The 72089-nt window shown below is 44.1% G+C and overlaps 1 protein-coding gene and 1 pseudogene across 3 annotated transcripts; one reads left to right on the top strand and one right to left on the bottom strand.

Moving 5' to 3' along the window:
* The first annotated feature begins 13668 nt into the window (after nucleotides 1–13668).
* Nucleotides 13669–37328, top strand: Znf169 (zinc finger protein 169). Of its 3 annotated transcripts, none has more exons than XM_040755942.1 (5): nucleotides 13669–13751; nucleotides 18188–18274; nucleotides 25055–25181; nucleotides 25608–25703; nucleotides 31072–37328. In XM_040755942.1, exons 2-5 carry the CDS (start codon nucleotides 18242–18244, stop codon nucleotides 33015–33017), a joined length of 2202 nt encoding a protein of 733 aa, XP_040611876.1. In that variant the 5' UTR covers nucleotides 13669–13751; nucleotides 18188–18241; the 3' UTR covers nucleotides 33018–37328. The 3 variants fall into 3 exon arrangements, with proteins under 3 accessions (XP_040611876.1, XP_040611874.1, XP_040611875.1); XM_040755940.1 differs by having other exon boundaries at nucleotides 31069–37328; XM_040755941.1 differs by lacking the exon at nucleotides 13669–13751 and adding an exon at nucleotides 15623–15928 and having other exon boundaries at nucleotides 31069–37328.
* On the bottom strand, nucleotides 34936–42575 carry LOC101835041 (annotated as a pseudogene).
* Nucleotides 42576–72089: the final 29514 nt, after the last annotated feature.

Raw genomic sequence — 72089 nt, 5'->3', positions numbered from 1 at the left:
ATAAACCTGCTTCAGAAACCAAATGAACTGTATCAAATGGGGCATTATGATAAATATCAGGAAGGGCTATCAAGGGCTAAAACAGGGGCTGGGGCTGTGTTTGCTACAGTGCTGACTTTTCATTAGGGCTTAATGAATAACTAAAAGCAGGACAAATCTTAGCTTTGCTGCCTTAGTTTTCCATCTCTCTCTTTTGTCATAATGTTGGGATCAGATTCCTGCTCACCTGTGTGTATGGACACACTAATTATTTCAGGAGCATTGGACTATAGCTGAATGCCCTAGGGTACCAAGGTAAGAGTAAGGCTCTTTCCACAGTTTACCAACTGCCAGCTCTCATGTCACCTGGTTCTCACCCCTTGGAGTGGTGCAGAGAGACGTCTTCATTCAGTGCCCTACCCTTGCAGGAGCAGTAGAGGCTTGCAGACAGATCACCCTATGACAAGCTGTGCCTCTCTGCCCCAAGCATAAGTACTCACTGATTCTTGTGTCACAGTGGGCATGTGCAGGTCAGAGGACAACTTTGTGGGGTGAGTTCTTTCTGTCTTTACATGGGTCCAGGAGATTGAACTCAGGCCATTAGTTCTGAGAGACAAACACTTTCGTCTGCAGAGCCATCTTTCTGGGTCCTTGACTAATTCTGAGTGAGGATGTGGTTTAATACAAGGACGCAACTTTACCCTTTTGCAAATGGTTATTCAGTTTCTCCAGCGGCATTTGGTGAAATTTCCCCATTGAATGGTGTTTGTATCCTTGATGAAAATCTGTTGGTGCTCTCTCTACCCCCCCCTCTGTGTGTGTGTGTGTGTGTGTGTGTGTGTGTGTAATTTAATTACTATGATATAACACAATTCAAAGTCAGGAGGTACTCTTTAACTTTATTCTTTCTCAGGATATTTTTGGCATTCCAGAGCCCCTTGTAATAGGAATTTGAAGATCAGCCTTTCCATTTCAACACAAGTGAATTTGGAATTTTGATGAGGAATTCCTTATCTGTGGTTCACTTTGGGTAGTCTTGACTTTTGTGTGTGGTTGACTTGGGGAGCAAACACAGGACTATATGCATGCCCTGGCAAGTACAATTCCCACCATTGTGTGTGATGGCAGCTGTGGGCTTTTCAAGTTCAAGTATAGCCTTTTCAACATGAAGTTCCCTTCTATTTCCAATTTGTTGTCTTTAGCTGTTACTATGAAGGGTCTTGGGTTTTGCCTAATATTTTTTCTCATGATAACTGAAATGATCTTGTTCATCATTCTATTAACAGGACCCACTACTTTGGATGATTTTCTTTTTCTTTTCTTTCTTGTTTTGTTTGTTTTTGTTTTGAGACAAGGTTTCTCTGTGTAGCCCTGGCTGTTGTGGAACTCACTCTGTAGACCAGGCTGGCCTTGAACTCACAGAGATCCACCTGCCTGCACCACCACCTCCTCCTGGCTTTTGACTGATTTTCTTATATGAAATACCTTTACATTCTCATGATAAATCCCACTTAATTATCATGAATGATCCTCTGAATAGGCTGCTAGGTTCAGTTTCCATTTATGTTGTTGAGGATCTTTGCATCTATATTCGTAAGGAAACTCATTGGAATTTATTTCTTCTGATGGATTTTTCTGGCCTTGCAATCAGAGCATCCACCGAATGAAGGGTACCTCCAGAAGGTTGTCTTTAGATTTGCTCCATGGCTCTCTTGATCTCTGCTTGCTGACCTTCATATTAGCATTCTAGAACTACACCATTATCTCTGCTTGGTCTCAAGCCTGCCAGCATTGCTGTAGGTTTCAGCCCTCTCAGCTTCCATAATTGTGACAATCAATTCCTTATAATGTCCCATTGGCTTTGCATCTCTGGTGAACTCTGACAAACATAATATGACATATGAACGTTAGCTCTATAATATTACTAATCTTGTTATTAGATAACTAGTAGAACCAAGAAATAGATTGATCCACAATTATAGATAAATGTTTTAACACCCATTTCTCAATTGATAGAAATTTAGCCCAAAATATAGAATTGTATAACACCATTAATCAACAATATCAAATAATCATTTATAGGATATTCTACCCAAGAACAGCATAGTACATACTCTTTTAGAATTTCATTTTATGTGTGTGTTTTGCCTGTATACATATATGAGTACCACATTCATCCTAATACTCACAGGGGTCAGAAGAGTGGTTAGATCCACTGGAACTAAAAATCATGGATGGTTGTGAGCTATCATGTGGGTGCTGGGACCCAGACTCAGTTCCTCTGCAAGACCAGTAAATGATCTGAACTGCTGAGTCATCTAGCCCTACATTTTTAAAGGTCTGTTTGTTTGTTCATTTATTTATTTATTTTTTGTGGGGGCGCATGCATGTGGCAGAGGACAGCTTTCAGGAGTCTTCTTCTTCCACCATGTGGATCCTGGGGATTGAAATCAGTCTTGGCAGGAAGTGCTTTTGCTACTGAGCCATCTTGTTGGTTCATATTAAAAAGTTTAATATTGACAGAACATGTTTTAGGACATATTATGTCCAAAGTCTTACAACAGCTTCAGCCATTTCAAAGAAATGGAAATGCAGCGTATGCTCACACATTGTTGGATCATTGTGGCAGAGTGTAGGCACCATGGAAAAGACAGCAGAGTGGCAGAGATGGAAAGCCCAGTGAAGGACCTGAGCATCATGAGAAGGGCGTTTCAGGTTGGAGAGGATGGTGCAGGAAATGGGTATTGGTTATAAACAAAAGGATTACTATTAATACAGCTAAAGAGACCAAATATATGTGTGCATGCAAAGGATGCTCCAAGAATGATGTAGTATGTCTAGAGGACCCAGAAGCCAGCTTGAAAAAGCAAGGACCATTTGAATATCAAATAGATAATATAGGTGAGATAGCACATGCCTATAACCCCAGCACTTGGGAGATGGAGGCAGGAGGATTACCATGTGTTGAAAGACAGCCTGAGTTATATAGAGCTTCAGGCTGGCCTGGGCTAGAGAATGAGATCCTGTCTCAAAAATCCAATAAATTTGGGCTAGTTCCTCATGATGGAAAAGTAGAGAAGTCTCTGAGGCATTTGCTATAGTGGTTGGAACTAGAACTAACTGATAAGATTATTATACTGAAGACACCAAATGCTTTGGTCACAGGACATAGAGAAATCAGGCAGGAATTGGGATGGAAGCTTGCTGTCTGCTGGATAGCTCATAATGTGTCAAGGGTGCTGGGCAGGCTGCTGGGGGAGAATTGTCATCCAAACTCTTGCTCAGTTGTGGGCCCTGCGTGATACATTACTGATCAGCCAGGCCTATTAATGCAATAGTAGCAAGTCATAGGAGAAAACTTTCCTAACCTAAAGAAAACATGCCTATGAAGATACAAGAAGCATACAGAATGCCAATAGACTCCACTAGAAAAGAAATTCCCCTCAACACATAATATCAAAACACTAAACATACAGAATAAAGAAAGAATATTAAAAACTACAAGGGAAAAAGACCAAGTAACATATAAGGCAGACTTGACTTCTCAATAGCGACTCTAAAAGCCAGAAGGGCTAGACAGATGTGCTGCAGACTCTAAGAGACCACAGATGGCAGGTAATTTTCAATACCATAGATGGACAAAATAAGATATTCCATAGTAAAGTCAGATTTAAACAATATCTATTTATAAATCCAGCCCTATAGAAGGTACAAGAAGGAAAACTCCAACCTAAGGAGGCTAACTACACTAATGAAAACACAGGGAATAAATAATCTTACACCAGCAAAACCAAAAGAAACACCAAGACCACCACCACCACCACCACCACCACCACCAAAATAGCAAGATTCAACAATCATTGGTCACTGATATCTCTCAATATCAATTATCTCAATTTCCCAATAAAAACACAGACTAACAGAATGGATATGAAAATAGGGTCCATCCTTCTGCTGCATCCAAGAAACATACCTCAACATCAAGGTCAGGGGTTTGAAAAAGATATTTCAAGCCAATGGACCTAAGAAGCAAGCTGGTGTAGCCACTTTAATATATAAGATAATATACTGCAAAGAGACAGGGAAGGAAACTATATACACAAAGGAAAAAATCCATCAAGATGACAATTTCAATTCTTAGCACTTATACTCAAAACACAAAGGCACCCACGTTTGTAAAAGAAACTTTATTAAATCTTAAATAACATATAGACCCTCATACACAGTAGTGCAAGACTTCAATAACCCACTGTCATCAATGTACAGGTCATCCAGATGAAAACTAAACAGAGAAATACTGGAGTTAACTGACATTATAGACCAAATGGACCTAACAGATATTTACAGAACATTTAACCTCAAAACAAAAGAGTATGCCTTCTTTTCTGCACCTCATGGAACTTTCTTCAAAACTGACCATGTACTTGAGCACAAAGTAAGTCTCAACAGATACAGGAAAATTGAAATAACTCCCTGCATCTATCAGACCACTGTGAATTAAAGCTAGATATAGTCAGAAGAATGGAAACCAAACAACCCTGTACTGAATGAAAACGAGTCAAGTCAGAAGTAAAGAAACTAGACTTCTAGAATTCAATGAAAGTGAATATACAATGTACCCAAACTTATGGGAAGCAATGAAAGCGGTGCTAAGAGGAAAATTCATAGCATTTAGTGCCTCCGTTAAAAAAATGGAGAAATTTCATACTAGCAACTTTTTTTTCCTAAGACAGGGTTTCTCTGTGTAGCTCAGACTAACCTGGAATTTGCTCTGTAGACCTCGAGGCTGGCCTCGAACTCACAGAGATCCATGCTGAGATTAAAGGTGTGCACCATTACCAACTGGCTTCACACTAGCAACTTAACAGCATGCCTGAAAGCTCTAGAACAAAAGGCTCTTCTCACCCAAGAAGAGTAGCCAACAAGAAGGGCTGATATCAATAAAATAGAAACAAAGAGAACAATACAAAGAATCAGTGAAACACAGAGTTGGTTCTTTGAGAAAACCAATAAGATAGAAAAACCCTTATTAAAACTAACTAAAAGATGAGAGAACATCCACATTAATAAAATCAGAAGACACAGGGAATTACAAGGACATACGTTTAAAACCTTTACTCCACCAAATAGGAAAATCTAAAAGAAATGGAGAATTTTCTCAATAGGTACCACTTGCCACAGTTAAATCAAGATCAGATACACAATTTAAATAGACCTATAACCCCTAGTGAAATGGAAGCTGCCGTTAAAATTCTCCCAACCAAAACAAGCCCAGTGCCAGAGAATCCAAGAATACATCAAAAAGATTGTTCACCATGATCAAGTAGGCTTCATCCCAGAGATACAGGAATGATTCAATATATCAAAATCAGTATATGTAATTCCTCATATAAACAAACTTTAAAAAAGCTATATGATTATCTCATTAGACACAGAAAAAAAACCTTTGAAAATATCCAACATGAATTCATGATAAAAGTCCTGGAGAGTTTAGGGATACAAGGGACATACCTCAACATAATAAAGACAATTTATAGCAAGCCTATAGCCAACGTCAAATTAAATGAAGAGAAACTCAAAACAATTCCACTAAAATAAGAACAAGAAAAGGTTGTCCCTTTCCTCCATATATATTCAATATAGAAACTGAAGTTTTAACAAGTACAATAAGACAACTTAAGGAGATCAAGAGGATACAAATGGGAAAGGAAGATGTTTTGTATTGTTATTTGCAGATATGATAGTATACATAAGTGACCCTAAAAATTCCACCATGGAACTCCTAAAGCTGATGAATGCCTTCAGTAAAGTAGCAGGATACAAGATTAACTAAAAGAAAATCAGTAACCCTTGTATATACAAAAGACAAATAGACTGAGAAAGGAAGCAAAACCTTTCACAATAGCCTCAAGTAATATGAGATATCTTGGGGTAATTCTAATCAAGCAAGTGAACACCTTGTATGATAAAAATGTCGTCTTTTTTTGTTTGTTTTTTCAAAACAGGGTTTCTCTGTAGTCACAGCTGTCCCTGGAACTCACTCTGTATACCAGGCTGTCCTGGAACTCAGATATCCACCTGCCTCTGCCTCTGGAGTTCTTGGATTAAATGCATGTGTCACCACAACTGGCAAAACTTCAAGTCTCCAAAGAAAGAATTTGAAGAATATATCAGAAAATGTAAAGATCTGCCATGTTCATGGATCAAGTAGGATTAGCATAGTAAAAAATGCCCATCCTATCAAAAGCAATCTACAGATGCAATGTGATCCCATAAAAAATCCAAGACAATTCTTTACAGACCCCGAAAGGACAATTTTCAACTGTATATGGAAAAACAAAAAAGTCAAGAATAGCTAAAACAATCCTGGACAACAAAAGAACTTCTGGAGGTATCATCATCTCTAATTTCAAGTTGTACCAGGGAGATATAATGATAAAAACCTCATGGTATTGGCATAAAAACATAGGCATTGATCAATGGAATTGAACTGAAGACCCAGACATAAATCCACACACACACCTGATTTTTGATAAAGAAGACATAGCAGAAAAAAGACAGCATATGCAACAAATGGAATTGGTCAAACTGGATATTTGCATGTAGACTAGTTACAAATTGATCTATATTTATCAACCTGAACAAAACTCAAGTCCAAGTGCATCAAAGAGCTAAACATATCACCAGATACACTTAACTTAATAGAAAAGAAAGTGGGGAGTGACCTTGAATTCACTGACACATGAGACAACTTTCTGAACAGAACACTTAGTGGAGGCACTAAGATCAACAATTAATAAATGGGACCACTTGAAACTGAAAAGCTTCTGTAAGGCACGGGACACTGTCAACTGGGCAATGCAGTAGCCTACAGAATGGAAAAATGTTTTCACCAACTGCACATATGATAGAGGGATAATATCAAAAATATATAAAGAACTCAAGAAACTGATATTTAAAAAGCCAAATAATTCAATTAAAAAATGGGGCACAGCTCTAAAGAGAATTCTCAATAGAGGAAACAAATGGCTGAGAAACAGAAATGTTCAATATCATCAGCCATTAGGGAAATGCAAATCAAAATTACTTTGGGATTCTGTCTTATACCAGTCAGAATGATTAAGATCAATAACACAAGGACAGCACATGATGGCCAAGATGGTGGAGCCAGGGAACACTCCTGCATTGCTTGTTGGAGTAAAAACTTTTATAGCCACTATGAAAACCAATATGGCGGTTTCTCAGAAAGTTGGGAATTGGTATACCTTTAGACCTGGCTATACCACTCTTGGGCATATACCCAAAGGATGCTCCATCCTGCCACAAGGACGCTTGCTTAACCATGTTCATTGTTGTTCTATTCATAATAGCCAGAAACTGGAGACTACCTAGATGTCCCTCAACAGAAGACTGGATAAAGAAAATGTGGTACACTTACATGGTGGAGTATTTGTCAGCTGTTTTAAAAATGACGTCATGAAATTTTAGCCAAATGGATGTAACAAGAAAAAAAAATCACTCTGAGTGAGGTAATCTAAACCCAGAGAGATAAATATGGTATGCACTCATTTATAGATTGATATTAGCAATTAAGTAAATTATAACCAAGCTACAGTCTGTAGACTCAGAGAGGTTAGGTAAAGAGGAGGGGTCTAGGCAGGAACACACAGATTTCGCTGAGAGGGAAAAATAGATTTTATGGGTTGACTGGGGTTGGGTGGGGATATGAGGGAGGATCAGGTGTGGGGTGCTGGGATGGAGGGAGAGAGTCTGGGGAGAGACGGCTGGAATTGGGGGCTCTTGGAGGCAGGTGAGGAAACCTAGTGAGGAGAAACTTCCTGGAATGTATGAAGATGGTCCTAATGAGGACTCACAGTAATAGGGGATATGGAGTCTCAACAGACCATCTCTTTTTGCCAGGCGAACCTTCCAGTGGTGGAGCTGGGTTCCATTCAATTAAGCTGTTAGGCAAGGGGGCGCCATGGAAATCTCCAAACAACCTAGACTGTTGCTAAGACAAACGATTGTTCTGTGCAAATTGACAGTGAGGCCCTCATGCTGAGGACAACACCCATACAGTTCATTGAACCTGGAGAAGCTGAGCTGGTGACTACGTGGAGCCTTCACCCCTATGCTCTGTTCTCTTCTGTGAGGGAAGGTTCTCTGCAGGCTACTGAAACAGAAATATGGGCAGAAATATGGACAGACGTCACCCAGCCACAAAACCCTTGACCTACAGAGAACAAATGCAGAGACCCACAGTCAGGCATTACATGGAGAGTCTAAATGTGAGGTCCCCATCAAAGCGCTCTCCTCAGAGCTCAGGGAATGTCAGGGAGGAGGAGCCAGAGTGGGTGGAGGACACCAGGAGAACAAAGCCCTCTGAATCAGCTAAGCAAGGCGAGTAGGAGGTCGCAGAGACAGAAGCAGCAAGCACAGGCCTACAAGGCAGACTAAGGTTGAGTGGGCAAGCAAGCCAAACTGAAAATATAGGGAGGAAGAAGGGTGGACTAAAGGAGAAAAATTAACTTTAAAAATAATGCATGGGGCTGGAGAGGTGGCTCAACAGTTAAGAGCACTGACTGCTTTTCAGAGTCCCTGAATTTGATTCTCAGCACCCACACAATGGCTTAAGCCTTCTGTAACTTCAGTTCTAAGGGGATCCAACACCCTCTTCTGGCTTCCATGAGCATTGTACACACATGGTGTACAGACATACATGCAGGCAAAACATACACATGAAATCAAATTAAAAAACTCAACAAATGCAGAAAAAGATACTTAAAATTTTTTTGAGATGGGTCTTACTCTGTGGTTCAGATTGGCCTTGAATTTAAGATTCTCCTGCCTCTGCCTCCCTGGTGCTTTACTTTCTTCAGGACAGAATATACATAAATTATTTGGCATTCTTTAGTTTAGAAGTTTTGCATGTTTTATCAATTCATTTATTTTTCTAATAATTTATACTAATATGGACTCACTGGATATTTATACTTTGGATTACAAACCAATGCTATGTTTTTGTTTGTTGGTTTTTCAGACATTGTTTCTCTGTGCGGCCTGGGTTGTCCTGGAACTCTCTCTGTAGACAGACTGACTTCAAACTCAGAGGTTTGTCTGCCTCTGGCTCTTGCCTGCTATGACTAAACACTTGCACCACCCAGTGCCCAGCTGTTTTTTCTTTAAAAAAAAAAGTTACAGACTTGACTACTGTGAGATTTTTCAGTTAGTTCCTGGGTCTCTTAGAATCATCTTACTGGTATGTTTTTTAACACTTCCTAACCTCCTGGCACTATGAGATAATCTAAGCTCATACAGTATATTTCCTGTATATCTCCAGAAGCAGTTATACATGCAGGGAGCTCTGATTCCTATATTAAAGAATGATGTAGGAACCAGATGTGGGCAGATGTGTTCACTGTTACTGAGCTATAATTGTTTCTGGATTCTTTCAGGTGACGGAGCTAGGAAACATATTTGAGCATTCTAGCCTGTGGGTACCAGATATCTATGTCATCAGCATCTTTATTAGAATAAGCCGGAATGCATATTGATGTGTCTCATTACGCTCTGGTAACACACCCTGACTGCATTTTCTTCCCTTGCTTATCAATAACCTTCTTCTTCAACAGTGACAAATCTGGTTTCTACCATTTGTCGTATTGTCAGCACACGGTCCAACAATGGGTCCTGTGAGAATTCTGAGTGTTTGTGAGAAAACTTGGAAACAACAACAACAAACCAACCCAAGGTCCTTGTGAACTCAGTTTCTTCAAAACATGGAATTGTTCTTGGACTGCGCTTTTGTTCTCCTCCCAGATGTAGCAGATAGGAGTGAGTTTACTTCAGATCACTCGTTATTGCTTGCTGGTGTCATCAATTAAATGTTTATGCCTCTATGAAAAAAACATGCTTTGCCACATATGGCTTGTCCTTGTGGTTGTATACGGCTTGAACTCACATGAACTTCACTCCGGTGACCTTTCTTAACCTCAGTGTAAACTGTCTGATGCTCTGAATAAAGTTGACTATTCATGAGGCTATTACTTACACTTACTATTTTTTCTGTCCCAACATGCACATACCTGTGAGAAACACGTTTCCAAGCTGAGGGGTGTTACAGCAATTTTAAGACAGAAACTTCTTAGTTGTCTTAAGAGACTGACAAGACCACTAGATTGTCGTGGACAACAGCTTCTGGAAGGTGTCCTGGTCTGTGGGCAGACCCCTGGCCTGCTCTGCTGGCTCCCAACTGTTGAGCTCCATTCTGGGCCCACACCTCTCATCTCTCTTCCTCTTTATAGGTGTGTGTGTGTGTGTGTGTGTGTGTGTGTGTGTGTGGTGTGTGTGGTGTGTACATACATGTTTGCACATGTGCATGTGTATGGAGGTGAGAGGCTGTCATCAGGTGTCTTCTGTCACTCTCCATCATATAAATTGCATAGTGGCGGACACCTTTAATCACAGCACTTGGGAGGCAGGGGCAGATGGATCTCTGTGAGTTCAGGGTCAGCCTGGTTTACATAGTGAGTTCCAGACAGCCAGGGATACATAGACCCTGTCTCAAAATGCAACATAAAACAACAAACATTGATGCAGGGTGTTTAGAATCCAAACCCAAATCTCCATGGTTGAATGCACATTATCCACTGAGCCCATCTCCCCAGCCGCCCCTCATGTTATTTATTTTCATTTAATGTATACCAGTGTTTTGCCTGAATTTAAGTGTACCGTGTGCATGCAGTTTTGCAGAGGCCAGAAGAGGGCACCTGGTCCCTTGGAACTGGAATTTTAGACAGTTGTGAGCTGCCATGTAGTTGCTGAAAACCAAACCTGGGTCCCTTGCAAGTGTAGCTGTAGGAGAAACTGCGGCCAGCCTACCCAAGCTGCTGGTGCCTAGGCCAGCCTGCATGATCATGCGAGGCAGAGACTGCTAAGGAAGAGACACGTGACCCAGAGACACCAATGAGGAAAGGACAATGCAACAGGACCTTGGGAGGGTATAAAGGCAGGTCTAACTTCCTTAGAAATGAGTCTGCTGCATGCTCTGCTACTCACTGACTCCAGGTGCCTGAGTTGGTCTTCTCACCCACTCCCTCGAGGGGGTCCTAGCAGGGTCGTCCGCAACAAGTAGCTAGTGCTCTTGACTGTTCTACTATTTCTCAAGCTCCTCCCCCTATTTCTTAATACTATTTTTATTGATTTTATTTTTTCTTTATCATAGCAATATATTCCTATTTTACTTGTGTGACATCATTTATTTTTGCTTTTTTAAGTTAATTTATTTTTTTACATCCCAATCCCTTCTCTCCTCCCACTCCCCCTTCCTTCCCCTTCATCTGCTCCTCAGGGAGGGTAAGGCTCCCCTAGGAAGTCTACTAAGTCTGTCCCATCATCTTGTTGAGGCAGGACCAAGGCACTTCTCCACTCCCCACACTGTGTCCAGGCTGAGCAAGGAATCTCTCCATATAGAGTGGGCTCTACTATCCCCTGAATGTGGGTCTCAATTAGGAGGCCTGGGCAATCTATGTGGCCTCTGGCAGTGGATCAGTATTTATCCCTAGTGTACGAATGGACTTTGGGAGCCCATTCCCTATGGAGGGATACTCTCTCAGCCTAGATACACGGGGGAGGGCCTAGGCCCTGCTCCAAATGATATGACAGACTTTGAAGATCCCCCATGGAAGGCCTCACTCTCCCTGGGGAGCATAAAGGGGATGGAATAGGGGGTCAGGGCAGGGGAAGAGGGGAGGGAGAGGGAACTGGGACTGACATGCAAAACAAGCTTGTTTCTAATTTACATTTAAAAAAGAAAAAAAAAGAAAGAGAAAAGAAAAAAAGAAAGAATGGGCTCCAGTATAATGCAGTTTGTCCATTAGAGTTAGATCTTGGACCCACTGCCAGTGGCCTCATATATTGTCCCAGTCACACCACTGGGACACTAAGGAAGTCTAGTTCAGTCTTACACTGGCTCCCCATTTGTCAGACCTGAGTCAGTGATCTCTCACTAGCTGGGGTCAGCTGATTCTGTGGGTTTCCCCATCACGGTCTTGACTCCTTTGTTCATATTATCGCTCCTCACTCACTTGGATTGTACTCCAGGAGCTTGGCCCAGTGGTTAGTTGTGGATTTCCACATCTGCTTCCATCTATTTTTGGAAGAGGGTTCTAGCTTCTCTGGGGTTGTGGATTGTAGGCTGGGTATCTTTTGCTTTATGTCTGGTATTGTGTGACATCTTTTAATTGAAAATTTGACATTTCAAGTTTTGCCTTATTGAGTGTGGCATAGTTATGTATTTTGAGCATTCTTGAGCTTTTGAAAATTAAATGAAGTTACTATAAACAACTTGATCTTTTCTAGACTTACTTTTGAGCTTTCTTAGATGAAAAAAGAAGGGCTCTAAGGCCCAATTTGTCTCACTGTTGAGGTGAAGCCCTTTCCAGATACTATGCGAAATTATGAAAGTTTCATTATTTCATAGGAATCAGTTCCTTATCTCCTGCATTCCCCCCACTCTTATTCCTCACCCCTGCCCTCCTCCCTCACCCCTGCCCTCCTCCCTCACCCATCCCTCCTCCCTCACCCCTGCCTTCCTCCCTCAACCCTGTCCTCCTCCCTCACCCCTCCCTGCCCTCCTTCTAACATTTTCCAGTGGTTTTCTGGGACAGTGCAGCTTTGTGTCAGGTGCTGCCAGGGTTCAGTGGATGCTCTGGGTGTCTGCTTCTTCGTACTGTACTGTTGGTTGAACTCAAGCTGCCCAGGTTTCCCCAGATCTCCAGCTTCATCTCAAACGGACCTCCAGGCCCTGCTTGGGTTTGCTGTCTCTGTTCTCAGAGAATTTTCTCCACCACGGAAGTTCTCTCTCTTCATTTGCTGTCCTTACAGCCGGTTTTCCTTCATTGTTTCAGTGTGCGAGACTTGCGCCTCTATTGTTTATTACATTTTGTTACTTTTAGGACTTGATTTGTGTGGAAGACTGAATGTGACCCCTGTTACTTCTGCTATGTTACCTCACTTTGAGAAGCAAACAGGAAATAATTTGAAGATCTCATTCATGTCAAATTCCTAGAAATACAATTCAAAATTCAAGTTCAAATTAAATTCAGTTCAACTCAAATTCCTAGTCTTTTTGCAAAGACTCTATTGTCTTTCTGCCACAACCAATAAGTGATTTTTTTTGTATTAGAAAAATAATTTAAAACATCACAGCTTTAAATGTCTTCAAACTTAGTTTGCCTTTGTCTTCTTGTGATCATTAAGGGAAAAATCAGATTTATTTTCAAGAAACAACCTCCCCAGAATTTTTGGCATTTAAAAAAGTGACTCATACACACTGTGGTTTAAAATACAAGGAGTCGTTTAAAACGGACAAGTAAAAACAAAAAACAAAAAAACCCCAGATGTGTTGGCAGGATGAAGGCGGCTAGATAACTCATCTTTTTAAAAGAATTGATTAATGAGCCTCCTTAAGAACTTACAGGTTACTTCGGGTTGGTTTTCCGGATTTTTCAGTTTCTCCAAGATCCTACCCGGCTGTCAGCAACCAGGGTGGTAGGGAACCCCTGTGGGACTCTCTCCCGGGCAGACTGAAACTCCAGGTTTCAGAGTCTGCACGAGGCGGCTAGCTGCACGCAGCATTCTGGGTATTGTAGTTCCCCCATCTCCAGAGCTGCGTGGGTCGTGTAGTGCGCGCGCGCCATCCCGGCCGGCTGGTGTACTTCCGCATCCTGCAGTCGTCACCTGTGCCTGTGGACTGTCCTCCAGCGCTTCTGGTGAGTGAGCAGGAGGACCCCGGCTTCTGCTGCTCCTTCCCGGAGGAGAAAAGTCCGGAGAGCTGGCGTGGGCCACCCCCACGGTTCGGGCTTCAGTGGCTGCTCGGTCCTCGATGCGTAGTCTTCGGGAGCGGAGTCAGCTGCGCTGCCCATCGCGGAGGAGGGTCTCGGTGAAGACCCTCGGGTGGGGAGGGGGCCATGAGGGGACGGGATTTGGGGTCCAGTACCTTGTCCTAGACAAACTGTGGGTTAGTCTGGCCCACGATCTGCTTCCCAGGCTACGCTGTGGGTGTGCCCTCTGTGTTAGGGCGCTGTCTGGGAGACTCGATCTGGGGCATCCAGATGTCTCCCCTCCACACCCACCACCACTGAGACTGAGAGGTGAGGGGTAGAAGCTGTCCTTCACAGGAACAAACATCTGAGCTGGTGAGGACGGGAGTCTTGAGTATTATTAGTCTTGAGGAGCTGTGCCCACCATACATTTGGAAACAGAGCTTGCTCACTAGGACCGGGTTCGTGCAGGAGGATTGCCTTGGGGGAAAACATATAAAATTGCTCGATTGAAAGGAATGACAAATACCTGGAGACTGGGGCCAGCGTTGAAACTTGGAGCCTTGGTGTGTGCGCGCGTGTTTGTGAGTGTGTGTGTGTATGAGAGAGAGAGAGGAGTGTGTGTGTGTGTGTGTATGAGAGAGAGAGAGGGAGAGAGTGTGTGTGTGTGTTAGAGTGTGAGTGTGTGTTTGTGTGTATGAGAGAGAGAGAGAGGGAGAGAGGGAGAGTGTGTGTGTGTATGAGAGAGAGAGGGAGAGAGAGAGGGAGAGAGAGTGAGAGAGTGTGTGTGTGTGTTAGAGTGAGTGTGTGTGTATGAGAGAGAGAGGGAGACAGGGAGAGAGAGAGTGTGTGTTTGTGTGTGTGTGTTAGAGTGTGTGTTTGTGTGTGTGTGTGTTAGAGTGAGTGTGAGTGTGTCTGTTTGGGTGTCTGGGGGGGGTTGGCCCTTGTACATGTTGTGGGCTTCTGACCTTGTGTAGCTCCCTTGAACCTTGGAACCTTCCAAGACTTTCCCCCATGGCCCAGGGCTTGCTGGCTGACTCCTTGGTCCTGGAGCTGTGACCAGGTCTTTGTTTTTCTTTTTAGTTTTTCGAGCTATCCGTGCGACTCCTTTTGGTCATATTCACCACCCAGAAACTCCTCCCAGATCTACCTGCTTTCTCCACTCACCCATCGCCGTGTCCTTTCCCCCTTCTTGTTTTAAAACCCATCGAGACTAATTTGTGCTGCCCAAATAGTCGTGTGTATGTCACTGTTTTGTGATTGGATTACCAGGTGCTGTATATACTCTTAGAGAAAACCGTTTCTTCCTCTCCCAGCAGCTAGTAATTGCCAGTAGCTCCATATTAAGGATGGGATTTGGTGCAGAACGCCCATCTCCATGTCTGGTTTGGGCTTGAGCAGGTCTTGTGCATGGTTTTGTAACTGCTTTGAGTTCATATGTACAGCTGCCCTGTTGTGGCCGGAAGACATTGTTTCTCTGTAGTCACCCATTACCCCTGGCTCTTGTGCTCTTTCTGCTTCCTCAATGATCTGTCTCCTCTCTCTCTCTCTCTCTCTCTCTCTCTCTCTCTCTCTCTCTCTCTCTCTCTCTCTCTCTCTCTCTCTCTCTCTCTCTCTCTCTCTCTCTCTCTCTCTCTCCCTCCCTCCCTCCCTCCCTCCCTCCCTCCCTCCCTCCCTCCCTCCCTCCCTCCCTCCCTCTCTCTCTCTCTCTCTCTCTCTCTCTCTCTCTCTCTCTGTTCCCAGTAGGACTGAACAGTGTCCTACTCTCTGCACCTTGACCAGTTGTGGGTCTCTGTTAATCATTATTTGTTGAAAATAGAACTGTCTCAAATGAGAGTGGAGAGAGATGTATTAATCTCTGGGTAAACTACTAAGTCATCAGGAGTTGGTTTAAAACTATATCCATTTAGCAAAATAATAGGAGTAGGTAATGTAGGAACTATTGTATGTGTGGCTCAGTTCTTGTCTTGGTGACCAGTAGAGGTTTCATCTTGTAGAGAGACACGTGAATCCACGCAGAAGATGGTTGGTTGCTCCCATGATGGCTTTGCCACTGTTGCACCCTGGACACATCTGCACACCTTGCCGGGCCAGTCATTATTGTAGCTTGCAAGGCTCACAGCTAGGTATGGTTGAAGATTGCTCTTCCGCTCCCATAGGATGTGTAGCACCTTTCAGCAGGTCTAGCCAGTAGAGATGACGCTTCCAGGTCAGAGGCAGCTTGAATGTTTTCATGTTTTATGACTCAAGTATGTGGGTCTTACCATAAAGTTTTGGAAGGTAACCAAGAACAGGGACAATACCTGTAATGTTGCGGGTGGGGAGGGAGGTGTCTTTGGGACCTCACTGGCTAACAACTCAGAAAGAGGTAGCCCATTCCTAGCAATTATCTATCTATCTATCTATCTATCTATCTATCTATCTATCTATCCATCCATCCATCCATCCATCCATCCATCCATCCATCTATCTATCATCTATCTATCTATCGACACGTCTGTGGTAGTTTCCACATGCTTTTTTTTTTTTTTTTTAGGTCTATAGTGTTACTTATGCTTCTCTCCCAGGATTTATTCCCAGAAGTATAATAGCGCTAAGGTTCCATGCATTCCTAACCCAGATTTATCACTTGTAATTGAGTGACCTGCTTTGCACCCAGGCCTCACCTCAAAGTGTGGATTTCTTTGGAATGGGCTCCTTTCTAGAGCTTTATGCCAGAGCCTGTTTGTGAGTCCAGCTGCTCCTGTGGTCCCCAGGGCCAGTACCAGTACAGGGTCACTTTGAACAAGGGTGTTGTAGAACACTATCCCCTGAGTGTAGCAGTCACCATCTTCATCAGAACAGTTTGGACTACTTGGAACAGAGTTCATTTGCCATTTATGGGAATGTATTTCTAAGTTTGCCTCCCCCACCCCCAATAGGACATTGTCCTGATTCCTGCTTTGCAAGTTGTGAATGCTGGCAGTGGTTGGTTCTGTTCTTCAGTGCCAGATTAACTCTTTTGTGTCCTTTGTCTTTTCATATGAATTTTAGACTTTAAAGTATTTATAAAGTAATTACCCAGGATTTTGAGGGGAGATGTTTTTGTATCTATAGCCCAGGTTGGGGAGAATTGACACCTTAAAAATGCTGAGTTTTTATACTTACTATATGGATTATGTCTTCATTTATTTAGATCTTTCATTTCTTTCAACAAGGTCTTGTAGTTTTCCTCATAGCCATCTCATAATTATACATTATACTTAGTATTGCTTTGTTTGGATGTTATATTGTGTTGTATTGTTTTAATCACAAATTCCAATGGTTCATTACTAGAATATAGGAAAGTAATATTTTATCATTAACTTTGTATCTACCAGTCAAAATAATTTGTTATGGGAGCTTTTGTTAACTTTGTGGGATTTTTCTCCACAAACAGTCATGCCATCTATAGACCAAGTCAGAGTTCTTTTTTTCCGCTGACTTCTTAAAATAATTCTCTATAAGGATCACATGTTACATTTGGTTGACATGTGTTTTAAGTACTTTTTTATTCTACAGGAGCTTCCATCCATATTTTAATCCTTTTCTTTGTTGAGGGCATCCTATTTAACAATAATTATACATCTCAATTCACCATTCAGAACTTTTGGTTCTGACTGTCATTTTCCTCTGTATTCCCAAACGTTATGATCACACTTAACAATATTTACAATTTTCTAACATTGTCTCATGTTGGTTTATATTTAACTCTCCCCTGTTGTCTCTTTTTCTCATTCATGTGTGTAAACCAGGATCCAGTCCAGGTCACATACCTCATGCGAGGAATGATTTTCTCCTATCTTTAAAAGGGAAAAGATCGCTTTCCACTTCTTCCTTTAACAGCCTGTTTATAAGGTTGAATTTTTATGGAGTGGGGCAAAGGCTGATTCTGACTTGAATTCCAAGTGACATTTCATCTTTGATTTGTGAGTGGGTGTAGCCAGGGTCACTTGAGAAGAGATCAGGCCTTTGCTCAGCTTCTGGTCATGCCCCTCATCCCCATTTTAGAATTCTTCTTTGGACTTCCCGGACACTTGTTTAGCCTCCAGGCAGGGATGTATGGGGTGCGTCTGCCTTCAGTGCACCGGGGAACCTCATTTCTCAGTGTGCATGCTCACTGATGAGCACTCCGAGTTCACCCAGCTGTTGCAGGATGGAGGCTCCTGTACTCAGCCAGATTTGCCCTCGTGACTGGCTCAGATCGGTGGATTGTCTTTAGTGGTTAAGGATGGGCTGCAGAGATGCTCTGTCAGGCTGCCAGTCTCACCTCTGTCATGTCCCTACTTGCTACTGAATCAGTCTGGAGACTGGGGTGTGAAGGGCCTTCTTCTGAAGAGCCTCTCACTTTTCTTCTTGTTCCTCAGATTGGACTCTGCAAGTAGACTCTTCTATAGGGAGAGTGTTCCGGAGAGTGGGAGATGGCCCCGGGGCTCCTGACAACCAGAGACGAGGTAAGTCCCGCCGTTTCTCATGCCCCTTTGCCCATTTCCTGTTTGCAGTCTTCCTTGTGGGTGTCAGGCAGTGCCTACTCCCATCTGGGAGGTCTAACCTATCTTACCTGGAGCTTTCTGTAAAATTTCTTTCTATGAAAGTTCACAGTTATTAACTGTGATCATCACATGGCTAACATAAGAACACAGGCTTATGTACCCAGTGAATCCCAAGACATGAAAGATGTATGTGAAGGCTGTGTGTGTATCCACACACATGAAGGCGTGGAAGCCAGAAGTCAGTCTAGCTTATTTAATGAGTCTCAGACAAGTGACAGACCTTGTTTCAGGAAACAAGGAGGACAATACTTGAGAAATGACAGCTGAGTTTTTTTCTCTGGCTGCCATATACATGCACCCCCATACATATGAAGTACATGAACACATATACACAGTCAGAGTCTGAATCACTTGCTTCTTTGACAACAAATCATTCTACACTTATTAGATAATGAACAGCTTGATGTAACCCAGTATAGTTAGTATTTATCAACCAACCAAACAGCTGCTAAGGAGCACTTTTGTATTTAATATATTAGTTACACAAATATTTATTGTTATTTTTGCTAATTGAGTTTTGCTTTATGCTATAAGTACATCAAGCATTAAATGTTTTTGAGAGAAGATCTAGATATTATAATGTTTGGTTTTGTTATTATCAGAAAGAAACCAAGAGGTAGGTGTGTGTGTGTGTGTGTGTGTGTGTGTGTCCTGCCATTTGTCAAATCTTTTATACCTTTGTAGAGATTTTTTTTCTTTAGACAGACTTTCACCATGTAGCCCTGAAACTTACTATGTAAACCAGACTATTTTCAAATTCACAGAGATGTGCCTGCCTCTGTCTCCCAAGTGCTGGGATCAAAGGTGTGTGCCATCATACCTGGCTCTTAGAGAAGTGTTCTTTGTCAACAGTGGTTTTTAAAATTGTATTTTCAGTTACTAAATAGTGTATCATATCTGAATTGTGTAAAAAAATCTGTTCTGTATACATATAACATGATACTTTTGCTTGAAAGTTGAATTATAACATTAAAAGGCTGGTAGGTACAAGATACTAGTTAATTAGAAATCAATTAACAGACTTTCAGTAAATCTTAAGTTTGTTTTTAAAGTCTGCTGCAAACCATAATATGTTTTACAAACCACAGTAACCATAATTTCAGGCTCCATTACTACAAAGTTCCCCATTTGATTAGAAGGTTCATCATTAGAATTTTAAATTTTAAAAATGAGAACTAGAGAGATGGCTCAGTGGTTCAGAGATGTGTTGGTCTTGCAAAAGACCTGGCATGGTGATTCGCAACTATCAGTAACTTCCTCTTCTGAACGTTTTACCAGTTATGCCTGTGGCCAGATATATTTATAGGCAAAACACTCATACACATGAAAACAAACTAAATATATCTTTAAAATGTATTTGGATATGACTTATATACTATAAGGTTTCCCCATAGGAAATAAGCAATTTTGTGGATTTTACTATATTTTCAACTAGTATGTATCAGATTGCATAGCCTTTACCACCAAAATGTTTTCATCACTTTCAAAAGATATCCTTTACTCACAGGAGTTATTCTATGCTATGCTCTCTTCTCCCAGCTCCTGTTAACTACTGTCATTGTTTGAATAAGAATGGCTCCCATAAGCTCATAGATTTGAATTTTTGGTCATTAGGGAGTGCTACTTGACAGGGGGTAGGAGGTATGGCCTTGGAGTAGGTATCACTTTGTTAGAGGAGGTGTGTCACTAAGGGTTGGCTTTTCGGTTTCAAATGCTTAAGTCAGGCCCCGTGTCTTTCTCTACTCCTGCTGCTTGCAGATCTAGATATAGAACTCTAAGCAATCTCTCCAGCACCTGCATGCCACCGTGATTTCCACCATGATGATAATGGTACTAAATCTCTGAACCCAGGTCCAACTAAATATTTTCCTTTATAAGAGTTGTCATGGTCATGTTGTCTCTTCACAGCAATAGGAACCCTAAAACTGAAGTTGGTACCAGGGACTGAGGTATTTCTGTGAAAGGCCTGACCATGCTTTTGTCTGGAGAAATCTGGACTTTGGGAGTTTGGATTAGAACAAGTACTTGAATGCTTTAAAAAACTGATACTTAGTGGTAAGAGAGTGCCATGATATTTTTAGCTGCCTACCTACCCTTAAACCTTAAACTGTCCATCTGCTAAGTGACCATGAGGAAACTCAGCACATAGAGCTAAGGGAACCACAGATGGGGAGCCAGAAGGGTTCAAGCCAGCAACGTTTTGGCAAGTAGAGAACTCAGTAAAGGAAAATTATAAAAAGAAAGAATACATAAATTTTATAGCTGTAAAACATAGTAACATGTAAAAATTAAATCAAAGGAGTTCAGCAGCCCGTTGGGTAGATGTACTAAAGACTCTGGAGAGAGTTCAACTGAGTATCCATTCTAAAGAGCAAAGAAATCAAGACAATAAACAAACAAACAAACAAATAGAGCCATGGGGCACCATCAGGTGTACTGATGCACACAGTGGAAACTGAAGAAAAGATACAAAGAAGAGGCAAAGAATGATTTCTAGAGTCTTTGAAAGAAGATCTGTTTATTTAACGGACTCCAACAAGATGAACATTTAAAGAAAAAAATTCACACTATGTTTTTACTACCCAAACTGTCAAAACCCAAAGACAGAAATTTGGAAGCAGTTAAATGATAAGTGATTCATTTCCCACAAGACATCAGTGTGACTAATCTAATTGAGCCTACCAAATAGGTAAGGAAGGAGTTTGTTTGTTTATTGTCTTGAAAACATAAAGATCATTAACTAAGAACTAAAACTGTTCTTACTTTCTTGGGACATGATGGACCCTGTAGAAAATCTCTAGGAACTTAGCAGAAAAACTCTTGAGGGTTACGGAGTGAGTTCTGCCAGGTTGTTACACACAAACAGCTATATCACATACCATGTATATCACAGCAGTGATTAAACCTCCAAACTGCAGTGCCATCAAGATCACACACATAATATGCACTGAAATTTTGAAGTGTAATGTAATAAAAACTTTGTAGGATTTTTTTTTCTGTTTGTTTTGTTTTTTGAGACAGGGTTTCATTGTGTAACAGTCCTAGATGTCCTGGAACTCACTTTGTAGACCAGGCTGGCCTTGAAATCCCAGAGATCTGCCTGCCTCTGCCTCCTGAGTGCTGGGATTAAAGACATGTGCCGCCATGCCTGGCTACCTTATAGGATTATAATGCTGGAAATTACATTTTGTGAAAGAAATAATAACACACACACGAGAGTAAGGACTGGAAGATTTGACATAATAAAGAGGTCAACAAATTGGGAAGGAAGAGGTCAAACTTTCACTGTTTGCAGACGATATGATAGTTTACATCAATGACCCAAAGAACTCTACCAGGGAACTCTTACAGCTGATTAACACCTTCAGCAAAGTGGCAGGCTACAAGATCAACTCAAGAAAATCAGTAGCCCTACTATATACAGATGATAAAAGGGCTGAAAGAGAAATCAGAGAAACATCACCCTTTACAATTGCCACAAACAACATAAAATACCTTGGGGTAACGCTAACCAAACAAGTGAAAGACCTGTATCGTAAGAACTTTGAATCTTTAAAGAAAGAAATTAAAGAAGCCCTCAGAAAATGCAAAGATCTCCCATGCTCTTGGATAGGTAGGATCAATGTAGTAAAAATGGCAATCCTGCCAAAAGCAATCTACAGATTCAATGCAATCCCCATTAAAATCCCAGCACAATTCTTCACAGACCTTGAAAGAACAATAATCAATTTTGTATGGAAAAACAAAAGACCCAGGATAGCCAAAACAACCCTGTTCAACAAGGCAACGTCCGGAGGCATCACCATCCCTGACCTCAAGCTCTATTATAGAGCTATAGTACTGAAAACAGCTTGGTATTGGCACAAAAATAGACAGGTAGACCAATGGAATCGAATTGAAAACCCGGGTATTAACCCACACACGTACGAACATCTGATCTTTGACAAAGAAGCTAAAAATATACAATGGAATAAAGAAAGCATCTTCAACAAATGGTGCTGGCATAATTGGAGACTGGCATGTAGAAGAATGCAGATCGATCCATGTTTATCGCCATGCACAAAACTTAAGTCCAAATGGATCAAAGACCTCAACATAAATCCAGCCACACTGAACCTCTTAGAAGAGAAAGTGGGTGGTACCCTTGAACGAATTGGTACAGGAGACAGCTTCCTGAATATAACACCAGTAGCACAGACAGTGAGATCAACAATTAATAAATGGGACCTAATGAAACTGAGAAGCTTCTGTAAAGCAAAGGACACAGTCAGCAAGACAAAAAGGCAGCCCACAGAATGGGAAAAAATATTCACTAATCCCACATCTGACAGAGGGTTGATCTCCAAAATTTACAAAGAACTCAAGAAGCAAGTCTCCAAAACACCAAAGGACCCTATTAAAAAGTGGGCTGCAGAACTAAATAGAGAGTTTTCAATAGAGGAGTCTAAAATGGCTGAGAGGCACTTGAGAAAGTGCTCAACATCCTTAGCCATCCGGGAAATGCAAATCAAAACAACTCTCAGATACCATCTCACCCCTGTCAGAATGGCTAAAATCAAAAGCACCAATGACAATTTATGCTGGAGAGGATGTGGTGAAAGGGGGATACTCCTCCATTGCTGGTGGGAGTGCCAACTGGTTCAGCCACTTTGGAAATCAGTATGGAGATTCCTCAGAAAAATGGGAATAAACCTACCACAAGACCCAGCAACTCCACTCTTAGGCATATATCCAAAAGATGCCCATTCATACAACAAAGATGTCTGTTCCACTATGTTCATAGCAGCTTTATTTATAATTGCCAGAACTTGGAAGCAACCTAGATGTCCCTCACCTGAAGAGTGGATAGAGAAAATGTGGTACATCTACACAATGGAGTACTATTCAGCAGAAAAAAATAATGGAATCATGAGATTCGCAGGCAAATGGATGACACTAGAAGAAACCATCCTGAGTGAGGTAACCCAGTTACAAAAAGAGAAACATGGCGTGTACTCTCTCATATATGGATTTTAGACATAGATCTGGGGAGTGCCAGCCTTCAATCCTATGGCCAGAGAGTCTGGGAAACAGAAACTTTATTTAGTGGCTGATTGAAGAAGAGGCAGACTCCCTTGGTTAAGTACTGAGCTGAACTCAAGAAAGCCAGTAACAGAGAGGGAGGACTGATGATCAAAGGGATTAAGACTGGGCTGGTTTAACCCCCAGAAACAGCTGACCAGACAAAGGTTAACTCTTGAATCCCAGGCATCAGCCTGGGAAGCCAGCATGGGACTGATCAAGACCCCCTGAATCTGGGTGTCAGTGAGGAGGCCTAGGGAAACTATTGAGCCTAGGGCAGCAGATCAGTACCCATCCCAAGTATACACACGGACTTTGGACTCCCATAGAACAATGTGAGGTGCACTCTCACCCTGAACTCTTGGGGAAGGGTCTAGGCCCTGCCCTATATGAAATGACAGACTATGCACACCCCCATGGAGGGCCTCACCCTCCCTGGGGAAATGAGGGGATAACGGGGGGGGGGGGAGGGCTCGGGAGGAAGGGAGGGAATGGGAGAGGGACCTGGAACTGACTTGTGAAGCAACCTTGTGTCTTATCCAAATTTAAACTGGAAAATAAAATTAAAAAAAATAAAATAAAGAGGTCACGTCTCACTATATGAATGCACATGGCATTCTGGCTAGGTTTGTATCAATTTAGCACAAGCTCTAGTCATCTGGGAGGAGGAACCGTAGATTGAGAAAGTGCGTCCAGGGGATTGGGCTGTGGGCACTAGTGGAGCATTTCCTCGATTGGTGATTGATGGAAAGGGTCCAACCCGTTGTGGGTGGTGCCGCCCCTGGCCTGTTGGTCCTGGGTTCTATGGGAGTATGGACTGAGTAGACAATGAGGAGCAGGTCAGTAAGCAGCACCCACCACGGCCTCTGCATCAGCTCCTGCCTCCAGGTTCCTGCCCTGCCTGAGTTCCTGTCCTGACTTCCTTCAGTGATGGACTGTAATGTGGAAGTGTGAGCCCAATAAACCCTTTCCTCCCCAGCTTGATTTTTGGGCATGGTGTTTCATCGTAGCAATACAAACTCTAACTAAGATACATGGTAAACAGAAATTCTGGTAAAGTTCTAGCACATTTTGTTGTTTGTAGATATATATAAGATTACTCTAAAATTTGTGAGGAAGGCACAGGGTGTTTTAAGATAGCTAAAGTGACTTTTTAAGTGAAGCTTATTGATTGTGTGTACATATCTAACCCCAGCTATTCAGGATGCTGAGGTAGGAGAGCTGGAAGTTGAACTAGCATGGACAGCATAGAAAGAACCATTTCAAATACGGTAAAATAAAGTAGAAGGATTCAGTCTTCTAGATTTCACGCCCTGCTATACAAGCTGCAATAATTAAAGCTGTGTTTTGTTTTGTTTTTTAAGATCTTGTATATGCCTAGATCCACAGAGCAAAATAGGAAACCCCTCATTTCTAGGTTCCATGTATGGAACTGGCATCCATATATGGAAGGAGTTGTCTCCAACATACAGAAACAAGGGTCATGGTAAAAGTAGGGCAGTAAACTCCATGTTGTTGCACCAGATCACCGTATTGTTGCTGCCCTGGTTCTGGATAGCGACTTAAACTGGTTTCATCCAGGCTGGTTCTTTCACGAGCAGGAATGTGCTTTTGTTATAGGCATTAATGGCTTTCCATGATGTGGCTGTGGCCTTCAACCAGATGGAGTGGGAACTGTTGAGCCCTTCTCAGAGGATCCTGTACAGGGAAGTGATGCTGGAGAACTACAGCCACCTGGTCTCCCTGGGTAAGGCCCTCCTGTTTCAGTTCTCAGAGTTTACCTGTGGGCATCTAAACATGCTCTGTTCTTTAGAACGTCCAAGTTTGTAGAGAAGGTGTGTGCGTGCGTGCGTGCGTGCGCGCGCGCGTGTGTGTGTGTGTGTGTGTGTGTGTGTGTGTGTGTGTGTGTGTGTGTGTGTTTGCAGTGACCGACAATGTATTTCCAGGCCTCTTCAGATATGGGAGGAACTTTACTCAATCACAGGGCATGATCACCCTGCTTTGACCCAGGCTCCCCTGCTCTTGTTCAGTCCTTCTCGGTACTCTGATATTCTTTCCCCATCTCTGTACCTCCCTTCTGGGTGTATGACATTCCCTGCATTGGCCTGGAGTTCTGTGGTATCCTCTTGAGCCACTAGCCTAAGGTCTCCTTGGTTTTGTTTCTTGCGAATAGGAATTGCGTTTTCCAAACCCAAACTCATCACACAGCTGGAACAAGGGGCAGAGCCCTGGAGAGATGGCAGCGACTGCCTTCTGGACCTTTGTCTAGGTAAGTGGGAGAGTGGGCAGGTGAGGAGGATACAGGGCATTGAGGAGCTCAGGAGGCCAGGAAAGCATGCTAAGGGGAGTGCTCCTCCAGGGCTCCAGGTAAGGCTGTGTAGCCTCCCTTCTACCCCCCCCCCTCCCTTCCTCCCTCCCTCCCTCCCTCTCTCCCTCCCTCTCTCCCTCCCTCCCTCCCTCCCTCCGTCCCTTCGTCCCTCCCTCCTTCCTTCCCTCCCTCCCTCCTTCCCTCCGTCCCTCTCTCCGTCTGTCCGTCTGTCCGTCCGTCCGTCCGTCTGTCCGCCCGCCCGCCCGTCCGTCCGTCCCTCCCTCCCTCCCTCCCTCCCTCGCCTTTCCCATGCTTGCCAGGAGAGGGCTCCCCTGGAGGTCTTCCTCACCAGGGCATCTGAGTGCCCTGCTTTGTAGCACATTTAGGGTTTCTTGTGCTCTCCCCAGTCTCTTTTGATTCTCGAAGCAGTGCCTGCCCTTTGAGACTAGGCTGCTCCTGCTGAACGTTCTTCAGTTTCTGTTTGTGACCCAGCAACTGCTGTGAGTCACACCCATTGTATAGACACCCATAACTTTGTTTTCTTTGTGATGACTTAATTAAGATTACAACAAAACATGAAGATCTGTAGCAATCTGGCCTCCCTGTGGGCTAGGAGCCCATTTGTCCACCAGGGGGCAGGCTTGCTCCTTCTCAGACTGGCCTGCTTTTCTACCTCCTTCTCTGGTCGCATTCAGTGGCTGCCTTTGCGCTTTTATCCTACCCCATGGGTCCTTCTGAATACCACATTATTTTGTGTGTTTGTAAATGTTTTCACTCATAGTGTGCACCCCCCCCATTCCTGGCAATTAAATAATATCACTCTACACTTAGCAAAACAAAACAAACAAAACAACCCCCCCCCCAAACCAAACCATTAAAAATAAGAAAATTCCTGGAATTCAGTAGCATTAGAAAGAAGAAAAAATAATAAGGGAACAAAAATGGCACCACAGTAGAGTGTCACTTATTTCTAAAAATTTTGCAGTCATATTGATGATTACCTCACAAGTTTACCTTAAAAAAGAAGGTATGATTAGGTAAGCGTGTGGAAGCCAAGGGGACCTAAATGAAGGAGCCATTCTCTGCACTTCACGTGGTAAATGCGGATATGTGGACTTCCCCTGTGTGGACTTCTCTCTGAGCCTTGTGTGTTAGGTTTGGGAGATCTCTGTTCCACAGTAACGGAAGGGGGAGGGGTGATAGGAAGACAAATGCCATTCATGCCTAAGGCTCCTCCTGGATTTGTTCTGCTCTCAGGCTCAGAGGGGCCAGGCCTGGTCCCCCACCAACTTGAGGCAGGGGCTCCATTCCTAGAACTCTGCCAAGCCCCATCCCATGCCATCAGCCAGAGGCAGAAGGCCTTCCCTTTGAAACCAAGTGTGGAAGTCCAGTTACCCCCTGAGTTGGAGGACTTCACTGTCTGTGGTGCCAGTGACATTGATTTGATTTGGGGGTCATTCTCCCCTTTTTGAAGCATGTTTACATCAAAATAGCTCTGCTAAGAATTAAATACGAAAGAACCAAATTATCAAATGAGGTGAGTAGACAGTTCTCAAAAGACGAAATGCAAGTGAACAGTAAATGTGTGAAGAAGTGTTTAACATCCTTAGCCATCAGGGAGTCGCAAATGGAAGCTGCTTTGCGATCCCCCCCCCATCTGAATGGTCTGAAGAACTTCGGCATACCGCCAGTGAGAGTATCAGCAAAAGCTGCTTCTGTGGAAATCAGTTGACATGTCCTCAAGAAACTAAAAATAGAACCATTCGTGACTCGGCTCCACCACCCCGAGGGTTATACGGAAAGGGTTTGCAGGCGAGTGAATGCGACTGGGAATCGCTGCGTTTGCAAAATAAACCAGAGTTAAAAGACAAATAAATAGTGTATGCCTGCTTCTCATATATGGAACCTAGGTTTGAGATTCCCTCTCTCCCTCCCTCCCTCCTTCTCTCCCACCGTGTGTGTGTGTGTGTGTGTGTGTGTGTGCGCACGCGCATAGGTCACAAAGCTTAAAGTGTATCACTCTGAAAGGTGGGGAAGGATACTTAAGGGAAGTGGGAAATAGAGAAGGTAATGGAACATATGTAATAAGAAAGCCAAAGTTGGAAGGAAGAACCAGCTAGAGGGGGGAGAGGGAAGACAGTGGAGGAGGAAATTATACATACATACATACATACATACATACATATATATGAAGGTATGAAGATCCCATGATGAAAACCCTAACCTGAAAAACCTGTAATGCTAAAGAAGTAAGTTCTCTCCAGAGCTATAGAATCCAAGAAGTATGGCGGCCTTTCTTCTCTTTATCCTGTTCTCTTTTGGTCCCAAGTGCAGTGTTTCTGGTGCTATGATCCCATGTCTGTTGTAGGCTTCTGCAATTATGTGTGGTTATATGGTGCATGCAAGGCTGTTTGGCGACACTCCTAGTGCTCTCTGTAGAACATGTTTTCTCATCTTCCAGATGTGCATAAGCTGAGGAGTTTCCTTTTGTCTTAACAACTCAGTTGATTTCTCCTTGCATATTCCATTACGCAGCAAGGACAATCTATGCTGCAACTTTAATACTTAGCTTAGAAATCTTCTCAGCTAAATATTTCCCTGTGCCTAAGTGCTACTCTTCCACAAAAACTGGAGTATGATTCAGAAACTTGTTTTCTGTTTGGCATGTACGTCACAACTCTCCTAACCTCTGTCACCCAGTTCTGAAGCAATTGCTGTATTTTTCCATGTGACAGAAACATGTACCTGTTGGTACCAAACATGTGTTTTCTTCAGAGGGACACCACCAGTTCTGGCAGGATGGAGGTGTTCCTAACTGTAGGGAATTGGCTCCCACAGTTATGAAGGCCAAGAGGCCTCACAATTTGTGACCAGCAAGCTGGAGTCCCACAAGGAGTGATTCAGTCCCAGCTCAAAGGCGCGTGGGCCAAGGCTTTTGCCTGAGTTGGGAAATGGAGAAACTATTTCTAAGTAGGATGGCACTCGGGAGAGGAGAATCCCTTTACTGGGGGAAGTTCAACTGTTAGTTCTTTTCAGACCTCTGCTTGCTGGGATGAGAGTCCCTCATGTTAAAGAAGGCGAGCTTGGTTGCTTTTGGTTTACATTGGCCACACTGCTACACTACCAAGTGAGCTATGAGAGAGGATGCCTTCAGGAGGAGCTGTGCCTCCATAAGGGCAATGGTAGCTGTCATCAGACGAGGTATCACATTAACTCAAGGCACACAGTTCCTGCCCCTGCTGCTGAACACACAAAAGGATGTGTAGTAAACATGACTAGTGTTTATGACCAAGTGGAGATATTGGTAAGACAGGCAGGAGGGGGTACATTTTCTCTCCTTTCAAAGACAGGCAAGTAGTCAGCAGTGCGTACCCAGACTTCAGCTGTTAAAAACTCTAGAATTACAGAAACTCTGTGTGTATGTCTTATTTGAATTTGAATTCCAAATATTGAACCCAGGGCCTTTGTGTATGCCAAACACGCTCTCTACTACTAAACTACAAATAGGTGATAGCTGGAAATGCAAACAGTAGCCAAGAGTTATGTTACTGTGGGCAAGCTAGTGTACCAAAGTAAACGAGACTTTAGTGAGCTGAATTAGAACCCATTTCCTGAGGAGAAACCGACCGCAGTAGGACCTTTGGGGGCCGGATCTATGTACCAAGGCTGAAAGCTAGCTTTTACAGTTTGGAAGACCACGAGGAGCAGCATTAGTAAATGTCAAGAAGAAGCTGTTCAACTAGCAGGGACACCCAGCCAGCCAGCTCTTAGGAAAAAGAACAGTGGGACTTAGGTGCTGGGAAGGATGTTTCATGGTCATTATCTTTTTTCCCCAAGTCTATTGGCCATTTATTTATCCTATTTATTTATTTATCATATTTATTTATTTATCATATTTATTTAATGTCCTGGCTTTAGTTTCCCCTCCCCTCCCTCCTCTCCTCTTGGCTTCTTCCTCCCTTCCCCCCACAATCCACTCTCCCCCCTTTTCTGTTTAGGAAAGGGCAGCTCTCCCTTGGATATCAACAAAATGTGGAATGCAATATCAAATTACAGTAAGACTAAGCACCTCCCCATGTATTAAGGTTGATTAAGGTTACCCAGTGTAAGGAGTAGGGTCCCAAGAGCCAGTAAAAGAGTCAGAGACAGCCCGTTTCCACTGTTAGGAGTCCCACAAGAGAACCAAGCCACACAACTGTCACATATATGCAGAGTGCCTAGGTCAGTCTGTGCAGGCTCCCTGGTTGTCAGCTTGGTCTCTGTGAGCCCCTATGAGCCCAGGTTAGTTGATTCTGTGGGTTTTCCTGTGGTGTCCTTGACCCCTCTGGATGCCAAACTGTTATTTTAGATCAAACAAGTCACTGATGTGGATCAGGGCTCAGGGAAGATCTCTGGTAAAAGGTGTGCGTTTAGACTCCATGGATGTGCTCCTTGTAGTGACTCCTCTTTTGTATTGAACTGTGAAAGGAGACATAAGCGGTACATTAATAATTAACTGGGGTCCAACATCAATCTGTACAACAGTTGGCAGACCTAGTGCCCACGGTTCATGAAATGTGCCACACTGTGTGTTGGTCAGAAAGAATCAGGTAGGTCTAGAAAGCCTGGACATTCTGAGTCCTCAATCAGAATCAGATAGGTCTAGAAAGCCTGGACATTCTGAGTCCTCAATCAGAGCTCATTGGATTTTATAGTCGGCTCCAGTAGACAGGAACCAATTGTAGTGAGACAGCTATTCTGGCTTGTTATCTCCTAGGCAAGTACTGTTATTAGAGGGGAACATTTCTCTTTTATGAGCTAAGAAAATGCAACAAAGTCCTGGATTAACTAGGTCACTTGGAGCCGGATTCCTTGAAGCGGTTGCAAGTCTAGACCATGCCGCCTCACGTCACTGCTGACTCCCTGTGTGCTGATAAGAGAAGCCCAGCTTGTTAGCCTTGTTTGCTTATGGGTGAGGGACCCGGATCTCTAACCTTATTTTATACTGTCACTCCCCTTTGGGGAAACCGTGTGGTGGATGACTTCAGATCAGTCACTTTGTTATAGAACAAAGAAAACCAATGAGAAAATAACTCATTGAGTAGAAGCAAGTGTCTGTGGATGTCCACGCCACTGTCCGTAACTGATTGCAGTAGTTTACAGAGCTGGCGCTGCCGATGCAGCTTTCAGTGTCTCAGTTTCCCGACACTCAGAGCTGTGTGAGCTGTTCGCAGTGGAGTATGGAGGAGAGGCCTGGAGAGGGAGTGTGTGAGCATCTGAGGAATTACTGCTGGGGAAAGGTCACTACCCCAGGCATCTCTGAATCTCATCAATGCTTTCTCTCTAGCAGAACCCAGGACAGAATTAGAGCCCCTTCTCTCCTGCCCGATATCCTTGGCTAGTCCGGAAGTCCTCAGAGTGTGTGTGCTGAGTGGACACCCCCCAGAGACTTTCCCAAGCCCACCAGCAGGCAGCCACCTCCAGCTGGAAGCTCCCGGCTGTTCTAGCAGTAAAGGAGTTGAAGAGGACGATAGCGATGCCCTGTCGCAGGGATCGAGTCCAGCGAGGATCCTGAAGACATTCTTTAGTCAAGGTCAGGCAGTGTACTGGGGAGAAGGCAATAGGAAACAAACAGAGCTTGGCCTGGCCTCAGACGGGATCCCTGAGAAGGCAGACGCAACATCGATGGGATCTGATGAGTCAGCATCTGGAGCAGTCATGCATGGAGCATTTCCATTGGGGCTTAACGATGCCGCGAGCCTGTTCAGCCCTCCGAAGCATCATGGATATCCTGACTGCGGAGGAGACTTTTGCCAGAGATCGGACCTCATGAAGCCCCAGAGACTGCACGGAGCGGAGAAGCCTTACTCGTGTGCTGAGTGTGGGCACCAGTTCACTCAGAAGGCGTCTCTCACTGTCCACCAGAGGAAGCACTCCGGAGAGAAGCCGTATGTGTGTGGGGAGTGTGGGCGGGGCTTCATGTATGCATCCTCTCTCAACAATCACAAGAAGATTATTCACTCCGGAGAGAGCCCCCTTGTGTGTGCGGAGTGTGGGCGAGGCTTCCGCCAGAAGGTGGACCTCCTCCTACACCAGAGGACTCACCTGGACACAAAGCCCTTCGTGTGTCCTGAGTGCGGGAGAGGCTTTTGCCGAAAGGCCTCGCTGCTACAGCACAGGTGGAGTGCTCACTCGGGCGACAACCCCTTCTTATGCTCGGTGTGCGGCCGCGGCTTCAGGCTGCTGTCAAGGCTCCTCACTCACCAGGTCACACACTCCGGGGAGAAACCCTACGTTTGCGCTGACTGCGGGCAGCGCTTTGGCCAGAAGGGCACGCTCATCCGACACCAGAAGACACACACCGGGGAGAAACCTCACGTGTGTCGCCAGTGTGGCTGGGGTTTCACCCAGAAGGTAAACCTCATTAGACACCAGAGGACTCACACTGAGGAGAAACCTTACCTGTGCCCGGAGTGCGGGCAAGCCTTTGAGTTCAAGGCTCTCCTCACCAGGCACCAGAAGACACACATGGGGGAGAAGCCCTATGTGTGCCCTCAGTGTGGCAGGGGTTTTAGCCAGAAGTTCAACCTCATCGGGCACCAGAGGATTCACACAGGGGAGCTGCCTTTCCTGTGCCCCGAGTGCGGGCGTGGGTTTGTGAAGCAGGCCACGCTGATCAGACACCAGAGGACCCACGCAGGGTGGGAGAAGCCTTACCAGTGTCCCGAGTGCGGGCGAGCGTTTGAGTTCAAGTCTCTGCTCACCAGGCACCAGAAGATCCACACGGGGGAGAAGCCCTATGTGTGTCCTCAGTGTGGAAGGGGTTTTAGCCAGAAGTTCAACCTCATCGGGCACCAGAAGACACACACTGGGGAGAAGCCCTATGTGTGCTCCCAGTGTGGCCAGAGTTTTAGGCAGAAGTTCAACCTACTCAGGCACCAGAGGATTCACACAGGCGAGAAGCCCTTCCTGTGCACTGAGTGCGGGCATGCGTTTGGAAAGAAGGTCTCTCTCATCAGACACCAGAGGACCCACGGAGAGGAGAAGCCTTACCGGTGCCCCGAGTGTGGGCGAGCTTTTGAGTTCAAGTCACTCCTCATCAGGCACCAGAAGACACACACGGGAGAGAAGCCTTATGTGTGCTCCCAGTGTGGCAAGGCTTTTAGCCAGAAGTTCAACCTCATCGGGCACCAGAGGAGCCATACAGGGGAGAAGCCTTACCCGTGCCCCCAGTGTGGGCGAGCCTTTGGCTTTAAGTCTCTTCTCACCCGACACCAGAGGACACACTCGAAGTAGCAGCTTTCTGTAAACGGCATATGTGGGCAGACGCTGGATGGGATGTCACACTCCACTCTGACTGGAGGACTCGGTCAGTTCATAGAGAAGCCATGTGTTTTGGGTGTGGCTTTGGCTGTAACTCGGCCCTGATTTTACATCAGCCTACCTACTCTGGGACGGAGCTTCTGTGTGCAGGGATTGCCGGAGGTTTCAGCCAGAATTGTCACCACCACAGACATGGGAGCACCAAGTGTGGCCCACAACTCCCAGCCTGTTGACCTGTCTTGTTCCTCCCTTTCTCCAGGAGCATGAAGCTGGCAGAACTCACTGGTGAATGTTCCATTTTCCTGAAATGGAATGGGGGAAAGTCCTTGCTTGTTCACGAAATCCGTTTACGGTTTATTTTCTTCACTTAGTAGTGCTAGCTTTCTAGGGCTCCCTAACAAAGTACCCCAGACTGTGTGGCTTAGGCAAAAGAAGTTTACTTTGTCCTGTGTGTGGAGCCCGGGAGTCCTCTCTCAGACTGGCTCAGGTGTGGCCCCTGCCTCACCTCTCTCTCTGGTGGCTGGCTTCCTGTAGTGTACATGATTTCCTAGTCCTGTCCTCCCAGATGGGGCCACACCAGAGGGCCTTGTTCACCTTTGATCACTTCTTTAAGTGTCCTGTTCCAAGTCGCATTACATTAGAGGTAAGGCATCAGTATTTACATTGTGGGGAATGTGATTCAGTCAACAGCTGGTTCCCCCACAACACCAGAGTTGCTATTTGGACAAAAAAAAAAAATACATTCATGTCATCCCCAGACCTCAAACCCTTAACTCATTTCAGCATCAGCTCTAAATTGAAAGTCTCTAATATACATATCTAAATCGTGTGTGGGTGAGGCTTTAAGTCCAGTTCACCTGTAAGCCACATTTTCATCTGCAGTCCTAGGAAATCCAACATGGAATTTGCTTCTAAATTCCAATGGCCAGACAGACTCAGGCTAGGCACTCTTATTCCAAAAGGGAAACATTGGAAAGGCCTGAGGAACGATGGGCCCCAGTGTCAGCTGCAAACCTAGCAGGGCAAATTCTATGGAACCTTAAGTCTCAAGAATAATATTTGGCTCAATGTTCTGTCCCCTGGCTCACAGGAAGGGCAAGTAATATTGTTTCCCTAGCCGTGAACAATGGTGTCTGAGCCATGGACACTGAGGAGACACATTTGACCTCACTCCAGACCTGTTCTCTCTGCCCTCTGGTCAGAGTAGTGACCCTGACTTACGAGTCCTGTTTGGAACCACATCCCCCCTTTTTCTTTTTTTCCTTTTCCTAATCCCTCCCTCCCTCCCTTCCCCCTCTCTCTTAATATATAGACCACGTTGGCCTTAAATGCACAGGGCTCCACCTACTTCTGCCTCCCCAGCACTTAGATCAAGGGTGCGAGCCACCACACCAAGTTCTTTCCTTTTTGTGAAGATGGACACATGTTTACAGCTTGGAGCTCCACAAATATTTCTTTTTTTTTTTTAAGGTTTATTTATTACGTATACAGTGTTCTGCCTGCATGTATCCCTGCAGGTCAGAAGAGGGCACCAGATCCCATTACAGATGGTTGTGAACCACCATGTGGTTGCTGGAAATTGAACTCAGGTCCTTTGAAAGACCAGCTAGTGTTCTTAACCATCTCTCTAGCCCCCTAATATTTTCTCCCCCCCCACATGCTGAGTGTTTATTTTATTCTCGATATACCCTTGGAGGTGGGACAACCGTCTTCACAGATACGGAGGTGCGAGGACCTGAAGGGGAGGGGCGGGGGCCTCATGTCTTTGGTTTTTCCACCAGTTACAGCCGTCTCCATCAAAGGAATACTAGTCACCATCGGTCACCATGCGGGGCCTGATAAGCTACACTTTCTCCAGCTGTCTTCTCACCTGGGCACAGTACCGCTGCTCTCACAGGACAGCTACCCACAGATTAGGGGTAGGATGCAGGAGTGAAGAGCACAGCTTCAGTATCCCCAATGTGCTAAAGTCATCCTTTAGCAGGTTCAGGCCGCTGAGGCGCGGGATGCAAGAGCGGGCCAATGACAGCTCCTCGCAGCAGTCAGAAGTCAACCCGAGTCTCCTCAGGGAACTGCTACCTTGCTTCAGTCCCTTGCACAGGGCTATGACTCCACTGTCAGCCAGGGCGTTGCTACCCAGATCCAAGCTCTTCAGATGTTGGTTCGTTGGTGATCACAGAGACCAAATCTTCGCATCAGTCCCCTGTGAGCTGGCAGCCCACCAGTTCCAGCTCCTGGAGGTGACAAGTGGCCTCCTTTGTGGCGTCACACAGAAGCTTCAGCCCACCATCCTCCACGGGGTTCATGTTCAGGCTCAGGTGTGTCAGCTTTCCGCTGTTGAAAAGCAGCAGCGCCAGGAAGCCGCAGGTGTCTCTGAGGTTGCACCGGTTCAGTATCGGGCGCGGTAGAGCACATCCCGGGCGTCTCACAAACTGACACAGCCATCTCACTTCTTCAGTCCTCAGGCTGTTGTTTGACAGGCACAGGTGCAGCAAGGTCCGGCTGCCGAGAAGGGCTGAGGCCAGAATGGGGCAGCTGAGGTCACAGCTGCGCAGTATCAGCCTTTGGAGCGCACACTTGGAGCTACTCCCGGCTTCACAGAGCCACCTCGTGCTGTTTTCTGCCACCTTGTTTCCTCCCAGGCTGAGGCACTTTAGGTGGTCAGAGGAGGAGCTTGGAGAGCATCATGTAGCAATCAGGGGTCAACTCACAGGAATCCAGTCTCAGAGTTTCCAGGGAGCAGTTTGGGTGTCTCAGTGCTTCACAGGCTAACTTGATGTCTTCCTTCATGAGAGTGTTCCCCCGATGGAGGTATTTTAAGGTCTGATTGCTAATGAGGGTCATCCAGAGATACCGAAGACTGGATGCTACCTCCACATTCTTAAACGTCACAGTCTGCACTTTACAGGTTGGATTCCTCTGTTTCAGACACAGTATCTTCATGGCCCATTCTTTCAGGATGCTGCTGCCCAGGTCCAGCTGCTTCAGTTTCGGGTGGGTGCCCAGGACAGAGCAGAGGAAGTTCTCCCAGCACTCTATGATGAGGGGCTTCCCCTGTGTCAGCGAGGGAGAAAAAAAGGAGAGGGTACTGCACAGGTAGATTTGAACGCCAGTGACCGCCACAAGGAGACCACCGGAGAGGAGACCAGACTCTAAGAGGGTGCAAGACAGCTGAGGAAATAAAGCCAGCTCAGTACCTGGTGTGCCAAACACCAGGGCCAGCTCCTGATCTGCTAGGAGCCTTACAAACAGCCCAAGCTACACACTGTCACACACATGCAGAGGGCCCGTGCAGGCTCCCTAACTGTTGCTCCCAGAGTCCATGTGCTCCCAAGAGCTCAGGTCCCATCCCCCCATCCAGTTTACCCAGGAGATCTCTTCTGTTCCCGTCCCAGGGAAATGCACGCACCCCTCTTTGGGCTCTCTTTGTTATCTAGCCTCTATGGGGCTGTGAACTTTAGGCTGGTGATCATGTACTTTACTCCTAATAAAGGATACCAACTTTTAGTTCCAAAAATTAATTTAAGCGTGCCTAATTCCTGAAACCTCATCAGGACCAGCTTACACATACACCTCAAATGGGCTTAGCTGCCACATGTTACACAGTTCCAAGCCACAAACACATTTTTATGTTTGTTATGACAACACCCCACTCTTGGCTCTAAACTCTGTACTAGCTAGGGTTACCATAGGACTTCCCAGGTTCCTTCTCTTCCCTTTCCCCATTCTTATCCCAAACCCCAAACCTCCCTGCCTTTACTCTTCTTTTGAAACGCTCTCATGTAGCTCAGGAAGGCCTTGAACTCACTATGGAGCCAGACTGGTCTAACCTGATTCTAACTGTACTCCCCAGTGCTGGATTGCAAGTATGAGCTCCTGTGCCCAGCCTTTCCAGTCTTACAAGGCCATTTCATACTGAATTAGGACCACCCTTGTACATTTCTGGACCTCTTTAATGCTCTGTCTCCAAATACAGACACATCATCGGGACTTTAATACACGAGTAGGCTTGGAGTGGGACACAGTTCAATACAGCAGTATTCCCCTTCCATCTGCAAAAGTTGACTAGCTGTCAACCCCGCATAAGAGGTGTCTGACCATCTTTTCCCTTCTCCATAGTGGTGAAGATGATGGAAACCACTAGTAAATGTTCGCTTTTCTGATGGGGAGGGAGGAAAGCTGCGTTTTCTCACTGTCCATGGGATAGCTGACTGCCTTTTACACTGCAGTTTTCTGTACCTTATAACCTTTTCTTCAAATAAACCGGTTCTCTACAAAGCTGCACACCCAGGTGTGGGCCGTGTTGTGATTTACGGTGGGGAATTCCAGGGTATCGAACCTCTTGGGGAACCATGGGAGATTTCACGTCTTTTCTGGACTCTGCCTGTTTAAAGTGAGTAATACTGTTGTCTGAACTTCACTGTTCAGATGGGTCTCCAGTGTCTGTGATGAGAGAGCCTCACACCATACACACGGCCTCCCTGACACAGACTAAGGGCATTTGTATTTATTCTGTCTCTGCATCTCAGGGACCCATCTTATTTAGCTGTGCCCACATGCCTATGATCCAGCTCAGGGTGTCACTCCCTTCAGTCACAAACTTCCTTCACCACCAGCCAGGAGTTAAGGATCTGAGGCCACCACCTCCATATCTAAACTTCAGAGCCCAAATGTCCCCAATCCTGACAAATACCTACTCTAGGACTGGCCCTAGTCTGGCCCCCTTGATGTCACATAGTTACCATAGGATCAGTTTCCCCAGAAAAGGATTTCAGTTTCGGGAGTCAAAGTCCTTTTTTTTTTCTTTTCTTCTTCTTCTTCTTCTTCTTCTTCTTCTTCTTCTTCTTCTTCTTCTTCTTCTTCTTCTTCTTCTTCTTCTTCTTCTTCTTCTTCTTCTTCTTCTTCTTCTTCTTCTTCTTCTTCTTCTTCTTCTTCTTCTTCTTCTTCTTCTTCTTCTTCTTCTTCTTCTTCTTCTTCTTTTTTTTTTTTTTGGTTTCTCTGTGTAGCTTTGGAGCCTGTCCTGGCACTCTCTCTCTGTAGACCAGGCTGGCCTTGAACTCACAGAGATCTGCCTGCCTCTGCCTCCCAAGTGCTGGGATTAAAGGTGTGCGCCACTAACATCTGGCTGGGAGTCTTGGGAGGACGGATGAAAGCATGGTAAATGGATGTTACTGGCCCAACCATGCACCTGGAGATGTCCGGACTCCAGTGATACCCTGGCAGCCTGAGCAGGGATGGCTAGAAGCACCTGGGGACCAGGCCACCTTAACACATTTATCCCAAAGCCCCTTTGCCTCAGCTTCTCTAATGGCCTGAACAGAAAGTGATGTGTGTGTGTGTGTGTGTGTGTGTGTGTGTGTGTGTGTGTGTGGTGTGGAGTCACCTCACATTAAAGGTTACAAAATTTCATTTGAGACGTGAACACTAGCCTATGTATCAACCATTTACCTCAGAAGTTTTCTTTTTTTTTTAAATTTTATTTTCCAGTTTAAATTTAGATAAGAATCAAGGTTGCTTCACAAGTCAGTTCCAGGTCCCTCTCCCATTCCCTCCCTTCCTCCCGAGCCCTCCCCCCCCCCGTTATCCCTTCATTTCTCCAGGGAGGGTGAGGCCCTCTATGGGGGTGTCCATAGTCTGTCATTTCATATAGGGCAGGGCCTAGACCCTTCCCCAAGAGTTCAGGGTGAGAGTGCACCTCACATTGTTCTATGGGAGTCCAAAGTCCGTGTGTATACTTGGGATGGGTACTGATCTGCTGCCCTAGGCTCAATAGTTTCCCTAGGCCTCCTCACTGACACCCAGATTCAGGGGGTCTTGATCAGTCCCATGCTGGATTCCCAGGCTGATGCCTGGGATTCAAGAGTTAACCTTTGTCTGGTCAGCTGTTTCTGGGGGTTAAACCAGCCCAGTCTTAATCCCTTTGATCATCAGTCCTCCCTCTCTGTTACTGGCTTTCTTGAGTTCAGCTCAGTACTTAACCAAGGGAGTCTGCCTCTTCTTCGATCAGCCACTAAATAAAGTTTGTTTCCCAGACTCTCTGGCCATAGGATTGTAGGCTGGCACTCCCCAGATCTATGTCTAAAATCCATATATGAGAGAGTACATGCCATGTTTCTCTTTTTGTGACTGGGTTACCTCACTCAGGATGGTTTCTTCTAGTGTCATCCATTTGCCTGCGAATCTCATGATTCCATTATTTTTTTCTGCTGAATAGTACTCCATTGTGTAGATGTACCACATTTTCTCTATCCACTCTTCAGGTGAGGGACATCTAGGTTGCTTCCACGTTCTGGCAATTACAAATAAAGCTGCTATGAACATAGTGGAACAGACATCTTTGTTGTATGAATGGGCATCTTTTGAATATATGCCTAAGAGTGGAGTTGCTGGGTCTTGTGGTAGGTTTATTCCCATTTTTCTGAGGAATCTCCACACTGATTTCCAAAGTGGCTGAACCAGTTGGCACTCCCACCAGCAATGGAGGAGTGTCCCCTTTCACCACATCCTCTCCAGCATAAATTGTCATTGGTGTTTTTGATTTTAGCCATTCTGACAGGGGTGAGATGGTATCTGAGAGTTGTTTTGATTTGCATTTCCCGGATGGCTAAGGATGTTGAGCACTTTCTCAAGTGCCTCTCAGCCATTTTAGACTCCTCTATTGAAAACTCTCTATTTAGTTCTGCAGCCCACTTTTTAATAGGGTCCTTTGGTGTTTTGGAGACTTGCTTCTTGAGTTCTTTGTAAATTTTGGAGATCAACCCTCTGTCAGATGTGGGATTAGTGAATATTTTTTCCCAATCTGTGGGCTGCCTTTTTGTCTTGCTGACTGTGTCCTTTGCCTTACAGAAGCTTCTCAGTTTCAGTAGGTCCCATTTATTAATTGTTGATCTCACTGTCTGTGCTACTGGTGTTATGTTCAGGAAGCTGTCTCCTGTACCAATTCGTTCAAGGGTACCACCCACTTTCTCTTCTATGAGGTTTAGTGTGGCTGGATTTATGTTGAGGTCTTTGATCCATTTGGACTTAAGTTTTGTGCATGGCGATAAACATGGATCGATCTGCATTCTTCTACATGCCAGTCTCCAATTATGCCAGCACCATTTGTTGAAGATGCTTTCTTTATTCCATTGTATATTTTTAGCTTCTTTGTCAAAGATCAGATGTTCGTACGTGTGTGGGTTAATACCCGGGTTTTCAATTCGATTCCATTGGTCTACCTGTCTATTTTTGTGCCAATACCAAGCTGTTTTCAGGACTATAGCTCTATAATAGAGCTTGAGGTCAGGGATGGTGATGCCTCCGGACGTTGCCTTGTTGAACAGGGTTGTTTTGGCTATCCTGGGTCTTTTGTTTTTCCATACAAAATTGATTATTGTTCTTTCAAGGTCTGTGAAGAACTGTGCTGGGATTTTAATGGGGATTGCATTGAATCTGTAGATTGCTTTTGGCAGGATTGCCATTTTTACTACATTGATCCTACCTATCCAAGAGCATGGGAGATCTTTGCATTTTCTGAGGGCTTCTTTAATTTCTTTCTTTAAAGATTCAAAGTTCTTACGATACAGGTCTTTCACTTGTTTGGTTAGCGTTACCCCAAGGTATTTTATGTTGTTTGTGGCAATTGTAAAGGGTGATGTTTCTCTGATTTCTCTTTCAGCCCTTTTATCATCTGTATATAGTAGGGCTACTGATTTTCTTGAGTTGATCTTGTAGCCTGCCACTTTGCTGAAGGTGTTAATCAGCTGTAAGAGTTCCCTGGTAGAGTTCTTTGGGTCATTGATGTAAACTATGATATCGTCTGCAAACAGTGAAAGTTTGACCTCTTCCTTCCCAATTTGTATCCCCTTGATCCCCCTTTGTTGTCGTATGGCAATAGCTAGAACTTCAAGTACCATGTTGAAAAGGTATGGAGAGAGTGGACAGCCTTGTTTTGTTCTTGATTTTAGAGGAATTGCGTTGAGTTTCTGTCCATTTAGTTTGATGTTGGCTGTTGGTTTACTGTATATAGCTTTTATTATGTTTAAGTATGTCCCTGTTATCCCAGATCTCTCCAAGACCTTTATCATGAAGGGGTGTTGGATTTTGTCAAAGGCTTTTTCAGCATCTAGTGAGATGATCATGTGATTTTTGTTTTTCAGCTTCTTTATATGGTGGATTACGTTGATGGATTTTCGTATGTTGAACCATCCCTGCATTCCTGGGATGAAACCTACTTGATCGTGGTGAATGATTGTTTTGATGTGTTCTTGGATCCGATTTGCCAGTATTTTATTGAGTATTTTTGCATCAATGTTCATGAGGGATATTGGTCTGAAGTTCTCTTTCTTAGTTGTATCTTTGTGTGGCTTGGGGATCAAGGTTATTGAAGTCTCATAGAAAGAGTTTGGCAAAGACCCTTCTGCTTCTATTGTGTGGAACACTTTGAGAAGAATTGGTATAAGCTGAACACTAGCCTATGTATCAACCATTTACCTCAGAAGTTTTCTTTAAAAATATTTAATAATCACAAACGCATATAATGTGTTTTGATCAAGCCCCCCATTCCCTCCCCTTTACTTCCTCCCCTATCCAGCAAGCTTCCCTCTCCCAACTTTATGTGCTTCCTGTCTTTTAAAAGAAAATTGAGTAACCACTGTCTAGTTACTTTTTTGTTGCTGTGATAAAACATGGAGCCCAAAGGGAGCTTAAGGAAGAGAGTTTGCTCTGAGTTGTGGCTCCAGAGTGATTCTGAGCTCATGGTGCTGGAGGGAGGCTTGGTAAGACAGCGCAGGCATGGAAGCTGCCACAGGGTGCGGAGGGCTCATGCTTATTGTGAGCATGGAGTGTGGAGCGGAGCCTTTTCACTCTCAAAGCTCTCACCCCTAGTGACATACTCCCTCCAGCAAGGCCGTGCCTCCCAAACCTCCCTGAACTGCACTACCAAATGGGGACCGAGTGTTCAAATGCTTCAGATTAAGAGGTTTCCTTCTCATTCAAATCACCACACCCATGGAGTCCATTTAGTGTGGCTTGCATGTGCCTGGGTGTGGGACTATGTATCGGAATAAGAGTAGCCTCTCAGGACCCACATCCCTGAAGACTCTCTCCTTCTCAGTAGCCAGCAGTTGCCAGTAACCCCTCAGGGGAGCGGGTTTTTTTTAACCCCTTCCCCACCATGCTGGATTTCCGCTGGTCTTGTTCCAAGTGATGTGCGTTGCATGTGTGCAGCTCTACTCGCAGTCTGGCACGCATTGTTTTGCTCAAGATGCATCTTCTCCCTGAATATTAATTTCTATTCACTGCAGAAAGGAGGTAATCGGATGAGGGTTGAGAAATGCACTAATCCATGGGTATAAAGATAAGAAATCAGAGGGCTAAAAGTTTATTACTGTGTCCATTTAGCAGCTTACTAACATTAGGTTCTCCCAGTGGTACCCAATCATGGTTCCACTCTGAGGAGTGGGCTTTAAGTCCGAGCAGAAAGTAGTTGGCTACTTCCATAACATCCATGCCACACTTGCGTGAGTGGGCGTGTCTTGGCAGGCCAGTCATTATGGTAGCCTGCACGGTTCACACCTAGGTGAGATTATTGATGATTTTTCTCCTCTGATAGTGTGATACAACTGTTCAGCACTATGAAAGCCATCCAGTAGGGATGAGACTTCCATATTGGTAGCAGCATAATTTCTCCATGTCCTGTGACACAGGTAGATGGTGTCTTCAGCAACAGGGTCTTACTATCAAGTTCTGAAAAGCCCAGAACGATGGCAGTAGCTGTGATCATTTTGAGGGTGTGTTATCTATGCTGCCTCACTGAGCAACAACTCCAGGTAACCCATCCCTGGCACTAAGGTTTTTATTTGATAACCAATGGTATCTGGGAGAGGCATTGTCACCCTGCTGTAGGGAACTTCACTTAAACCCCTTTTATATATCTTAAGGAAATATTCCAGTAGCAAGTTTTCATATGGCATTTTCAGAAGTCTCTATAGTATGTTATGCTTCCTCACACTCCCTCCTCTGCTTTTCTAAGATTTATTTTTAATTGTGTGTGTATATGTGTGTACGTACATGGGTGCAGGTGCCTGTGGAGGCCAGAAGAGGGCACTAGATTCCCCAAAGTGGAGTCACAAATGGCTGTGTGAGTGTTGAGAACTGGACTAGCGTTCTGGAAGAGCAGTATGTGCCCCTGGACTGCCCTGATTTACCTCTCCACCTTTCCATAAATGCAGGTTTTTTTTGTTAACTCACTGAAAATGATGATATATAAATTAAAAACAGAAAAAAATCTGAGCTTGTGTGTGTGTGTGTGTTTTGTTTCACTAGATAAATCTGAAACTACTTTTCCTGAGAGTGGTGATGCAAGCATAAAGAGACTTTTGATTGGGTTAATAGGAAACCACATATGGATTAAACACTAGGGTTTTGTGGAAAGAGTCATGCAGCAAAGTTCTATTCAACTTTGGAAAAGCAAAAGCAAACCATGAAAACATATGTTCTTTAGCACTATGTCTGCGCTAGCATCCAATAAGCCTAGCTCCTACATCTCCAGTGCACAAAATGACTTTTTTGTTTGCCCGCTTTTGTTTTTGCAGTGCTGGGGATTGAAGCCAGGATCTTGTGTATGCTGGCAAACAATTCCACAGTGGAGCTCCAACCCCGGCACCCAAAATAACTGTTATTAACTGGATCATGTGGTGATAATTTTCACAAGGGAATCATGTCACCCAATTGATTGGTTACGCTGATTTTGGTAACACTGAATCAAGACAAAAATATTTAGGAATAATGTTAGTACAGAAAGTTCTAGGCCAATAAGAAGGCCCCTACAAATGTATATATTAACGTAGAGGTCAACAGATGAAAGGGTACCTTCCCTTCTTTGTCAGAACATCTCAGTGTAATGAACTTGCCCCCCAACTGTAATACATAGTATTATTCAACTGAAAAGAATTTCAGTGAACTTTTTGTGTTGATGCAGACTAAAAATTAATTTTATGATTCATATGGAAAGATTAACAGTTATCAAACACTGCTACAGAATTACTGCTCAGAAGGCTTCAGGAGGACTCTCCCTTCTCAATATGGAAATGACCTGCAAGCATCTATCATATGGCACATGGATAGCTAGTTTAACATAACAATAAAATTAGACTCTAATAATAAAAAATGCGTAGTATTTCAGAAAGGTAAAGTTTAAATTTTGCTGTAATGAAGATTATTAAATGGGGACTGGTTAGCCATATGAAAAATGATAAAATGCCACTCTTCATCTTGTACATGGGAATTTCAAATTGAGTACAGCTCTAAATAGGAAAAAAGTTTCTTCCCAAATATTTTGTAAAACTAGAAATAGCTTTACAAAGAAAATGAAAACAAACACATCAAAATCTGTGGGATGCAATGGGAAGTACTTCTTGGGAGGAAGCTTGTAACTATTGATACCTACAGTAATAAGCCAAAGAGGGTCTAATGATGGTCCAGTGGGCCACGGTGCCTGCCAGCAAGCTCGAAGACCTGAACGTGATCCCCAGGATCCCTAGTGTCGAACGAAAGAACCCATTTCTAAGAGATGTCTTTTGCCCTCCACACGCATACCATGAGATGAGCCACCCTTTACACAAATAAATATATAATGTGAAAAATCAAATAAAAAACCTGACAATACACCTAAAGTCCTTAGAAAGACAAGAGCAAGGCCATCTCAAAATTGATAGAAGGAAAAAAAGATGAAAGCTGAAATTAATGAAACTAAACGAACAATGTAGCAATGAAGCAAAGAGTTTTTTTGTTTTTTGTTTTTTGTTTTTATTTTTGAAAGGACAAAAATAAGATTGGCAGACTTTTTGCAAAGCTAGCCCAAAGAAAGAAGGGACACTAATAAAATTAGCGATGGAAAGGTGGTAATATGGAGGGGAATGCTGAAATCCAGGTCAGCAGAATCCTTTTCAAAAGCCATACTCGAATAAATTTGAAAATCTAGGAGAAATAGATATATTTCTAGACACATGAAGACCCTGAACAGAACAATATTGATAAGCAAGAAGATTGAAAACTAAAGAACAGCTCCCCAAAGTCCATGACCAGAAAGATCCACCGTTGAATTCTTCCAAACCTTCAAAAAACAAACACCAGTACTTCTGAGGCTATTCCAAGAAACACAGTGAAGAAACATTTCCAAAGTCTTTTTATAAAGATCCTATCACCTGATACCAAAATCAGATGAGAAAGGAGGAGGAAGAGACAGCTAAAGACCAATTTCTTTGATGAACACAGATGTGAAAGATTTCAATAAGAATAAGATCCTTGCGAATGGAATTCAACACGGTAAAAAGATCATACACCATGATAAAGTTGTATTCATTCCAGGAAATGATGAGCATAGTACAGCATATAGACAGAATCAAGGATAACAACTACAGAACCATTCAGCTGATGCAGAAAAAAAAACCTTGATACAACCTGACATCCCTTCATAATAAAAAGCCCTAAAGAAAGCTGGACAAGAAGGACCAGAGTCTACAGACCTGTAGCCAATGTTAATATTGACAGAGAAAAGACAGAAAACATGTCTCCTAAAATCAGAAATGAGCAAGTTTATCTATCATCATTACTCTTGTATAGTGCATGAAATTATGGTTGGAGCAAGAGAGAGAAATACAATGAGTGCAAATAGGAAAGGGAAAAATCAGGTTATGCCTGTTTGCAGATGCTATGATTCTATCCTTTTACCAGAGTGTCTGAGATCTGATAAATACTTTCAACAAAATAGCAGGATACAAAGTCAATATATAAGAAATCAGTAGCTTCCTAAACACGGACAACAAGCTCAATGGAAAAGAAGTCAGAAAAATAATCATATTTCCAATAACTTTACCAAAGGCAATGCCAAGGAGTAAAATAAATGCTAACGACTTTTACAGTGAAACCTTTAGAGAACCAAATAAAGAAATTGAGAAACTAGAAGATGGCAAACAAAACACAACAGAATAAAACAAAACAAAAATAAAAACCCTTCCATATTCTTAGTCTGTCAGAAAAATTCGAAGCAGCCCCCACCAAAATTCAAAAGACATTCTTCACAGAAATAGAAAAATCCTAAAATTCATATGGAAACACAAGAAACTGAGCACAAAGGTCACTGCTATAAGTATCATAATACCTGACAGGACTATACTACAAAGCCATCTGAACAAAAACGGCATGTACTGGATCCGAATGCATGAAGACCAAAGGAGGAGAATAGGGAATTCAGAAATAAGCTTAAGCATCTTCAACTATAGGATTATTGACAAGAGGGCAAAGAGGAGACATTGGAAAACAATGACAACTGGTTCTGGAAAAACTGAAGACCTTTGGAGTTTTTTCCTCCTGAAGAAATGTCAACTCAGAGTGATCAAGTCACAGGCCTCTGCAAATATTAGTTTATTAGTATCACCTGAACTCATGTTCAGTACTCCTCCCCAAATTACATAAAAACAAGTGGAAAGAACTGAAATCAAAATTATATAACAAACAACACTACCCTATCACAAAAGTGTGTTAAAGTTCAAGAATGTTACTTTAAAACATTGGTAATTCATAGAATAATCTCAAAAAAATCACAAAATTATCGAATAGTTCCCTAAAGTGTTAAGTCATTAACATGACTTTAGTGAATGTCTTCGGATTTTATAAAGAAAAACCCAAATGAACTGGACAATGATACTAAGATGCAGTGCTTTTCTTTCCTTGCATCTGATTTGTAAAGGATAAATCACAATATGGGAAAATACACCCTTATTTTAATTTTAAAATAAAAGCAAGGCCAGGCGTTGGTGGCGCACGCCTTTAATCCCAGCACTCCGGAGGCAGAGGCAGGCGGATCTCTGTGAGTTCGAGGCCAGCCTGGTCTACAAGAGCTAGTTCCAGGACAGCCTCCAAAGCCACAGAGAAACCCTGTTTCGAAAAACCAAAAAAAAAAAAAAAAAAAAACCAAAAAAAAAAAAACCAAAAAAAACCTGGCTCAACTAATTAAAAATACTTTTAAATTGTCAAGTTTCCTGAGCAATCCATGTTTAGATAAATGAGCAAAGGTATTATAGCCCACGTTCCTATAGCCTTTGCTGGCACTAATGTCGACAAAACTCTTCATATGACAGTCTTGGACTTGAAGCTCATACTATAGGGGATACATTCTCAGGTCTTTAATAGGGGAACTGCCGAGTGTCACTGCTGTTCCACAGTAGTGGTAAAAAGTAAAGGATCCTCCTTACAACACACTTTTCTATTAGTCCTTCGGGGACACTGTGATGGCTTAAGAAAGTCCATTTTATTCTAGGCATCCATCTTGGTACCCACTGGTCATTTATTTCTGACTCTAGTCCCTGGAATATAAGTTCCCAGTAACCCTGACTTAGTGACCATCCCTAAATATGCAGCCCTGACTATCTACTTGCTAGGATATGACTAACTGCTTTTTGACTTCTGTAACCTGCTTATGTAGACATTTAATGACTATTTTAAGGTTGCCTTGACTACCTAATCTTGGCAGAGCAGAATAGCTTTTGCCTTGCTTGTGCAGATATACAAAGTCTTCTTGTGTTTTTGCCTTAAAAAATCCTTCCCTCACACCATTTTGCATGGAAATCTCTAATTTGGATCAGAGCTTGTTGCCCTACAAGCAGCTTTAATGAATTAAACTTGCTCTGTAGACCAGGCTGGCCTCCAACTCACAGAGATTCACCTCCCTCGTTCTATTTCTTCTTTTAACCACTTATCTTTTCTTTTCTCTCCCAAGCCTACATATATTTTTAAACATACTGTAAATCTTTAGAGGTTTTATTTTTTACCTCTGAATCTGTCTTTGCTGTATATCTTTATCTTTTTCTGGCCGGAGAGTATTTTTTTGTCTTTTTTTTTTAATTTTTAAATTTAAATTAGAAACAAGGTTGCTTCACATGTCAGTCCCAGCTCCCTCCCCCCCTTCCTCCCATGCCTTCTCACCAACCCCCCCATCCTCTCCTCAACAAATCCCCACTCCTTTCCCCAGGGAGTGTGAGGCCCTCCATGAGGGGTGTCCATAGTTTGTCATTTCATCCAGGGCAAGGCCTAGGCCCTCCCTCAAGAGTCCAGGCTGAGAGAGCATCTCTCATTGTGGGTTGGGCACCTAAAGTTCATTTGTATGCCAGGGATAAATACTGATCTACTATCCAAGGCCCCATAGATTGCCTAGACCTCCTCACTGACACCAACATTCAGGGGGGGCTGGATCAGTCCCATGCTGGATTCCCAGCCATCCGTCTGGGGTTCAAGAGCTCCCCCTTGTTCAGATCAGCTGTTTCTGTGGGTTAAACAAGCCCAGTCTTGACCCCTATGCTCATCAGTCCTCCCTTTCTGTCACTGGATTCCTTGAGTTCTGGCTAAGAGTCTTAATCTGCTAAACAACATTGCTAAAATTAAAGTGCAGCTGTTTTAGCCACTGACTTTCCTATATGGTGGACATAAGTTTACCGCCAGCAGTGGGAGTGTGCTTAGTGTCTGACTCTTAAACCCTTATGAGTAAAATCTAAATCTGCCATGCAGCATGCTGGTCACTTCTACTGCCAGCTGCTCGTACACACCATTTTTCTTTGGTAGGGGGACCTCTTAAAAGAGCCTTAAAGGTTTTTTGTTGTTGTTGTTGTTCTGTTTTTTTTTTCTTTTAAAGCTGAGTCAGGAACCTCCCTTAAAGGAGCTACACAAGTCTCTGCTTGTTTCTAGTGGACACTGCCTGGGCTGGGCCTTGTCCTCCTGCTTCAGAGACACTCACTGCTGGTTGGCTGTAGAGCAATTGGACTGTAACCATGGCTCTGATAGACTTGGACTTCTCCAAACTGCTGGCCCTTGACAGAGAGTTTGGGGGTTTTGGTGTTGGGGTTTTATATTTACTTTTACTGGTTTTGGGTTTGATTTTGGTTTGTAGCTACATTTTCAACTTCTACATTAACACCAATCTCTCTTCTAAATTATTCATTGCTGTTTATAATTTTGGCGTTGCTTCTTTTTTCTTGTTTTAAAACCTTCCTTGGTGTGTGTTAAGTGTGCACACTGACTTCTCCATAGCCATCCTTTCAGTCACTCCCACCTGCTCCATTCCCTTCCCCTGGTACTTGGTACCCCCTTCACTTAGGAGACCAAGTGTGATGCTTGTGTTTGTGGAGCTGGCACTTGGTACCCCCTTCACTTAGGAGACCAAGTGTGATGTTTGTGTTTGTGGAGCTGGCACTTGGTACCCCCTTCACTTAGGAGACCAGGTGTGATGTTTGTGTTTGTGGAACTGGCACTTGGTACCCCTTCACTTAGGAGACCAGGTGTGATGTTTGTGTTTGTGGAGCTGGCACTTGGTACCCCCTTCACTTAGGAGACCAGTGTGATGCTTGTGTTTGTGGAACTGGCCTGTTTCATGGAGCATCATCCCCACTTCTGCCTATTGTCCTTAAAAAGAGACACCAGTTCATTCCTCTTTGTGGCTGAGTATGGGGCTCTTCCTAGGAGTCTGCTTATATGGTATATTATCAACTTATATATGGAATTACCGTTGTATTACTCAGTAAACACATCATTCCCATGTATTTTTTAAAATGTGTGTGGGTGTTTTGCCTGTATGTATATCTGTGTACCATACGTGTTCCTGGTGTCCACAGAAGCCAGAAGAGGGCATTGGGACCTTTGGATTGGGATCGCAGACAGTTGTGAGCTACCATGTGGGGGCTGGGAATTGAGCCAAGGTCCTCTGCAAGAGTAGCCAGTGCTCTTAACCGCTGGGCCATCTCTCTAGTTTTTTTTCCTATGTTGTTGAATTTAGTGAAGGATTTTCCTATCTCTGTTCAGCAAGGAGACTGGCTTCCATTTTTCCTCTTTGCTATGTCTTCCTGTGGTTTTGATAGTGGGGAAATACTGGCCTTGTAGAATGATGTGTTCTTTCCCTTTCTTATTTATGGGATATTTTCAGAACATTCATGTTCATTCTTCTCCAAAGATCTGGTAGATACATTAGCAAATCCAATAGTGCTGGGATCTTCTTTGTTGGGAGACATTTTTACTTACTAGTTCAATGTTGTTGCTTATTATTGATCCATTTGGGTGTTTTATTTTATTTCAGTATTGTTGGTTACTAGTAGGGGGAATGGTCTGCTGATTGCTAATTCTTTATAGGAAGGATTATTAAAAAATAAACTGTGAAAACAATATATTTAATATCCTGCCACAGATCTTTCTACAAGGAGGCAATATGGTCTTAGATGCCTAAGAACTGGGTTTGTTGTGTCATTGGCATAGGATGGGTTATAGTTAAGAAGTCACAGTAAGCATTTGGAAGTGATCTGTGCTTGAAGGCTCTTCCTAACAACCATAGATCCAAGGCCATTTTGTGTAGTTCCCCTGGAAATAGGCAGATTTCAAGACCCAAAGAATTTGTTTCCTCTAGCCACACCCTCAGACCCTGACATGCCTCTCTAGGACCTGAGTTAATTATCTTCAAAGCATATAAATAGTGTTTTTTCTTTTCCATTTGGGTATGGTGTCTGTGCATGCCTGCATGTGAGTGTATGTGTGTGTATGTGTGGTATATGCCTGTTTCCATGTGTGGGGGCATATGTGGGTATTCATACACTACGTGCAGGTGCGTGTTGCTGCTCCCTTATTCATGGAGGCAGGGCCTCTCCATCACGCTTCGTCTCTCCTTTCCAAGGCTAGAATTATATGTAGGTCACCACACCTACCTAGCATTTATGTTGGCCCAGGGATCCTGACAGGTGATAGAAAGAAAACTGCATGGTTGGACAGAGAAAATGGATAGATGTCAGTTCCCTCTTTGGCAGCTTGTGGAAGGAGGAAAAATTTTATTTCTTTAAATTCTCTGATAGAATCGCCCCCTCAATGTCAAAATATACCAATTTTAGACATTTGTAAATGATAAAAATTTAAAAATCTACTCATATTTTTACAAAAAGATGGGCATGGTGGCACCCAATACTCAGGAGGTGGAGGCAGGAAGATTGGGAGATTATAGCCAATGTGAATTATATTGTCTCAAAAAATATAAACAATAATAGGAAGGATGAGGGATGCAAAATTTGTCATTTTGAGTCAAGTAAGTTTATGAGCAGAAGTGGTAAGAAAGATCAACTGAGGAAAAATGATCTTTTTTTTTTTACACTTACTATTGCTGTTTAACAAATAACCAGTGAATCTGGGCATGATAGTGCATGCCTGTAATCTCAGCACTTGCTGGCCCAAGTATGTGTTTTCTTGATAACTGTTCCCACACAGTATGTGTGTCTGTACAAGTAGTAGATTTTCTCATACCTGTGACCACATATCTGAGCATATGCAACTTAAGGGAGGGAGGAGGGAGGGAGGAAGGAAGAAAGGAAGGAAGGAACAAAGGAAGGAAGGAAGAATTTATTCCAGCTCATGGTTTGAGGGCATAGTTTGTCATGGTGAGAAAGAAACTGAAATAGAAGCAGCTCTGGGCTGTAGTGTGAGGCTGTTCACTCTCATCTTGGAAGGCAAGGGAGCAGAGATGGAACCAGTAGAGGAGTTGAGTCATAGCCTCAGGAACTGACCCCTAGCAACTCCTTTCCTCCGAGCTAGCCCATAACTCCCAAGGGTTCCACTACTTCCCCCAAATACAAGAGCCTGTGGGGGACATTTCATACCTAAACTGGGATAGTCCATTCAATTGGCTCCTCATGTCTTCAGCTCCCACAGCCACACAGTCAGACAACCAGAGACTGAAAACGCTGTTAGACCCACAGTGGCTGTATCTAAATATTACTATACAGTTTTTTCCTTGCCATCATTCTCTAAGTGACATGTATTTACATAAGATTTTCATGGAATTAGCAATTACAAGCCATATGCAGACATTCAAAGCAGTCAGGCTATGGGTAGGTTATATACAAACACTATGCTATTAGGACACTGGAGAATCTGTGGCTTTGAGATCTTTTGGGAGTCGTGGAGATACTGAGGAATGACTATGCCTTGTTTATGCTACTTGGCGTATTATGGCAGCAGGTATATTAATAATCTTTAATAAATTAGTACTAAGCATCATAAAACAACAAAAACTTATCTACTGCAGTTTCCAAGGGTCAGAAATATATCTCTACTAGCTGTGGTGGAGCACATCTTTAATCCCAGCACTCAGGAGGCAAAGGCAGATGGATCTATGTGAGTTCAAGGTCAGCCTGGTCCACATAGTGAACTCCAGGACAGCCAGAGCTACATAATAAAGAGACTCTGCCTCAAAAATCAAAACAAAACAACCAAATATACTGTAGTTGGCATTTTCTTTGGGCTACTAACCAACTCCCAAATAAAGACACAGAGACTTGTTACTATGAAAGCTTTGCTTTAGCTTAGGTTTGTCCTACTAGCTCTTTTAACTTAATTTAACCCATTTCTTTTTAAAATTAATTTTTATTTTAAGTTTAAAACAATCTTATTTTAATACCAATCCCAGTTACCTCTCCCTCCCGTCCTCTGGCCCCCCACCTCCCATCTCACCCCCATCTACTCCTCAGGGAGGGTGAGGCCTCCCGAGTGGTATCATCAAAGTCTGTCACATCATTTGGGGCAGGAGCTAGGCCCTTTCCGGTGTATCTAGGCTGAGAGAGTGAGTATCCCTCCATAGGGAATGGGCTCCCAAAGCCCATTTGTGCACTAGGGATAAATACTGGTTTTACTGCCAGAGGCCCTGTAGACTGCTCAAGTCCCCCAAGTGACACCCATATTCAGGGGGCTCTTTTAACTCAGTTTAACCTATTCCTATTAATCTGCATTTTGCCTTGGGGCTTTTTACCTTTCATTTAATATGTCCTACTTTCCTGCTTCCTCTGTGCCTGTCTGTCTGGCCCCTGGCATCTCCGTTTCTTTCTTCCCTGAGCCTAAACTCCTCCTCCTACTTATTTCACCTTCCTGGAAGTCCCACCTATACCTCCTCCCTCTCTATTGGCCATTCAGATTTTTATTAGACCAATCAGGTGCCTTAGGCAGGCAAGGTAAAACAGCAACACATCTTTACATAGTTAAACAAATGTTCTACAACATAAACAAATACAGCACATCTTTACATAGTTAAATGAAACACATGTTTGTATAGTTGAACAAAATGCAATACATTTTACATAGTTAAGTACAACATATCTTTGTATAGTTAAACAAACATTCTGAAACAATATACCTCTACTTGGTGGTTCTGGTTCAGGGTTTCTTGTGAGATTGCAACCACGAAGTCAGCCAGGGCTGCAGTGACCTGACTTCAGACTAGGTGAAGGATTTGCATCTGAGCTCATCGGTAAGGCCTGCTGCCATATAGATGTCTTCACACACAGCAGCTGGTTCCCCTGAGTAGCTTTGGAGTAAAATGGCAATGTCTTTTGTAATTTCATCTCAGAAACGACATATTTCTGACATATACTATCGAGTGCACCAAGCAACCCTGTCACCTCCTGATCTGGATTCTGTGTCCTCTCAAGTCTTCTTATGGCATCCCTGTGTCCCTTCTTCCTATATACTTTACTGTGACCTTATCATTATGCTGGTGTTTCTACCCCCGCTGCTTCAGCCTAGGGGCCTGATAAGTTCTTCATGGATTAGTGCTAGCACGTGTGTGTGTGTGTGTGTGTGTGTGTGTGTCTTGGTGTTCTATTGCTGTGAAGAGACACCACAACCAAGGCAACTCTTGTAAAAGAAAGCATTTAATTGGGGCTGGCTTACGGATTCAAAGGTTTACTCCATAATCATCACAGCAGGAAGCATGGCTTCATGCACACAGACATGGTGCTGGAGAGGGAGCTGAGAGTTCTGCATCCCTAATAGGCAGGCAGCAGGCACAGAGAGAGAGAGAGAGAGAGAGAGAGAGAGAGAGAGAGAGAGAGAGAGAGAGAGAGAGAGAGAGAGAGAGAGAGAGAGACAGAGACAGAGACAGAGACAGAGACAGACAGAGAGAGACAGAGACAGAGAGAGACACACAGAGAGAAACATAGACAGAGAGAGTAGAGAGATAGAGGAGAGAGACAAAGAGGAGAGGGAGAGAGAGAGACAGAGACAGACACACACAGAGACAGAGAAACAGAGATGAGAGAGAGAGAGAGAGAGATGAGAAAGGGAGAGAGAGAGACTGGGCCTGGCTTGCATGAGAGCCTCCCCCCCCCAACAGTGACACTCTTACTCCAACAAGGCCAAACCTCCTAGTAAGTGCCATTTGTTATGAACCTATGGGGGGTATTTTCATCCAAACCACCCTATTGCTGAATGACTCAATACAATGAATGTACCATGAAAGGAGCTAAGAGCTCTTGGATCCCAGAGACTGACAGACAGGTAAGACCCTTCCTCACCTCACAGTTTCCCCATCCTTCTCATCTTTCCATTCTCATCATCATCATCATCATCATCATTATCATCATCATCATCATCATCACAGCCTCCATCACTGTGGCTCTGTTTTCCTTGTCTTCCCAGTGGGCTGCAGCGCAGCGATCCAGAGCTTTACTGTGTGAGCTCTTCCAGACCGGGAGTGTGCCAGCCAGCTCTGCAATCGAGTTTTGTTTTCATTATATAGGCTTCCTGTGAAGTTTCAAATTAATTTGAATCCTCTCCTCACTTTTAAGGCCTCTCTACAAAGGGCTGTGCTGCTGCCTTCCTTGGTAAATGGGGGCCTATGCTACTTCTCTAGAATGGCTTTCATCCTGGCGAGCCCTGCGTGCCTCTCATCTCAGTGCCAGGGTAGTGAGCTTCCAGACTTCCAAGCTGTGGGTGGCTGTCCACCTGGGCTCTGGGGAAGCATGCCCAGGCCACCTGCACCGTGCCAACACCCACCTGTGTCCGATGGACCCCTAGCTTTTAAAATTCACACCACAACATGCATTATTTTCTGTTTTATTGTTTGCTTCCCTCTCTGTTAATGATAGACGGCATGCAAACAGTTTTCCTGCAGAGCGCTAAACATTTAACTGTCTTCCTGAGACACTTGAGCTAAAGCTGGCTGTGGCATGGAGAAATATGCATAGCCCGACCTATTAGTACAGGTCAGATACAGGATGTGTGATTTCCTTAAGTAAAAGGACACAGTATTTATGTGTAACACACACGTCTTCCTGTATACTTTAAATCACCTACAGATTGCTTCAAATATCTATTTTTTTTTCTTTTTTTTTTGGTTTTTACGAGACAGGGTTTCTCTGTGGCTTTGGAGGCTGTCGGTCCAGCCTGGCCTCGAACTCACAGAGATCCGCCTGCCTCTGCCTCCCGAGTTCTGGGATTAAACGCCTGCGCCACCACCGCCCGGCCTGCTTCAAATATCTAGCACACCAAAAATGCTATATAAACAGCTGCTGGATTATTTAGGTAGCAATGTCAAAAAAATGTGTCTGCTCGTTCCTCACAGATGCACACTTTTTGAGGGGATTTATTTTCCATTGTGATTGGTTGCATCCCCAGATGTGGAACCCAAGAGTACAGAAGGCCATGCACTTTGTGTGGTTCTTTCCTGATACTTAGTTCAGTTTTCTGGCCTAGAATCCTCCAGCACCATGCGCGAACCCACTCAGGAAGTTATGACGGAGTCAAGGGTGCTCCTGCAGACACATGTGATGTCAGTGCAGCAGTGTCTGCTGTGCTCTTGAGTGGCACCAAAACTCCACAGCAGACGTTGATGGCCTCACCTTGCCTGGATGTCTGAGGAGTTTGGGTTCACAGAACCGACCAGGCCCAGAGCTGTTGCTTTGCTTTCTGGAGAGCTGGCTCAAAGCTCCCTGTCCAGCTTCTTCCTGCTCCCACTTTGTACTTTGCACGAACGCCTTGCTTGTCTGAAGAGGAGTTTTTCCTACCAAGAGTTAAGTTTATTGATCTTTAAGGCTGAAGTAAATGAGATGAAGTACTGTCCTCATCCTCCTGCCAAGCTAGATGTGTGGAACCTGGAACCTTGTGTTTTCCAGCTGGCCGTGGCAGGAATAGCTCTGGGCCGTGACATGGAAAGTCGTGATGGCATGACCTAGACAGGCCTCGGGGAGTGGTTTCGAAGTCATGTCCTCCCACAGAAGCCATCCTATTTCATGTCTTCATCTCTTGGAATTTTCCTCCATTTTTAAAAATAGTATTTCTAGTAGGTGCTGGACAGATTGATCCTACTAAGTCCGTGAGCTGCTAAGAACCTCAGTTTCCCTAATTCATGATCAGAAGGCTTTTTGTTTATTTGCTATTTTAAAGAATAGGTAGTCTCTCCAGTAGGAGCGGTGGCCAGGTTCCCACCGAGAGATCCACACGTACGGGTCCTATATTCATCCCAGACTCAGGCCTCCCATGTGGCGGCTGAGCCATCAGGCTGGCTGTGAAACGCCTTATTTTATTTTCTGCCTAACATCAGGCTGCAAATGAAAATACCTTTTCAACCCTAGTATTATTACCCCTATGGATGGTACCTTTAATGCGTGCTATTCATTGTTATAATGGCCGCACCTGTGTAGCAAGCGCACATTAGAACCGAAGCAGCTGTGGACTGTAATTGCAAAACATTATTTTCCGTTTCTCCCTGAAAGCTTTTGTGCGTGTGTGTATGTGTGTGCGCACATGCGAGTGCATGCTCACACGTGTGTTTCAGTGTCCATGTGTTTAATTGACTCTGGCCTAAAGAGTCTCCCCTCCACCCCATTTCTCTTTTTATGCAAGTGCTAAATGTAAATATGTTTATTTCTCAATGCATGTTTCAGGGGATGTCAGATGCTACCCCCATCCCTCCTGCCACACACGGTCAGTAATGACGCTTCAGGGAGCTACTTGGGGGCGTGTGGTCTTCGGAAAGGTTCCTGTGATCCTCGCTGCCGGGAGCAGCGTCCTTTATGTGCTTGGCACCCAGGCGCTGCCATGATTAATGCATTTGTTCCTTGATATTCAGCCCCTGGGTGTCTGCAGGACAGCGAATCAATTTAGCATTTGCAGATCCAGATCATCGCTGGCACCAAAGACGTTTTTGCATGAGGGACCTCCTGGCTCAAAACGATTTCTAAGAAAAGAAAATGTTCTCCCTATTTCTCCCACTTCTCCCTTTTTATTTTCTTTGTATTCTCTGAAGTCACTCTAGTCCTTGGTGCAACACTGAGACCTCTGGAGAACTGTTAATCCATCAGCTTTACCAGCCGGACACAAAGTTAGCTGCTAGCAGGCGGTGAGAACTTTGAGGGGTGGGTGGCAGCTCCTGTCTCCTCATCTGCCTCCATCCCATCCATCATGCTACCACTTCTCAGGGGACGTTTGGTGACACACACCATGACACACCAACATTGAGGTAGGTACCTGTGGTGACCTCAGCAACTGCCCGGGGGAGAATAACAAAAATGTGCCAGTTGGTTAAAGAACCTGAGCTTGCTTCCTTCCCCCGTGTCTTCCTCATTTGCAATGACATCCAGGACTCACTGCCGTTCGAGCAGAGGATGCATGTAGAGGAAACTGAGGCAGTGTTCTAGCACAGATGTCACTGACTGACCGGTTCTGACTGGGTGACAGGACCACTCATCCCAAGTATGGGGGACAGAAGATAGATCTGCTCACAGTTTGGGGGGACTTGGTGCAAGATGGGGCTTCTCTGCAAAGTTTCTCCCCGAGTAAATGTAGACACTGACAGACAATCACAGTTAATCACATCCTTGTAGTGAAAATGTTTCTCAGAGAAATGGTACCCAAAACTCTGTGAAGCCTACAGCAAGAGGGGCCCAGGTTTTAATGCAGTCTTGAGGAGGAAAAGCGATGCAGGTTTTCTGTCTTACTCTTATCTAGCAGTGAAATATACTTTGCAGGCTTGCAGACTTCTCCACATGGACTCACAAACACAAGGCCCAGACAGCTCAGAGTTACTGCATTTTGTTGTGACGGTGCGAACCAACCGAGTATTTGGCTCTCCGTTTGCTAGTTTTACTAATGTCTGTTTTACTTGCCTGATTTACTAAAAAATAACAATAAAATAAAATAAATGGTAAGGACAACTGACTAATAGGAAGAGGGAATCATTGCAAAGGTAGCAGGACACCGGCCTTTTACAAACCATCAAGAACAATACAGACATGTCTTTTTCTTCTGCAGGGCTTCACATACACTGAGCTATATAGCCACAACCTCTCCAGGTGCCTCATTTTTAAGTCTTCAGATTTAAACTGGGTGTGGCTGTATGTCAACACTCGGGAGGCAGAGGCAGAGGCAGAGGCAGAGGCAGAGGCAGAGGCAGAGGCAGAGGCAGAGGCAGAGGCAGAGGCAGAGGCAGAGGCACTGTCAACTGGAGGTCACCCTGGGCTCCACAGCAAGACGCTCAAAACACTAAAAGTAAAAAATTGTAAGTGCTGTAACTTTTTATAATATATTGAAAAAATTGAGATTTGCTAGGCAAATGAACTTATTTATAAACTGAGATTAACAACAACAACAAAACTATAAAAGATCAAAAACAAGTTGGGATTCTGCCAAGATTTTGCATAAATTTGTCTTCATCCATCCATCCATCCATCCATCCATCCATCCATCCATCCATCCATCCATCTATCTATCTATCTATCTATCTATCTATCTATCTATCTATCTATCTATCTATCTATCTATGTCGTGTGGCACTAGTAATAGAAAAAAGAAGAGAGAAGAAACCAAAGCAATGTTCTTTTTATTGCCCTTGTAAATGAGGCTGCAAACAAGCTGGGAAGCAAGAGCCTGGTGGTTGTACATCATGCTCCTCTCCAGCAGGTGGCAGTATTTCCTTAAGAATTTTCCAGAGAAGCCTTCTTTTATCTGAAGACATTGTGTTTTGTTCTCCTTCGAAAGGTGCAACACAAGAAAGCATGGTCCCACAGCGGTGTCCTCCCTCAGCTTTCCACCAATAAGTGCACATGACTGTGTTTCCTTGTGAGGGAGGATTGAAATTGTTAAAGGTGTTCGGTCTGTAATGAGAGTGAACAAATGTCGTGCACAGATTTATTAGGAAGGCAAAATGTCAATCTCTCTATCTCCTCTTACCCCCCCCATTATCCAATTACTACCCCCGAGGAAGAGGTCTGAGTGATGGCGTTGTATCCTTAGCAGTTGAATTTGATGCCCACTCACAACCATGACCATGTTTTACTTGATGAGAATCCCTTACAATGATGCTTTTTTCTATATTTGATGGCTTTTTTTGCTGTGTGTGTGTGCTCGCGCTTGTGCATAGTGTATGCTGGTTCAGTGTGTGCTGGGATGCTGTGTATATTGACTGGTTTTATGTCAACTTGACATGAGCCAGAGTCATCAGAGAGAGGAGAGGGCAGCCTCAACGGAGAAATTGCTTCCATAAGATCCAGCTTAGGGTATTTTCTTAATTAGTGGTCAGTGGATGAGGACCCAGCCCATGGTGGGTGGTCCATCCCTGGGCAGGTGGTCCTGGGTTCTATAAGAAAGCAGGCTGAGCAAGCCATGAGGAGCAAGCCAGAGAGCATCCTCCTCCATGGCCTCTGCATCAGCTCCTGCCTCCAGGTTCCTGCCCTGAGTTCCTGCCCTCACTGCTGTTGATGATATCAAACTGTGAGTGAAAAAACTCATGTCTCCTCTCCATGTTGCTTTTGGTCATGGTGTTTCATCACAGCAATAGTAACCCTGGCTAAGACACTGTATTTATGCAAAGGTGTGTGTCATAGAGGACAGAGGTTCAACCTCAGGTGCCTTCCATCACTTCCTACCTCATTTATTTGTTTGTTTATGTATTTATTTATCTATCATGATAGGGTTTCTCTAAGTAGCCCTGGCTGGCCTCAAACTCAGAGATCCGCCTCCCTCTGCCTCCCAAGTGCTGGGATAAAAGGCGTGCGCCACCATCCCGGCCTAGTTTAGGCTGACCCTCCTGCCTCCCTCAGCAAATCCTTTCTGGTGTGCGTCACTCCAGCCAGCTCCACCTTAGTTTGCGAGACAGAGTCTGGTTTGGAACCCGGAACTTGCCATTTGGGCCACCCACGCTGGCCAGCAAGCCCGGAGACTCTCCCAGGCTGGCTTTTTACAGAGGTGCTGGAGGTCTGAACTCAGGTCCCCACAGTTGTGCCACAAGCACTTACTGACCGTGCCACCTCCCCAGCCTCAGCCTCCTGTTTCTCAGTATTTGCTCATGCTGCAGAGAGTCACAATCAAGGGATCATGGAGAGAAGAGCCTTGTCTGAGGTAGCGAGAGTGAAACAATGGATCAGGGTATGACTTTTTAGAATTCCACACGTGATGTGATCTAGTATCTCAGTAGTAAGTCTGGGGAATACGGTTCTAGGAGCCCAAGGTGTTAGCATGTTTACTTCTGGCTCATCTTATCTTCATCCCATTTTCCAACTATTTAATTTGTGGACATCATGGTAGTTGAAAACACGTGCATGAAAACACAGGCATCCACTCTGAGGAGGAAGAGGCAAAGAAACCATCGTGAGGCTGCAGAGAGGCTCAGTGGGTAAGAACACTGGCTGCTCTGGTAGAGAGCCTCAGCTCAGTTCCCAGCACCCACAGGTGGCTCACAAGGGCATATAACTCCAGTGACAGGAGTGTAGCACCCTTTTCTGGTCTTTGTGGTCATGCGCATACATGTAGGCAAAGCATCCATACACATAAAATAATAAAAAAGGAGAACTGCAATTACTTTCCCCAGGACTGACTTCTGACCGGAACATGTCTAAATTGCTTACATCCTGGTTTTAGCCAAAGGTTTGAAAACAGTAAATGTCTGAGTTGAGAGACATGCCACTCGCCCCAATCTGATCGTTACCTGTAAAGGAATGAGGGAACAAGGGGGTTTTCCTCAGCCCGGGGGGTGCTGGGATGTGTCACCATGCATAGGTTAGGAGTGAGTCTTTGTGTTTTTCTCATCTTGTGCTCTTGTCTTTTAGGTTTCCTCTTGGTACTCTGTGGGGGACCATATCACCAAAAAGGCTTTCACCACTGAAAGTCCCAAGAGTCCCCAAATAATGAAGAAATATCAGAAGTTTTATATAAAATTGGCCCGTAAAGCATGGAAGAGTGACTGCAGTGTGTACAGATTCAGGGTCACACCTGTACTTCCGCCTTCTATGGCAGCAGCCGTCTGTTGAAGCAGAGGGCCCCGGTTAGCTCATTTACTGCCGGCGAGTAGGAGACTATAAACTTGAGTTTTATAGGTGTGTGAGGCTCAGCCTTAGTCAATATTTGTACATAGTTGCAGTTCTCATTAAGTCACAAGGCCTTAGTTGTGACATGGTTATCTGTCATAGCCCATCTATAAAAGGGACTTTAATTGTCATCATCACCAACAGCAAACCTTTATGGAGGAGCTACTGTGTGTTATAACTGCATTAATGAAATTGTTAATTGTTGCTTCCTCTTCCCATAAATATTTTCTGAACTCAAATATCAGCTGAATCACAGAGGCACCATGTTAAGATACCTGGTCATTTAGAAAGATTAAATGCGTGTTCTTGAATATGCAAAGGGTTTATTCCTATTTATATGCGTAGCTAAATTTTCCTCTCCAACACTAGCTTGAAAATAAATCTAGTTCCATGGAATGCTCTACAACTAGCAGTGGGGTTCTGGTGTGTGGAGATTTGAAGCTACTGACAGAGCCTCAGAGCAGTGCCCTGAGGTCATCCTCTGTCATTTGCCTGCTCTGTGCCTAGTGAACCTGAGCTTTCCTTTCCTGCCAGGTTGTGAGAGACTGTATTAACCACCTTTCCTGTTCCTGTGATAAAACGGCCCCCAGAGTGACCTGGAGGAAAAAGGGTGCAGTCGTTATGGTGGGCGAGTCACACTGACAGACTCTGGAGGTGGCTGGCCGTACTGCATCTGTTGTCAGGGAAGAGAAAGGAACAAGTGCTGTCCTGAGCCTCTTCCTCCTTTTCAATTCAGTCAGGGACCCCAGCCTACAGAACTGTGCTGCTCACAGTTAAGGTGGGTCTTCTCACTCAGTCCCACAGTGCTGGAATGTCCAGGGTCTAACTCAACCTGGACAGTCCCTCACAGATATGTTCAGAGGCTTGTTCCTAGGTGACTGAAGCTGACTGAATTGATGGTCGCAGGGCCCCTTCGAGCTGGAGGTGAGCACCCTATAGTTCCTTGTCATCCTTTCTCTCCCAGTGGCCGGTGCTTGAAACTGACTGGATTATGCCTTTGGCCAATGACAGAATGATTTCCTTCCAGATATCCAGTTAGAATTTAGGCTTGGAGGAGGATGGTCTGTTGTTTTGTTAGGATGACTCACCTTCCCTGGTCCACTTCATTCATTCCTACTCTGGAGAAGCACGAAGCTTTGCCCAGACTCACTCAAGGGATGCGGGGGGAGGCACACCCCTGGAGTACCCACGCCTGTCTCTCAATTCTGACATTTGGCCAGTGTGCCTGGAGATGTTAGGCCCTGGCTGGGGTTCCCATTCCTTCTCAGTTCCCAGGCCATCAAGTCAGTTCTCATCCTTTGCTGGTTCATGGCATGTTCTGCATCTCTTTCAAAGCCAATCCTGTGTTTCTATTTCTAACTAAAATTTGAGTTTGGTCTCAAAAGCAAAATCCCTCACAGTTAAAGAAATTTAAATGATGTTTATTTCTATCTAAAGTCTGTATTATTTGCATTTTACCACAGTGCTCCTAGAGTTAGAACCCAGAGTGGAGGTGCTGAAGAGAGAAAGGGAATTTAGAACTGCATACATATAACTGGTACACAATGGTGTCTACAAAGTAACTGGCCAATTATCCGATCACACTTTGAGACAAAACTCTGACAGCACATGGAGAGCGTGGCCTCAATGGTTGGTCTGAGAGGAGACTTTTGAAGAAATCCACAGAGGGTTAACATAATCACTTTCTACTGCCTTATTTAAGTCATAGAAAAGATTAACATGTACTAGGCTGAACTGAAATGATGGCAGCAAAATAACAAGAAGTAATTTTGCTTCTGACAGATTCTCTTCTTCATTCTTCCACTTAACTCCAGATGGAGAGCAATGTAAACCTTATATCATAAAATAAATGCCTATTGATTCATTAAACCTCGACGACAGCTCCCCGCCTCCATCTGTATGAGAAAGGGGCTTCTTTTGAGAATTAACCCTTCTATAGGTCTGATGGCTGCTAGTAATATACCTCCTGAATTAGCCCTTCCATGGCTAGTAATATACATCCTGGATTAACCCTTTCAAAGCTAGTAATATACATCCCAGATTAACCCTTCCATAGCTAGTAATATACATCCTAGATGAACCTTTCCATAGCTAGTAATATACATCTGGCTTAACCCTTCCATAGGTCTGATGCCTGCTAGTAATATACATACTGAATTAACCCTTCCATAGGTCTGATGCTTGCTAATAATATATATCCCAAATTAACCCTTCCATAGGTCTGATGCCTGCTAGTAATATTCATCCTGAATTAACCCTTCTGTAGGTCTGAGGCATGCTAGTAATATACACCCTGAATTTTAGAAGCCATACCGTCCACAACTGTGCAATTATGTGAATGAGGCTGTTTATTTTCGAGATGCCATGCATGCAATGGGGGTTTAGTTTAGATACAGCACACATCAGAATGATGTTACTGACTTCATGCCATTAAGAGCACATGGTGCCTCCTCATTTTGGGGGGACTCTTTTGGATCCGCAATGAATAGATTTTTCTTTAAGTAGAATTCACTGGGAAGGAATTCCCCATGTAGTTAAAATAAGTACTGCTCACTGGAGATGTTTCTTATCTAGGCAGTCCTTTGGCCAGATGAGAAATAACACGTATCTTCCTTCTTGCTGTCAGAGTGGAAACGAAAGGAAAGATTTGTGCTTATCTTAATTTTTCCCTATCCCAACAGTAGCTTCTCCATAGCCGTTGATTTAGTTTGTGGTTTTGGAGGGTGAGACTTTCTCTTGTCTCCACCTATAACTCACTTCTCCCAAGGCCCATCCTTGACAGGGATCCTAATCATGGATTCAACAGCGTAGCAGACAGCCCTGCTTCTGCTGGACAAAATCCTCAGTTTGCTTTTCATTTAGCAACTCCTACGGAGCACCCGGCCAAGCAAGCAATGTTACACAGTGCAGAAAGACACAGAACTAGGAAGCTCACTCATTTCCTCTGGAGTTCATTAGCAGGAAAAAACAGTGCATCTGTGGAATTAGATACAAGGCAGAGAACAGAGTTTGGGAGGAGGAGGGTGAGGAGACAGTTTAAGGCAGAGGAAATGTTCAGACAGCAGAGATATTTAACGTAAGGTCACATATTCTGAGCATGTTATGTATGAACTTATCTAAATCCTCTGAGACATCCTTACCTCCTTTGCTGAAAATCAGGGCATTTAAAATATGCATATAAGATATTGTGCCATAAATATTTTGGCCCCCCACCCAAATTTTGAAGTAGTTTGATTTCTTAAAGTTCCACTACATTTCTTATAATGGATGAAATTACTTGACAGAATGTAGTAGGTGCTAATTGTACATGACTAATAGGCCAGCAGCGAGGACTTCAATATTCCCTGAAAGTAGATCAGTGTGCAAAGAGACATGCCTAGCTGGGCAGTATGATTTAGTAGGTAGGATTAAATATTGGATGACATTTCTAATTCTGTCACTTGTTCAATGGGTAGTCGTTCAAATGCTCTATATCCCAGTTTTCATAGCAATGCAAAGCAGATAATAAGGTTTGAGAAGCTATTATAGGAAATTAATGTTAGAGTGGAAGTTTAGAATCCTGAAATTTCAGAAAACATCATCTAATCAATGTTGAGCTATCTAGCGCATGAAGATGGTGAGGTGTACCTTCAAGGAACACTGTGAAAACTACAAGCATATTAAAGTATTATATGTGTGTATGTAAAATGTAGCTAGGCATAGTGGCTCATGCATACCACCTCAGCACTCAAGAGGCCAAGGCAGTAGATTGTTCTGAGTTTTGAGACCAGCCTAGACTACATAGTAAGTGTGAAGCCAGCCTGAGATATAGCGAGACCCTGTCTTAACTGCACACACGCACGCGCGCGCGCACACACACACACACACACACGCACACACGCGCACACACACACACACACCTTAGTTACTGACTATTTAATTCAAGCTATTTCTGTCTATTTTGAAGCATTTCAATTTCTCAGAAAAGATGCTAATATTGCTTTAAGTTTTCCTTCTTAGAAGGTTAATATTGTTTTCGGTTCTTTGGACATCCCACCTCATCCCAGCCCCTGTCTCTACGGGCTGTTAATGACATTTGAACTTACACTTGAATGTAAGTCACGAAGAGGATCTCCCCTGCACGAAAGCCCTGCAGACTGCATGATGAGCACATCTCCTCTGAAGGTGACCTGCTTTCTGCACAGCTGGGGACTCCCGAGACAGAGTCAGTTCTATAGCCTTCTGGCTCTGGAGTGGGTTTTGTGGTACTTCCCCCACCACACACTCTTACTTTGCTGGCCCAGCTTTATGGGTTCACTCAAACCGACACGGAATAGAAGCAAAGCTCTACCAAGTAAATGCCTATAAGTTGTGGTCTCTTGGGGATTCCAGTCAACATGTGATTGACTGGTAGGAGTCTCTCCTTTAAGAAGCAGATATCATGATAGGCTGCCTGGAAACTATGCAAATCTGGAAGATAGCATTGATTTCTCTTAATGGATGCCTATGCAACTTTAGCATTCCATCAAGACAGTTCAGGCTGAAAGGCAGACTGTGTCAGCCCAGGCTTGGACAATGAAGGCAGCTGGAGTATGCTCTATGCTTCACAGAGCACTGCTTGGCCCCTGGCGCCTGGCCTCCTTCATACCGCCAGAGGTATGTGGTGTCAAGGGAGGGCATGTCCATTCATAGCTGCTAGCTCTTTTTCTAGATTAGGTGAAGAACACTGAGGGCCTCAGAATTCCTTTCTAGAGGATCTGAGCATGTTTGTAAGTTTTGCATGGGCCTCTTCCCCGATCCTTTCTCCCAGAGGTGGTTGAGTCCACCATATATTAGTTCCTGTCCCTGCTGCGGTAACAAAACACCCAACAAAAAGCAAGTCAAAGGAAAAAGCCTTTGCTGGGTGGTGGGGACACACCTTTAATCCAAACACTTGGGTGGTAGAGGTAGGTGGATCTCTGTGAATTTGAAGCCAGCCTTGTCTACAGAGTGAGTTCCAGGACAGTCAAGGCTATACAAACAAAACAAAACAAAAATAAAACAAGAGGAGAAAGGATTTATTTCCTCTTACAGTTATAGGGGATACAGTCCATCACGGCACGTGAGTTATCAGGAGCTGGACCACATTGCATCTGCAGTCGAGAAGCAGAGAGTGATGCACACTGCTGCGTAGCTTGCTTCCTCCTTTCTATGTAGTCTAGCACCCAGCCAATGGGATGGTGCTGCCCACAGTCAAGTGGGTCCTTCCCACCTCGGCTCATCTAAAGCCCTCACATGCATTTCTGGAAGCATGCCTCAAAGGTGACTCTGGGTCCTGTCAGGCTGATGCATTAATCATCACACGCTATGCGTGTCTCTAGTAGCCAGTGGCTGTCCCAGTTTGCATTCACATGGGCATTGGTCCCTCTTTACCCACATGCTCATCAGCGTGTGTTCATTTGTTTTTGTTTTTTTAATGCCTGCTTTCACTCTTCTTCCTAATCTGCACAGTGTCAATCACATGTGCTGCGTGTTCCTGACTCGAGAGCACACATCCCCGTTTCTAGCTTTGTGTCTGCTTTCAGTGTTGAGCTTGTACATCCGAGCGAGCCCTGGCCGTGTCCAGTCTGAATTGCCCCTGGACTTCCCATGTGCCATGTGCCACATGGCACATCTGGACTCATCACCTTCTCTGTGTCTGGCTCTCCCTAGTTATGCTTCCCTTCAAGTCCTCTGCCAAATCCCGATGACCCAGCCTCAGTTTTCCTCACATCTGCACTATATTTTCCATTCTCACTGCCATCGCTACAGATTTGCCCTTATTGCGTTGTTAAATTAGGGAGGTACTTCCTGTTGATCTCTCTGCTTTCAATCTTGCCCCGATATCATCCACTTTTAAATTCCAAGTGAATAATTTATGCAGGGCATAAATCTCATCAAGCCATTCTTTTTCTTGAAAAGAAGTCTTTTGATAATTATAGAATAACTGCCCAGGCTCTTACAATTGCTCAAACTCATCACGTCCTATCCGTCCCTTGCTACAACTTATATCAAAATTGCATTTCAATAATGCCTCCTAGTTACATATCTCCTGCTCACAAACACACGTGTGAATGTTTCACATGGTAGGGCGTGTTTCCTACTATTCTCTCTGCTTCAAATGTGTTCCCTAAATTCAGACTCAAAATCATTTCTCCCAGGAAGTTTTTTTTTCTAACCTCATGACCAATCCTGTGGTCTTTTTTTTTTTTTTTTTTTTTTGGTTTTATGAGACAGGGTTTCTCTGTATTGTTTTGGAGGCTGTCAGTCCAGCCTGGCCTCGAACTCACAGAGATCTGCCTGCCTCTGCCTCCCGAGTGCTGGGATTAAAGGCGTGGGCCACCACCGCCCAGCCAATTCTGTGGTCTTAACATAGCCCTTGGACAATTCTTATCACTATATATTGAATTATATTGAAAATATCTACTGATGAATATGCCCCTCACTGTGTCTAGTAGCTCTAGAGCTGGGTGTGTCTGAATAGCCTGGTGTCTCCAGCACCTCAGTGTGGAAAGGATTCCTTGTGCATTTCCCAGTTGCCACCACGGCCCACTGTACTCACAGGAGTATGGAGCAGCTGTAAGCCCTATCAGTGAAGAACGTTTTCCCTTGTCATTCTGCCTTGTGGAGTGACTGAATTTGGTACCAAGGGACAAAGTTCTCTGACCACAAAGATACCAAAATGTTGGGGACTTATGCTTGACCTACTAGTTAAGTTGTCTGGGAGCATCCCAACTCCCCGAATTTCCTTTGACAAACTGAAGGCCTGCTGACTTTGGGTTCAGAATTGTCCAGTATTGTGATGATGGAGGTTATATATATATAAGAAAAAATGGGGGCTGGAGAGATGGTTCAGAGGTTAAGAGCACTGGCTGCTCTTCCAGAGGTCCTGAGTTCAAGTCCCAGCACCATATGGTGGCTCACAACCATCTATAATGAGATCTGGTGCCCTCTTCTGGTGTGCAGGCAGGAACAGTGTATACAGAATAAATAACATTAAAAAGAAAAAAGGCAAAAACAGAGTTTGCCTCTCATGTGGCCTGGTGTGTGGTAAGAACCTGATCTTGAGAAGCACACTGAGGGACCCTGACTCTCCTACAAGTGGTCTTGCCACATGGCTACTGGGCTTCTCAGCATAGCTGAGTTTCTAGAGGGCAGGGGTGGAAGCTGTCTGTCCCTTCAGAGGAGCTTCTGGAGGGTGCTGGGTTGTCTGCTCTGCATGCTATTGGCTGTTTAGCCACAGGCTTAATCTAGATCTTGTAGGAGAAATGACCGGAAGACCCAGGGTGGTGAGCACATAGTTGAGTAGGGATGGAGGAACAGGAAGGGAAGAAAGGAAGGATCTGTGGTGTAGAGTCCACGGGAAGAACTTCAGATTTATACTCTAAGTGCAAAAATAACCAAAAAGCAAAAACCGAAAAAACACCACAAACAAAAACCAAAACAAATAAAAACCCACATTACTTTCCCACCTTTGGTCTTCCCTCAATTCTAGGAGAAAATTAAGGAAAGTAAGTCCCCAGGGCGCATCGACTGAGGTCCCCAGAGCTCACTGACAGGCGCTGAGACGCTTTGGGAGCCTCTCAGCCCCGGTTCTCAGGTAGCAGCTGCACCCTGACGTGTGAGTGATCTACCTTAGAAGTGGTCCTTTCACCTCCGGTTCTGAGGGGCCGCCAGCTGGTAGCATGTGATGCCACCAACATTGCCAAGCCAGAGGCAGACAAATGAATGCCCCTGTCTCCAGCCACAGTCTGGGGGGCAGTTTTTATATGCAAGATCTGTCTGTGTCTGCACCCCCAAACAGGTCCTGTGCTTACTCGAATGGGCCCTCCTCTCTTGTTGCCCTGACGTGATGTGGCTGCCGGGTTTTGTCCTCGTCACTTCTTCCAGAGCTGACCTCTGTTTCAGTCTCTCACCTGGCATTTACTCCCTGACCTTATGAGTTACTCAGCCTTTCTGGACCTCAGTCATCTTTATGTTGAAAATGAGGACTTGTAGGTGGGAATTAATGAAATAACGCGTGTGAAGTATGAAATATCAGGCCTTGCACAGTCCGTACTTCATAGTAATACATACTGTGATTGTTACCAGCCCCGGGGGTGGGGGGTAGGACAAAAAAACCTCCCCAAAACCTCATCTGGAATTGTCTTTAGCTTTCACGCGTAGTCGGGAGGAGGGAGGAATGTGGGTGGCTCCTAAAACATTAGTCACCCCTGGATGAGGACAGCTAAGCGTCATCTATATTGATGATCTTTAGACCCTCGCGTGGCTTTGGGCCTGGAGATGATAATGGCTCTTATTAAGAGACTGGTCTGGTGGGTTATCATTCTGCCATTAGCCCTGGTCATCTCCTTCCATTTGCACAGTTCTTATCCTACACTGAACAGAAGACCCAGGAAAGATAATGATCCTCATTTGTATCCGTTAGGGCCTCAACCTGCTCTGAACCACTCTTCGTTAGCCTGGGAGCCAAATTCGTTTTCATTACTCGTCCTTTCAGAACTATTTGCTTTGGCCTTTTTCTGGATGTTTATTTCTCCTTGAAAAAATATTTTTTAACTGGATTAGAAATGTATGTTCTTGTATCTTCCCATGTCGTACATTTTATATTTTTAAATCTTGTATGTCACTGTGTGTGTGCCTTACATGTGTTTTTTTATACATGTATGTGTGGTTTATGCATGTGTGTGTGGTTTATGTGTGTGTTTGGGTATGATATTTATGCATGTATATGTATATTTGGGTATGATACATATGTATGTGATGTGTTTGTATGTGTGTATATGTGTGTTTGTGTGCCTTACATGTGTTTGTTTTATACATGTATGTGTGGTTTATGCATGTGTGTGTGGTTTATGTGTGTGTTTGAGTATGATATGTATGTATGTATACGTGTATTTGGGTATGATGTATGTGGGGTATGTGTGTGTGTGTGTGTGTGTGTGTGTGTGTGTATGTGTGTGTGTGCAGGTACACTCATCTGGATCTCCCTCTATCCATCTCCATCTCGCTGTTTATGAAACAGTGTCTTCACTGAATATGGGACTCATTAATTTTGCTGCTGGCTGGTCAACAAGCCCCTGGGATCCAACTGTTTCCACCCTTCAGTCCCGGGAGTCTAAATGTCCGACTTTTTAAGTGGGCTCTGGGGACCCGAACCCAGCTTCTCATGCTTGATCAGGAGTTACTTTACCTACTGAGCTGTTCCTTATTATCATCTTCTCTCATGGCTCAGTGCACTGACCTCGAAGCCTTCTTCCCACAATTGTATGAGACCTTCCAAGGTCTGGGCATCTAAATAGCTCTGCTCCATGGTGATGATTGCCCAGAGAGCCGTAGTGGAGTTTTGGAGAGAAATGCTTGATTGCAAAAATGCCAGTTTTCCTTTCTTAGAGCAACCACACAACTAACAAACAATCAGTAGTGCATTGCAGTTGCTAGGTTTGTGTGCAAGCTCAAAGAACAAACCATCAACTCAATATGCATAAGAAACCAAACACACAGCTGCCTCCTGCTTCTGAGCTTTTGCTTCCTTGGTAGATAAAGAAGTCAGTTGGCATGTTAATGGAATCTTTCCCAGGCCAGGAAAGTGGACACCATTCTGGAGCCTGGTCTGGAGAGGTCTTCTGAGGTTTCCTTACCTCACAATAGAGGCACTACCTTCCTCATATTGCAAATGGCCTTAGAGGAGCACATAACACCTCCAGGGAGGAAAGCAGTGTCTCCTCCAAGGTGTCATTGTACAAGTGAGGAACGTTTGGGATTTCACACAGCCCTGGCTCCCACGTGGTCTCCTCACAGTCACAAATTCAATTCTGTTAGTAACTGTTTTGGTAAATGAGTCACATTGTAGCAATCTCCATGAATCAGGGATAATTATATTTTTACTCAGCCCGCAGTGGTGAAGAAAACTCCCTCATTCTTCAATTAGCTCTTTTCACTCTAGTGTTTTAGAGGGTCTTTCAGAGAATGTTAACCTAGTTCCCTGATCCCTCTACCAAATCAGCTACCGCCTTCCTGGTTTTCACGCCTCCCCGCGTTTTCTTGGGGATTCTTTATCATTCTCCCCCTCTTCCCATTCACAGGAAGCCACCGCAGTGGATTGAATTAGGCTGGCCCAGAGGGAACAGAGATAACATTCTTCCATAGCCAGGAGAGTTATTTATAAATCGTGGCATTAGTCTTTCTTTCCTCAAAGAGAAAGTTATTGTTCATATCTCATGTGTCTTATGCTAACCTAAAATCTTCTTTGGAAAGACCGTGGAACTGAGATGAAACTGCTGTTCTAGCTACTGTTCTGAGTCATGGAAAGTACACCGAGGGCTTTATACACTCAGTTCCCGACAGGTCACAGTGATCCCATGAATTAGATATTATTTTCTCCATTTAGCCGAGGTTTTAAAGATGAAAGTATTTGCATAGGTTCTACCAACTGTACCACAACCTCCTGGAGCCAAGCTCAAGACATCTATTATTTTATTTGAATTTTGCTTTTTGTGGGGCTGACCTTGAACTTGATTTGTCCGAGGATGACCTTGAACTCCTGATCCTCTTGTGTTTACCTCCTGAATGCTAGGATTACAGTCATGTGTCGATAAACTCTGTGGTTTCAACTGTCTGTTAAAACCACAGACAGTTTGTAATCTTTCTGTCTTAGTCTGTTTGAATGTCTATAATAAAATACTGGAGACCGGACAGTTAATAATTATCCTTTTGGGCATAGAGAGTGGGAAGTCTAAACTGATGGTGCCGGAAACTTCTGATTGTGATGTGAGTTGACTGTGTCCACTTCCAAGAGTTGCTTTGTCATGATGACCTCAGGCTGCAGAGTGCTAAAAAGGGACATATGCTGTATACAGCCTCATTTACAAAGTTCTTGTTTCTCTTCATCAGGGTGGCGCCCCCAAGACTAGGC

The sequence above is a fragment of the Mesocricetus auratus genome, unplaced genomic scaffold (genome assembly GCF_017639785.1).
Source record: "Mesocricetus auratus isolate SY011 unplaced genomic scaffold, BCM_Maur_2.0 Super-Scaffold_100013, whole genome shotgun sequence".
Lineage (NCBI taxonomy): Eukaryota > Metazoa > Chordata > Mammalia > Rodentia > Cricetidae > Mesocricetus > Mesocricetus auratus.
This window is presented reverse-complemented; position numbering and strand designations above follow the sequence as displayed.

What these genes read in the sequence shown, in the direction of transcription:
- Znf169 (XM_040755940.1), top strand. Translation starts at nt 18,242, where the DNA reads ATGGCCCCGGGGCTCCTGACAACCAGAGACGAG. An exon ending in CAGCCACCTGGTCTCCCTGG is followed by an intron (nt 25,182 to 25,607) that starts GTAAGGCCCTCC and finishes TCTTGCGAATAG; the next exon opens with GAATTGCGTTTTCCAAACCC. An exon ending in CCTTCTGGACCTTTGTCTAG is followed by an intron (nt 25,704 to 31,068) that starts GTAAGTGGGAGA and finishes CTTTCTCTCTAG; the next exon opens with CAGAACCCAGGACAGAATTA.